This window comes from Centroberyx affinis, unplaced genomic scaffold, assembly GCF_046629955.1.
Source record: "Centroberyx affinis isolate AG114_WGS23_722 - 3 ecotype Tasmania unplaced genomic scaffold, CSIRO-AGI_Caff_v1 ptg001691l_1, whole genome shotgun sequence".
NCBI lineage: Eukaryota > Metazoa > Chordata > Actinopteri > Beryciformes > Berycidae > Centroberyx > Centroberyx affinis.
The window spans coordinates 447,013-518,077 of NW_027280109.1; the positions used below are offsets into that span (position 1 = coordinate 447,013).

At 41.6% G+C, this 71,065-nt stretch overlaps 5 protein-coding genes across 8 annotated transcripts; 2 read left to right on the forward strand and 3 right to left on the reverse strand.

The window, feature by feature from the left end:
- The first annotated feature begins 2,381 nt into the window (after positions 1–2,381).
- Positions 2,382–16,262, forward strand: LOC139651619 (hepatic leukemia factor-like). 3 transcript variants are annotated; one of them, XM_071528620.1, is made up of 6 exons: positions 2,382–2,675; positions 3,393–3,595; positions 3,653–3,791; positions 7,069–7,071; positions 10,710–10,927; positions 12,225–16,262. In XM_071528620.1, the coding sequence occupies exons 1-6, from the start codon at positions 2,561–2,563 to the stop codon at positions 12,438–12,440; spliced, it is 894 nt and encodes a 297-aa protein (XP_071384721.1). In that variant the 5' UTR covers positions 2,382–2,560; the 3' UTR covers positions 12,441–16,262. The 3 variants fall into 3 exon arrangements, with proteins under 3 accessions (XP_071384721.1, XP_071384719.1, XP_071384720.1); XM_071528618.1 differs by lacking the exon at positions 7,069–7,071 and having other exon boundaries at positions 3,393–3,791; XM_071528619.1 differs by lacking the exon at positions 7,069–7,071 and having other exon boundaries at positions 3,393–3,791; positions 10,713–10,927.
- Positions 16,263–16,575: 313 nt separating this feature from the next.
- On the reverse strand, positions 16,576–31,652 carry mmd (monocyte to macrophage differentiation-associated). 2 transcript variants are annotated; one of them, XM_071528604.1, is made up of 7 exons: positions 31,615–31,652; positions 21,856–21,937; positions 21,552–21,712; positions 21,225–21,299; positions 21,015–21,116; positions 19,822–19,891; positions 16,576–18,552 (listed from the first exon to the last, which is right to left on the reverse strand). In XM_071528604.1, the coding sequence occupies exons 1-7, from the start codon at positions 31,650–31,652 to the stop codon at positions 18,349–18,351; spliced, it is 732 nt and encodes a 243-aa protein (XP_071384705.1). In that variant the 3' UTR covers positions 16,576–18,348. The 2 variants fall into 2 exon arrangements, with proteins under 2 accessions (XP_071384705.1, XP_071384704.1); XM_071528603.1 differs by lacking the exon at positions 31,615–31,652 and adding an exon at positions 22,675–23,085.
- A 122-nt stretch (positions 31,653–31,774) lies between these two features.
- Positions 31,775–32,080, reverse strand: LOC139651605 (small integral membrane protein 36-like). The gene has a single exon (XM_071528593.1). It carries the CDS (start codon positions 32,078–32,080, stop codon positions 31,775–31,777), a length of 306 nt encoding a protein of 101 aa, XP_071384694.1.
- Positions 32,081–50,308: 18,228 nt separating this feature from the next.
- tmem100a (transmembrane protein 100a) lies at positions 50,309–53,645 on the reverse strand. The gene is made up of 2 exons (XM_071528632.1): positions 53,470–53,645; positions 50,309–51,961 (listed from the first exon to the last, which is right to left on the reverse strand). The coding sequence occupies exon 2, from the start codon at positions 51,855–51,857 to the stop codon at positions 51,438–51,440; it is 420 nt and encodes a 139-aa protein (XP_071384733.1). The 5' UTR covers positions 51,858–51,961; positions 53,470–53,645; the 3' UTR covers positions 50,309–51,437.
- Positions 53,646–57,068: 3,423 nt separating this feature from the next.
- On the forward strand, positions 57,069–63,754 carry pctp (phosphatidylcholine transfer protein). Its single transcript, XM_071528624.1, has 6 exons — positions 57,069–57,260; positions 58,613–58,730; positions 60,717–60,796; positions 61,106–61,277; positions 61,403–61,470; positions 62,659–63,754. Exons 1-6 carry the CDS (start codon positions 57,132–57,134, stop codon positions 62,731–62,733), a joined length of 642 nt encoding a protein of 213 aa, XP_071384725.1. The 5' UTR covers positions 57,069–57,131; the 3' UTR covers positions 62,734–63,754.
- Positions 63,755–71,065: the final 7,311 nt, after the last annotated feature.

The following is a 71,065-nucleotide window of genomic DNA, read 5'->3' on the forward strand; positions in this document are numbered from 1 at the left end:
TTCTGGGGATCTGCTGAGAGCCAATATACAACCTTGTTGGTCCCTGGATTAAAGGCTTATTAAGGGAGAGAATTTATTTGCATTTCCATTTCATCTTAAACCTCATCAAACCCCTCATTTGTGTTGCAATTGCAAACGCTCAAAAACTTGAGTATTCAGATGAATTAGCTCTCAGTTCAACTTCATGTCAGCCAAGTGTTTTTGCAAACAAAGCTGAGGTCATGAATGAGTTACAGCCTGAGCCAATAGGGCACCTATTCAAGGACCCAAAAGATTAGGGCGCCCACAAGGGGCCCATGAGGGATTCTCATTAAGATGCACAATTTAAAAGGCAAATTGTTGTGGGGATAAAAGGACATTTTGAGACAGCGCTGCTTTGAACTAAAGCTAATTTGGATGGGAAAAACAGCTTCATTTGATGACATTAAAAACAGGATCATCGGTTCTATGTGGTTTCTCACGTTCGCAAACATGAGGCCAGTTTCAAATAAATGGATTAGTCCTGGTCTAGACTTAATCCACGTCTGCACAAGCAACCCCTTTCATTACAGTTTTCTAATTAAATCTGTTTTTATCTTCAGCTTGTCACTCTTGTCATCTTTGTTTGAGAGGATTTTTATGGAAAAACCAGTGACACTAATGATAAAGACTAATGAATCGTAAAAAACAAACAAATGGGGAGAGCGTAGCAAGGCTTTTAAACTATGACTCAGCCACTATGAAGCTAGAACACATGAGTTTCCATGTGCCACAACCTGTACCGCTAGAGTTACAGTTTGACAACAGCCATTGGCTGAAAGTAGGTCAAGTTAAAATTCACGTCACCTCCACTACAGCACTCCACTGATTTTTTTCCTCATTGCATTTGCCTCTGATTCGCTATTTACTTCAGCAGCATTTGAGCCAGTGACTAAATTAAAAGGCAACAGAGATGTTAAAAAAAATCCCTCTGAGAAGTCTATTTTATCAAGATGTGCTAAAGTCATATAATGATATTCCAGGATAAGTGAAGTAGAAGAAGTGAAAGAAGTGAAAAGCACTCAATTTGAGTTAGGAGATCCCAGTGGCACTGGAGAGTAGAGTCTTCATTTATGAACACTTCTCACCCGAGAGGAGAAACCACATAAAACCAATTAAGGATCTAATCTGCATTGGCATAAGATGAAGCTGCTCCACTCACACAGAATTGGAGACTGATTGACTTTGACAGCAGATTTTGCATCCAAATGAGGTTTAGTTGACAGCAAACTTTGTCGGAAAAATGTACTCTTATCCCCAGAAAGTCATTCAGGTCAGATACTGTGAGAGTTTTAAAAACTGCAAACTGATTGATCACGGGACAAAAATACTTAACAGCCGGGTGTGTTTATATGTTTGTTTGTTTTTTCCACTCAAAGGATCATCCATATTATTTCCAGGTGATGTTCAGGTGGTTTTTGGCCTGAGAGTAGGAGAACCTGCTGCAACAAGAATGTATGGTGGTAGCCACACATTAGCCACTGCTAATGCTAAATGAATAAAAGTCATAGAGACAACTGAGAGTTTCAATCTTTTGACAAAATCACCATAAAAATACAGCCAAGCCATTTCACCAAGTGCACAGCATGCCCCTATGACTCCCATTCATTATGCCACTAAAAGTAGGTTACCAGTGGCCTAATTGGAGGGTCGGACATGTCGGCAAAACTCCACAGCTCACTCTTAATGAGCCTGTCCATCAGAGTTTTTACAAGTTGACATACTTGCCCAACATACCTTGAGGTGGTACAGGTACAAGAAAAATGACATGGGAGCAGCAGAAACACCAAGGGGATAATAGGCTACAACTGCAGTTTATGACAAGGGGCAGAAATGATTGATGTTTCTTGCAGCCTGTAGGTAAGCAAGCACAATCTGTCCAATCTGTAATTCTAGTATGAAATATCGCACAAACATCGGGCTATTTAGATTAATAGGACCTTCTATTCCTTCGCATGTAACAGCTTAACTGAGGTTATTCTCATATTCAGAGAGCAAAGTTTGGTGTCATTCAGTACCGTCTGAGATACATGTTTAGTGTTGCCTTGATATCACTTTATTGGGTCTCTCTTGCCCTAAATTCCCATATTTCCGACAGTCATTGAAGGCAGCACGTTCCAAGCAAGTCGCTCTCCCCAGTTCGCTCTGTGAATTCGGTTATTCCCACGTGTCCTGAACGCAGCATAAGAGGCGTACCCCCCCATCCCATCCCATCCCATCCCCGCCCTCTACTGCCTGCCCGCCCCTCGGTAGTTTGACGTCACGAGCGTCCGTCTCCGCACATGGAGAGTCTACAAGCTCCGCCAAAGCTCCCGTCCCGTCCCTCCGCCCTCCTCCTCCAGCTATTTGCCAGCAAGCCTCGACGACAGACAGCCGCACCGTCTGCTGCGCGGACACCCGTCTTCTCCCCTGCACCCGGAGTGGTTTATGCGAGGATTGTTGTGGGTGTTTTTTTTTTAAAACAGACTCGGTCGCAGTTTGTTTTTTGGGGGGGGATTTTAAGTCTTCGCGAGCTTTATTCTCCTATTGCCCGTCGAGACATATGGAGAAAATGGCCAGACCTCTGCCTTTAAACCCAACTTTCCTGCCGCCGACCCACGGTGTACTGAAATCCCTCCTGGAAAATCCGCTCAAGCTGCCTTTCCATCACGATGAAGGTAAACAAAACTTGAAGTGCATGCTGGAGTGACTTGGGTTTGCGACCCCGCTGCTTGTTGTTTCTTTTGCTGGTTGTTTTTCTGTAGACGTCCATGGCTTTGACAGATCGGTGTGAACGCAGTGAATGGCTTAAAACCCTCCAAGACACCTGCTAATATTCTTGGGAATGTGTTTAAAAAGAAACAATGTAACGATGTAATGTAATGTAACAATCAGGTGCAGCTGTTATAAATAAAACAGAATGCCGATTATTATTGTTTCGAGTGGCTGTTGTTTGACTGACAGGCGTTTAATTGACGTGAACTTCAGTAAACTTAAACTCGACTTGTGAGGATGAATATAATCTAAGCCTATTTGCATGAATTATTGTGACAGCTGCAGAATTTCTGTCACTTCTGCGTGCATTTTTTTTCCGCTCGGAGCTCGCCTTCGCTGCCTTCATCCTCTCGCTTTGAATGGGTTTTCCATGAGTCATTCCAGGAGTTGTCCCTAGAGGGCGCCTTCCCCAGGCAACACACCAGGGGAGGGCAGCTATTGTTGATGCTCACAGCAGCCCACCTACTTGTTTTGTGTTTGTGTTGTCTGCCATTCCACTCCGTTGCGCCTGAACATGACTGAAGTCCTAGTAATCATCCCTAAACATGAAAGCCCAGGCCTGTGTTGTGTTTTGTCTTCCGCTGCGAAACAATGATGTGATTGTGTGCAAACATTCGCAGGGTTCGGAAAAGACAAGGAGAAGGAGAAGAAGCTGGACGATGAGAGCAGCGCGGCCAGCCACCCCCAGTCGGCCTTCCTGGGGCCGACCCTGTGGGACAAGACGCTGCCGTACGACGGGGACAACTTCCAGCTGGAGTACATGGACCTGGAGGAGTTCCTGTCGGAGAACGGCATCCCCGCCAACACGGCCCAGAGCGACCAGGCCCCCCAGGCGGCGGCGGCGGCGGTGGCGGTGGCGCCCCAGCAGCAGCAGCAGCAGCAGCCGCCGCCCGCCCCCCTGCAGCCGGCCCCGGCGGCCCCCCCGACCCCCTCGGTGGTGGACCTCAGCAGTCGAGCCACCACCTCCGTTCACACAGGCATGGTGCCGCAGAACTGCCTCCAGAGCCCCAGCAGAGCAGGTACAAAACACATGCAGCGAGGCCTGATGTGCAGTTGTGCTCTGTCACTCAAACACACACACACACACACAGACACACACACACACACACACACACACACCGACACACACACAAGCACACGTGGATTCACATGCACATTCAGTCTCCTCTGCGTCTCTCTAATAAGAGGAGAAAGCACAAAACACTGTTGGGAGTTTTGTATGGGCGAGTCAAGGCTAAGCTGCTGTTTGCTCACCTGCACACATGACACACACACACACACACACACAGAGGTTATCACCCTCCACCAACAGGTTAATTGTCAACCCTGGGGGCCCTGAGATGCTGAGAGAGAGAGAGAGAGAACGGGTTGGTGCTGTTTGTGTGTCTCTCCCTTGTCTCTCTCCCCCAAGACGTCGTCTCTAAGCGCCGCTGTCCGACCCGAGCTCGACTATTTCTGAGCTGCTTCTCATTTCACTCCTGTCCCAGAAACCCCCGCTGCTCTGCTCAGCCGCTTCCTATTTAGAGCTTTTTGACCACAGGTTAGATACCCACCCGACATACTTTTTTACTCTGATTTAATTGTACTGGACTTTGGAGTCAAAGGCCACGGGCTCAAGTCCAAAGGATGCAGCACTGTCTCATTCATTAAGCTTTGATAGGCAACTCGCTGCATGTTTTCTCTGCTGTGAATTGTGTTCTTTTCGTTCAGTGGTGACAAAGGTGTGTTTGTGGGTTTTGTTGTTTTTCCTCGGTTTGCTTCGTTTCCTTTTTTAATTTCGAGGCATTCCTGCAAGGTTTGGTGCTCCCTGATTAAAGCCACTTGCATTAGTCAGAATGCGCTTCTCATGGGTGATTCACACAAATTCGGCGCTACATTTGGCTGAACATCAGCGTGCAGAGGGACAATATTTATCCTTTGCTCTGCATTCTGGGCTCTGTGAGCTAAATTTACTTGTTTATGTGAAATTTATCACTAAAGCTGTTCATTATCTGATGGATTTTAAGAATTTGTTTTGAGATAGGTCAAAAAACGAAATTACTTCAACACATTTTAAAAGTAGAAAAACAAAAGCTCAGGTTTTATTCCAAGTTTTTGATGTTTCCCAGATGGATACAATAAGATCTGAAGAGATAATGTTACCCAAAATATCTATTTTTTACACCAGAGCTTTAAATTCCAAGAAATGTTTTCATCACTGTGATATATTTTGATGTGAATTTTTTTAAAAAAAATAGGTATATATTAGAATGGTTTTACTGTAATTAAAAGCATATACAGACCCATACATTTCAGACAGAGCCTGACATATTTTAAGTCATGCATTATTGCACCAGAAATAGTTTTTGAAGAGCAGTTCAATTTGGTGATTAAATGGACATTTCTGAAAAGCTTATCACTGTAATGAGCGAGTGTTGAGTGGTCAAGTAGTATTTAGACTGCAGCATAAAGCTGTGTAACTGAGTCAGTTAAGCTGCTGCCAGACAGTATTTGGGTTTTCAAAACACCAGACACCAGAATGATTTTAATAATTTAAAGGGCCAACCTTCAGTACAGACATAAACAAAAGTAGCCTATATTTCCAATGGTCAAAACCAAACCATGTCACTGGTTGTTTTTCATTCTCAAATGCAGCAAAACAAACTCTCTTGAGTGACAATATGTGGCACATATACAGTTCTATGCTGTAAATGCTCTGTTTATGTAGGCTATGTCCTACTTGTAAACTGAAGAAAATAAGTCTTGATGAAAAGCCTCCATATTGTTTTACTGAAGAATCAAAGTAGGCTATACTTATAACTGACATAGCTCATAAACTCCCTGGCTTTAACAACTCCTTGCACATAGCATAACGGAGTGTGTATATGATAAACTGAATTAAAACACTACTGCATGTTAAGTCAAATCCGATTTGCAGAAGAAATCCAGTTACAAGAAAAACACATTCACAGAACATCCAGCAAACCCAATTACACAAAAACTCTTAAGTTCAACAAACATTCCAAACAACTGAACCACACAACTGTCAATCAGTAAAATGGAGACAGACCTTCTAGCAAATTGTTTATTTAGCCTACTGATGATTAACGACTTGACATTTCAGATCACAATGGTGATTGATCTCCATGTGCTCAACTTTTCAGAGAGTTGTACCTGAGTAACAGTGGATTGATTGACCATAGATTTGTCAACGTAATTGCATGAGTTGCCTCCAGTCTCGTTAGCCAGTTTTTGTGTGAAATCATCTATGACTTCACCCCAAAAAGAGCCGATACCATATGGTCAAGCCAATTTGACGTGCACAAACACGGGCAATCCGCTAATAACGGTTAATAATGCCACGATTATCTATGGCAAATGGAGGGCGTGTTGTCCGTAGATCTGCACAGCGGGTGTGCCATGGCCACACAAGACTCCTCGGTATGTTGTGTCTCCTAGTGTCAAGATTAGGAAGGAAGAAGCCCTGATGTGGTATTGTAAACATCATGCTGCTGCCAGTGAAAAAGATGGGTGAACTAATATGACCTGCAGTCGGTGGTCATCATAATGAAAACCACCAGTATAAACAAAAACACCAGGATAAACAAAAAATCAGAAAAGCATTAATGTATGCCTTTTCCTCTCAAAATCCCTCATCCTCACATAGCTTCCTCCAGTTTGATACTACTTACTGTGATGTAAACAACAAATTCACCTCATATAGATTTATACCAGCCTAAAAAAAAGAGGGGTCAGCTCTATTACTGCCAATAAAAAGGCGGGTAAACTGAGTTCCACTATGTCCCTGCTCGCCTCACATCTGCCCCGCTCCGTCCTGCAGTAAGTAACGCCCCCTCCTGAGACGAATCCAGAGGAGGTGCGTCTGTACGGAACGGACTATTCCAGCGTGCGATCTAGCGCACATGTACCCGTCTGTGTGTCGGTGTGTTTTTTGAGACCGCGCTCGCCTTCTGTTTGGTACAACAACACCGGGTCTCTTTGGTCTCTCTCTCTCTCTCTCTCTTTCTGTCTCCTTTTTCACATTTACCTCTCACGTGAAAGCGGCTGGGGTTTCCTGCAGCGTGCCGGGCCATGTGACGGACACATGCAGGCGCCGTGTGCAACGCTGCGCTGCAAACAGGAGCTTGTCACGGCATGAACCTCCCCTCCTCCTCCTCCCTACGTCCCTCCCTCCTCGCTCCCTCTCACTTTCGCTCGCCCTCCCTCTCCCTTTAACACTCTCCATTTCCTCTCTTCCTCTCCCTCCCTGTGCTCGAGTCTACACCGCCAGAGCCTGGATTTGGAGCCAAGGCACAGGCTGTACCCTGCAGAGATCACATGGCCCTCGATGTGCTCCTGTCACGTGCGCGCAATATTGTTCCAGCTAGACGAGTCTAGTCTAGTCAAACCAGCCCCTGTCAGCCACTCTGCCACCGCCACCACCCACAACTTCCACAAACCCCGTCCCATGCTCTGCTTGCAAGCAATACAGCAGGAGGCTGATAACACCGTTATCGCAACGGATAGCCGATCTGCACGCTGCTCAGTCAAAACGGCCCGTGGACGTTGGAGTTTGTTGAGGGTCTATCCCAACGCTGGTTCAATATATGGGACACAGTGTTCTGTTGTCAGGGGCCAAAGGGGAAGGCGAACGTAGGCGAGGTCAAAGGGCGTGTTGTGATGCATTCCAGTACGTTAGTCAAGGAAAGGCGGCTTAGCGAGAGACATAACTCAGGAAAGTTGAGGGCCACAAATGTGGGACATATTTAGATCTAGAATAGACACAATTTATTTGGTCAGGGCCCTTCCCTGACCAATAGGCAGTTACAGTTGTTTATCGTTCCTGAATGGATAGGCTGTCCTTTTTTATTGCCCCTATAGTTGTTTTAGCGTTATGTCGTACTCATAGATGTTTTTTTTCTGAATGAGCTTCACGGCCGGGCTCTTATGAACCGAGGAGCCTTCTCAAGCTCATCTCAAATGTGTTGTCATGTGTCCTGTGGGCAGGATCAGTATGTCCTGACTGACTGACTTCGTGAAATGAAGTCGTCTTGGCTTGAGTGCCATGGAAACTAAAAAGACCCTTATGGAAATCCTGCAGTGTGCAGCTGATAAATTAGGACATTATTAGGACAGGTTAGGGTCCTGTAGACATCCGTGTCAACTCAACCAGAGCTCGGCGGCTCAAACTTTTGATTTTGATCATTTTTTCTCCTGGTGGAAGATATACATAAATGATGAAGAAAGCCAAAATATTAAAGCTCACTGCTCATTATTTACTGAGTTTCCCCCAATTTTGTGGAGTGAAGGTCAAAACGATAATTTTCACCTGATTTGGAGCAAATTTAGGGGTCTAAAAGCGACACAGAGAAAGGTAGCAGCTCCACTATTTTTCTTTTACAGAGAGACTTGTAGCTAGACTACAAGATTCTGGCAGTTTCAGCACTTGATTTTGTGATGTGTGCCTATGGCAGTAGCTGAAAAATGAAAAAAAAAAAAAAACACCACAAGTGTTTTTTTTTTAAGAGTTTAAATGTTAATCACTCCAAATCTATCAAAGATACCTCAATATCCTTTTACTTCCTGGTTTAAAATAAAAATATCTTGGTGTCTATGCATTTGCAAGGACCTGGGTGTTTCTTCTCTGAGATAATGGCCTGTTTATTTCAGCCTGTGCACAGCCCAGACCCCTCCTCAGCTCTCTGTAGGTCGGGCCTGGCCTACCTTTCCTGGCCTGTTAAATTTGGATTTCCTGCTGGGGGGCTATTCTGCAAACACTGAACACACGTTTTAACAACCGCTTCCTCTCGCCTGGAATGCGTAGTAGAGAGGCTGAGGACATTACGGGTCAATGAACTCTCTCTGCTCACCACTTTTAGCGTGTGACCATTTGTAGACAGTGCAGCATGGCCCTGTATTTTTACTACAGTAATCAGGAGATCAAAGGTGATTAAGTCAAGCCAGCTATTTCCAGAGGGAGGGTTTGGGCCGCTCCGCTTGTTATGTGTACAGGTGATCCACGCTTGACCGATTGTCTAAGACAGCGTCTGATTTAGCTGCTTTAGTAAGTAGCTTGCTGTCTATGGCGGCGCTTAGACTCGGGTTATGAATGGTGGGTGGCTTAGGTCGGGCTATATGTGGCATAGCCTATGTATTACATCTTTTACAATGACAATCTGATAGATCCCCCTGGACATGGTGCAAGGCTTGAGGTGCTTAGATCCTGCATGAGCGTATGTTTCATCAAATGGTCAGACATTTTAGATGCCAGTGGCAATACAGTAAATGTATTTGAAGAATTCTTGCATGCAGGGATGATGGTCCTGCGTGCAGCATCATGACCCCCTGGTGAAGATGTACATCTGAAACATATTGCTGAGAAAATAAATGTTTTTGGCATGTTTTAGAGAAGGCATTCAGTGATAATTTGCACCTTTTTTTGGGTTTGCTTACCTTTTGAGAGCCTATCAAACAACCTGTGTGTCCAGCATTGGCAGAAACACACTCATGCTTAACTGAGAGGTCTGAAGAGCTGTGGCACTCGCTTGTGTTGAAGAAGCCCATCAGTTACTTTGGATGGGCTGGCGTCTCCTGATGCGAAGGCTGGCAGAAACTGAATAGGCCTGTCTGATTGTTTCTGATTTGTGGCAGAGCAGTCGCAGCTGAAGCTGGCAGCCCCTTCTCAAATCTCCACCAGAGCCAAAAGCAGAACGCTGTTTGACCGTACTCACTGTGACCGAAGGTCAGCGGCATTGACTGGCTGTCATGGCGAGCTTAGAGCACAAAAATGTGGGTCATGACGTAGGAGTTGCCAGCAGATCAGCAGCTTTTGAAAATGTCTGTTGAACTTTTGTGCTCTCAGTATTTGTAGTAGTAGTCCCAAATGTTGTATTGCTTGTCAGGTTTCTCAGGTCAGGTCTCGAGTGAGGAATGCAGGTGTTGCTTGCATCACAAACAAATTACTACTATGTAATGAATCACTGTATAATTACTCCATTTAAGCAAGCTAATGAACTCCCAGTGAAGGGCAAAAACTGAATCATCCTCCACTCTTGGCCTACACCATACACTTCAAATCAATTCAAGGAGCCTTGCAAAACAGCCAAATAGATAGCAGATCCACACTGAGGCCTGCTGCTGAGTAGATTGCCTTAAGTCAATTTAAAGACAAAATCTGGTTGTCTGAGATCAGCTGACGAGAGCAACTGATAACCACATAGTTTCAAGATAAGATGTTTTTTTTATTATTATTTCTCAGTGTGCTTTTTGCCTGTGTTTTGTTTTCAGTGTTTGTGTGATATCACCACCTGGTGGCTGGATCATGCAGCTACTTCTAATCTAGCCCAGCCAAGATGAATGCTGTTTGTGTTTCAGGAAAGGAGTCCCACATTTTATAGCTGTAATCAACAGTTAGGTTTATAATATATGGTGCATGCTAATGTTAAAGACAGATATTTATTCTCAGGGATCAGCTGCCAGACACACAAGCATGTAGGCTCAGAGGGAAGAAAGGCAGGCTCCTGTGTTTTAAAGCAGTCCGCTCCCCCTTAGCGGCCTCCTCCTCCTCCTCCTCCTCCTGCCATTACAAGAGGCTCTCTGCAGAGTTTACCACTGCTCTCCTTTATCCTCTGTCCACCATTAACAGAGAAAAGATTCGCTGATGAGGACTTGCTCATGACATTGCGTAACCAGTTACCTTAAACAGAATTGTCACCTTGAACTTTAATGGTGCCATTTCTGGCCATTTTTCTGTCATTATAGCTCAAATTAGAGGTGCGTTATTGCTGGGGTCCTGCTGACTTCTGCCTTCGCTGACTAATCAGGGGCTGCTCTCTCCCCAGTGTCTGCACTTTCTCCACCCACATGCAAGAAAATAGCCTAATTGGATGCCTGAATTCGGGTATTTGCTGTATGGCGGTTTATAATTATGGTATTTTGTTTTGTCCTCCCCTTTCCAGCAGCACTGCCCGCAGCTCGGGACACCCCAAGCCCCATCGACCCAGAGTCCATCCAGGTGTCCGTGGGCTACGAGCCCGACCCGGCGGACCTGGCTCTGTCCAGTGTGCCCGGCCAGGAAATGTTCGACCCCAGGAAACGCAAATTCTCAGCCGAGGAGCTGAAGCCACAGCCCATGATCAAAAAAGCACGCAAGGTCTTCATTCCCGAGGACCTCAAGGTACCCGGCTCCGTCTGTTGTTGTCGGTTCAACCGAGTTGGGATTGTTTGTTGACGACGCAAGATTAGATCTCTTGTTTTTGGTCCGAGACATTTGGGGCCCCTAGTTTTCCCATGTTATGTAAGCAGGTGGGGGGCTTTTATTCAGCCTAAAGAACAAAAGGCATCTTTAACCCAGTGTATAGGACGACCGCTGGCAGTAAGCCAAACACAGATACATGCTAGAATGTGGAGGCAGACTTGTAAACAATAAACAAAAGAGGAAAAAATAAAGTCTCTGAACATTAATTTACAATTGCTAACAGTTTGAAACAGAAGAGTATAGCTGTTAATCCCAAGTCAAGCCTGTAACTACTAACTAGCCTTAGACGGATATATTGGGCCAATATTGAAGTCCTTAATCTGAATTTTTTATTCAGTTTTTTTGCATTAGAATCCATCCAGGTCAAGGGCTTCCCATAGACAAGGTTTAAAGAAACATACAACATGAAATTTAAACAGACAAAAAAAGAGACCAAGCACAGATCAGTCACACTGAAAAAGCCAAAGAGTAAAAGTGGGTCATTAACTTATTTTTAAAAATAGCAGTGGGTTCTACTGACCTGTTGTTATTAACCTGGGTTTCGATGGACAGTTTTAGACGGTGTTTCAGAGGCTTTTTCACCCCACCAGGAATAAACCTCTGAGGGTGAAACACGGAGGACTTTAATTTTCTTTTGGAATTTTTGGGCCTGAGAAACCAGCAGATTCAATCCAATAATGCCAGTATGATCACTTTACACCGCTCTGGACTTATTCCTGGTGAAATTTGAAGAAGTGCAGCATGCGAGTGTTTGATACTGCAGCTGCTTTGCCAAAACCACTGTTGGTTTCTTCAGGTCCGTAGGTTCAGATGAATCACACAGCAACATTAGATGGCAAAGGAACCCGCACACTGGTTTCCTAACTCATTACACATATCTTTTATTTTTATTTGTATTGTATTGTGTATATTGTATTATTTTTCTTATTCTTATTAGATTTTATGTTGATACCTACACTAAGAGAAATTCCTTATACATTGTACTTGGTAGATAAAGTTATGAATTTTTGTTGTATGCCCCAACAAATCGGTGTGCAGGTTCCTCTGTCGTCTTAATGTTGTAAAATGTGACCGAGGCCACAGCAGAGAGAGTAGGCTTCCCGTGTGTGTGTGTGTGTGTGTGTGTGTGTGTATGTATTTTTTGGTGCTTTTGACCCAGGCGCTCTCCCTCCTCCTCACGCCTCACCCGTCCCAAACCCATCTGTCTTTGTTGCAGGACGACAAGTACTGGGCCCGGCGCAGAAAGAACAACGTGGCGGCCAAGCGGTCGCGGGACGCCCGGCGGCTGAAGGAGAACCAGATCGCCATCCGGGCCGGCTTCCTGGAGAAGGAGAACGCCGCGCTTCGCATGGAGGTAGCGGACTTGCGGAAGGAGCTGGGCCGCTGCAAGAACGTTGTGGCGAAATACGAGGCCCGGCACGGGCCGCTGTGAGCCCCTCGCCCACCTCCCCCCCCCCCGACAACCCCACCCACCCCCCCTCCGCACCCACCTTATTCTTATCCCCCTCTACCTGCCCTCCCACAAGTTTGAAGGACAATGTGTCTCTTTTGGTGGCACTGCTCCCCCCCACACCTCCCACCCCACCTTTCTTCCCCCTCCCCCCCCTCCCAAACACGATCCTGTATGATTCTGGTATTATAATTGTCATTTTGAATTTGAATTCTATCATAAGTTTCTATTTGTCTGTTCCTTCTCCTTTTTATTTCTGTACACATCATTCATATATATATATATATATATACAGTATATATAGATAGATATATATACACATACATACTTCCCACTGACTTACTATGAGTTATGAGCCAGCCTACCAGCCGAGTCCCCGCCCACTCCCCCCTCCTTCCACTGTTGGTTTTGAAAAACCACACCATGCTGTTTGTTGTTCACTTTTCATACCCATTTTATACACAAGATCAGGACTGAGAACTGTTGTACTTTGTTCCCCCGGTCCCCCCCCCCCCGTCCCCCGTCTACGTTCTAACCATGTGCTGTGTCCGAGAGTGATCCTGCTACCCAGAATCCTCCTGTGTTTTTAATGCCCTGTAAAAAGGTTAGTCCGTCTAATGATTCCCTGTCGTCCTGTGATTTGTCTTTCCTCGCCTCTTCTCTCAACAGAGGTATGCAGCGTCTTATTTTATTTTAATTTTTGGACAGTTTTGAAACTCGTGTGAAACTCTTTTTTTTTTGTCGATGGTTCATATTGTATTTTAGTTGTTGCGTGTCCATTTTCTTCCTTAACGCAGCGCTCTAACACTCGGTTCATCACTGCAAAGTCCTCCGGCTTTTTTTCCCCCCCGAGAGCCATCGTTGATATTTTGTTGTTCAGATAGCACTTACATCCCTTTTTTCCTCTGTGACTCTGTGGCGTAGCGGAAAACCAGCGTTCCTTCTTTCTTCATCAACCCGCCGACACTTGAGCAATAATTCTTGTCCAGAAATAAACCAACTTCTACTACCTAGGTGTTTCTCACCCTCCTCCGGTAGCTGTTGTGACTAGTCTACCCCCCCCCCCCCCTCCTTCAACCCATCTTAGCATCTTAGTTAACCTCAGTTAACTAAGATCCAAGCTTAGTTAACCTGTCTGCACTAATGCGTGTCTCACAATCTGATCCGGTGCAATGTTTCCACTTGTTCACTCAAAATTTCCACCCGCCTGATATTTATCTACCTTTTTATTTCTCAGATGGAAGATTGTTGTTGTTGTTGTTTTTTTTTTTAATATTCAATTGTTATGATTGTTGTTATTATTAATACTACTCTTGTTATCGGTTATCATTTATCATCCCCCTCCCTCCCTTGTTTATGTCGAGATTTCAGCATGATTTCTTTCACGGAACGCAAACATTAAGCTATTTGCAAATCATTTTTGCAAACTTGTTGATTATACTTCTTTTTTTTTGCTTCTTTTTTTTTTTCTTAGCATGATTAACATGAGTGTTTTATTTTAGAAATCAGTACAGATGTCTGTAGTCTCTCTTTGTAGCTATATGTTTGCCTTCTTTTCAGATGGCTGTATGAATGTAAAAGATGTTGAAGAAAAAAAAAAAAGTTGGATGGTGTTGTCCAATACTGTGGTTAACCCAATCAATTTGTTTACTACAGACCAAACGATTCAGAGCAGAGATGATATATTGGTTACAAGAGATATGTTTATATGAAACTATTCTATAAGTTGTTCTTTTTGTACAGTATTTTTCCTATACATTACTGACTATGTATTTTAAAGGCACAACAGATCCAGAATATTATTAAAGAATGCAAGTATATTACTCAAAGATAAATGCATATAGTGGTATTTTGATATTATATATTAGCTAGGATGTGGTAGTTTTACAGAGATTCATGGATATTCAGCAACACCCAAACCTCCTGGGCATTATTATTATTATTATTATTATTATTATCATGAATATTATTATTATTATGAAGACACTCCTGCTTATGTAGGTGCCACCTTTAGGCTCTCACGTTAATCGTAGTGCGTTTTAACTCGAGGCGACAGATACGATGACGTAAAAAAAAAAAATCAAAGTCCAGAAGAAGAGAGAGAGAATGTACAGAACGCTCCTTTTCAAACAGTCGACTCCAGAGACTCAGATCTGGCTAGAGATACACTTTTGTTCACAGCATCGCAGTTTAGTTTCCTCTTCACATGATCTGAACACGTTCGCTACATTCAGAGGAATCATACAGCAAGCTTTTATTCTAGTCTAGTGGGTTTTTTTAGTTTGTCGGACACACGTGGGTAATGCTTGTGAGTTGAGTCCGTGTCTCTTTGTTTGGTTGATTGATTGATTGATTGATTGATCGATGGGACGAAGTTACTATGAAGGAAGGGAAATTCTATAGCTGGTTACTACTGCTGCTCTGTGTGTGATTGGTTCCTTTCGGCCAATGCAGTTGTAGCGTGTCCCTGTACCTGAGTGATGCACACTGGGAAGCTGTTTTTTTTTTGTTTTTTTTTAAGGCTTACAGTGGAGTCTCCCTAAATGTGGTTGTTTTGTAGTGTAGTAGTGCTGCGAGCTTTTGCTGATCACAGTCTGGACCAGGGTGCGACCGATATTGGTTTTTGAAGGCCGATACTGATCGTTTTAGACTGAAGTCGCCGATGTTTTGTGCTGATGTTCGACATCTTTAAGTTTGACCATTTTCATGCCAAAAAAACGAAAGTATTGAGTGTTTTCCCCCCAGAATTGTATTCTTGTCAGGGTGGAAAAACCTCTGAAATGGCATTTAGACCATCATGGGAGACTAAAACTCTCCACTTCACCTGTTCAGTGATAGACGAAACTCTGGGATACATTGGGCCTTAAATGAAGAATTAATTTACAAAAAACATAATTGAACAATTAAGTGGGTAAAATGTAACAAAGGGAGGAAACTCCATCATATCGGCACATGACTGGCTGGTAGCCGATATTCAATAGAAGGCCAATATCAGCCCAATACATCGGCATATCGATATCTCGGTCTAACCCTAGTCCAGACTTGATTACACATTATCGATCCGATCCAAAGCTGTAATGCGATGTGAAGTGATTCTTTTCTAAACACAAATATAGTGTCAATGTTCTCGCTGCGAGGGCGGTTCCCTTCGATAGCTCCTGCATCGCTCGTCCTGAACCGGGTCCGCAGAGTAAAGACTGGAACGATGCTTTCCAACCACCAGTCTCCGGAGCATCCTCCTTTTTACGAAATCATAGGATAAAGCCAATATTAATCCATATATGTGTCCCAAAATTACCTCACTGTAGAAGTGATTTCACTACCTCACCCACAGATGGAAAAGAGTAAACCATAATTCTGAGTCTATTCCAGTGCCTTGAATACACTGACTGTTCCCCAGTCTCTCAGCAATGTAATGTCTCATCACAGCACCACTTGGATAGGTTCAGATCTGCACTGAAGGGCTTCTTAGTGCATCAAAAGATATATATATATATGACAACTCTATTTTCATTTCTTATTTTGGACATTGCAATGGACTTGTAACCATTGTATTCATGGCAACACCAACGGACTGTTTCAAGAGTGTACAAAAAATAAAACATAAAGGAGTATTCTGTCTTGTATGTGATGGAATGGATGCATAACATTTATTTGTGCTGTTCAGCCCTCGGCCTCTCCCCCCCCTCTCTCTGTAATTTGTAGTGTCTAATAAACTCTTTACCGATTCTTTTCTGCAGCGTCTCTTCTTATTTCTCTTTTGGAGGTCGGCTAGCCCCTCGTTCATTCAGAACGGAGATTGATGAGACCAGTGTTAACCTATTCTTACAATAAAGTCTCCATCAAATTTTTGTCAGAGCTTTAATATTTTCCTGTGTCCAATTTTATGATTGAACTCCTCAAAGTGCATGACAAGAGGAGGCTCTTGAAGGAAGGTTCTGCTCTCCATTGTGTCCATACAGGATATGAGTCTTTAAATGGGGGCTTGGTTTCCTATAGAGAACAATAGAGAACCAATACTGACAGAATTGAATAGGAAACCTCTAAGGGGGGTCATCGTAAATTATAACCATGAGGATATGTGCTGAAAGAAAGAAAGAAAGTAGATTTCGGGGCATTATCATTATTTTTTTATTATTGTCACATTAGAAAGGTAATATTCAGTGTGGCGGAGGAGCATTCATGAATATGCAGCACCGTTAACAGCCAATGGAATTAAAGAAGACGCAGTTTTTTGTTTTTTTTTCCCTGCAAAAGGCCAGGACAGTATGATCATCTAAAACAACAGAATATACAAACGTTACAAAACAAGAGTGGTTAAGGAATCAATGATACGTTTCAGAAGAGCCGCGGTTTAAAAAATATACATCATTCAGACATACGCAGCTCCGCACAGTGTTAGGGGAAAGCAACACACACACACACACACACACGAGAGATATGTTGTTTGTATTGGAAAACACAGAGCAAATCAACAAGCCCATCACCGTGAGATAGTATTAACTTGATTTGAGGTTTCTTAACCCATCTGATCCGTTTCCCAAGCAAGAATGTAGAGGAATATTGGTCATCCTAGTGGTGCAATTAAAACACTCAAAAGAATCAATGGAAATGTAATAATGAACTACAAAGGTCTTGTGCGCCCACACACACACACACACACACAAATTACTGCTCATTCTTCACATGAAAAAAAAAAAAGAAAATTATAGAAAAATATCAGGATTATTTCAACTGGAGATCACTGTGGTCTGCTTCCCGTTCACATACTGTACTTTTTCCCTGTTTTACTGCATGAACTGACTGTCAACCGTTTGCTTCCAATATCTGCAGCTCACATCACTTGGCTCAGTCAAGATAGCACAATATACCAAGGGCTATATTGATAAATCCAACTTCACCAGCCCCACCTACACATATGCTGAAATGCTCTGTAAATCACCTCCCCAGTTCAGCTTACACTAACTCACAAGTGGAGCGTGTTTATTTACAGAAACGTGAATAGCAATTGTTTGCGGTTCTTAGCCTACCAGCACCTCCGGCTGGATCTGGATACTGATCAAAAAAACACAAGAATACATTAAACAGAAACCGTGTGAATCTGGATCAGATGAGTACAAAGCGACATGACTTCATGGTGAAAATTAGGGATGCCGAGTTTGAGCTGGCCACTCAAAACAATCCAACCCTTTCAACTCACCAAAGTGCCAAACACAGTGCTTTGGAAGTTTTAACGAGCCGCCTAAGTCACATGAAAATCTTTTCTTCTCATCTCCTTCCACCCGACTTTCTGAACTTCCAAGAAAATGCACCAGCGGCACCACAGAGCAGTGGCTGACTTCAGAGGCTTCAAAACCAATAAAGAGCCTATTTAGCACTTCATCTGACATCCCTAGTGTTCAAATCACCGGCTAAAATGGTCGACAGAATCTCAAGGGGATGACACTCAAACTCATGACATGACCCCCAACTGTGGAATGTGACTCGCTTCAAGTGATACAAAAAGACTCTACTATCAAATACTTCACAAATATTCATGAACGTGCCGAGGGTAACAATAACTGTAAAATGGGAAGTCAAAATTCATAGTCAAGAGTATTTTTTTTTTGGTTCAGATTGAACAAAAGTTGTACAAAACAGCATCGCAAAAGTAGCTTTTGACTGAGGTTTTTGTACATCGTTACGGAGATACCGAAAAAAACCTGCTCTCCGCCGCGTTAGAAAACAGTAAACAATGCATGGTCATTTTCGTAAACTTTACGGCTGTCGCTGCAGCCTCGGTGGGCAGTTGAGGGAGTCTAGTGTGCGGGCGCCTCTGCTCAGAAGCGCAGGGGGAGGAAGGGGATGAGCACCAGGTCGGCCGGGCGACCGGCTTCCGGCCGCGCGGCGGTCAGGAGTCGAGCAGGGTGTCGGCGCTGGGGTTCTTGTAGAGGTATTTCCAGATGGCGTAGTAATGCACGGCTGCAGCCAGCGCCACAAACACGTGCCAGATGGCGTGGGCGAAGGGGATGACGCCGTCGGACTTGAAGAAGAACACGCCGAGGCAGTAGATGAGTCCTCCGCAGGCCAGCTCCTGAAGCCCCTCCGTGTTGCTCTGCAAAACACACAAAGTAGCGGAAAATAAACAAAACAATACTCAATATCATAGGATGTAAGGATGCACCGTTCGCTACAACCACAAGGGGGCAACAAAGGCCGCAAAACTGAGATTTAACATGTTGACACTGCCATAGCATGTTGCCAAGCAATATAATTAACTACACAACCTCAGAAGCACGATATTTACATTTCTTTTTAACACATTCAAAAAGGTGTAAATGTGTGAAGACAGGATCCATATGACACTACAAACAGCCAGAACCTAGGTAACACTTGAACTTCCTAATGAAGACATAAGTAGAAGCGCTGTTAGGAAACTCTAATGCAGGGACTCTCAAACGTTTTCAAGTCAAGGATGCCCAAAAAGGCCACAGACCCCTGTTTCATAAAGTATTTGTTGTTGATAATTTAGTTTTGAATTGCAGAACTGTCTACACTGTACATGGGGAAATAATAGTGCTGAGAGTGAAACCTATGATTACAATATGAATTCATATACATTCCCTAATTGGGATGATTTATAATGATTAAAATTATAGTGAAATTAATCTGTTCCTCATCTTGCTAGTGCATATATCTCACTATGACAGGAGCTGTTCAGCTGGTAGTATTCTTGCTGCACAAACAAACTTCATCAATTTCATAAAAAATAAAAAGGACATGTTTACAGAAAAAGCAAAGCGCCACATTGGGTTCGGACTCCGCAGTGTGGACAGGTTTGCGTGTGAAGCGTGTGAAGAACTGATCCAGTTCTTCACACGCTCCGTCCCCACTGCTTGTCCGCCTGCAACTGGTCTAAAATGTCACGATTGGATGTGTTGCTTTGTGGAAAAGTGTCTCCATTTCCTTTTCTAGTTCATTGGCTTTGTTTACATCTTGGTGCCAACATCTTGTGGTCAACTCTTTCGAAATGCAGCATTTGGAGGCTCGTCTTGCTGAGTGTTGGAGAATTTCTGCACCTTTGTGACCAATCATACAGTTTCTAAATCCTCATAGTTTTTGCAATTGCGATTTCTGGTTTGACTAGGTTACAGTTACCTCTTTAATGTTCATACAATCCCACTGGCATGGATTGTAAATAAACAAACACAATAAAGCCGCAGTGAGTACACACAAATTTGTATGCAGTGCCATATTCAACTGCGTTTCTATTTCGAGAAACTTTGTTGTTGGTATACTGCTGCCTTTAGGGTGGTTAAGCAAAACTGTAGATGAGACACAACATCTAAATAAAGTATACTGAATTTGAATGCAAATGTATTACCATCGATGTCACGACTGATGCTGGGAAGAAACCCATCGTCAAGTAGAAGGCCAGCTCAACAAGTTTATACCTGAAACAAACAAACCGAAAGCACATATTCACTTACAAGGTCCATGCAACTTGACATGGCAGAGTTATAATAGAGAATATCTTTTCAGGGAGGTGAAGGTTACAGAAAGCTTAAGAAAGTTTAAGATTTAAATTGAACTGAAGGCCAATTACAAAAAACAAAATAAATAAATAAAGCTGGCAAAACCAAACCATAGCTAATGAAATTGCTGAAAAAGAACATGAAATTAACCGTCATAGGCCAGGATGAAAAAATGCATACTGTATTACTAACCCTGTTCTGTAGTAATCTAAGAGTGGACATGCAACGCGAAGAAACCTGTCATTGCATGGTGAAAAATAAGAATAATAATAATTGTATTTAAGATGTTTTGATGCAGTTTAGGGCTGTAAATATAGATGCATTTTAAGACTTTTTCAGACTCTTAAAGGGACCGATACCCTGTCTTTCCTGTTTGATGAGAAAATGGTAACCAAAAGGGAGTGTTGTGGCAACCTCATAAAAACGGCACCGCTCGGGGCGAAAAAGGTGTGCATCTCAACATCTCAGTAATGGGCCATAATTATGACCACTGAACAATGAGATGAAGCAAGGACAAAACTTGCCAAACCTGCACTCAGCTTGCTGTGGTTGGGATGAGACATATGCAACAGATCTTTTATAGACCCAACAGAAGAGCCAACAACAGGCACAGGCAGAAGCAGGAGGAACAGAGTGATATTCTAAATCTAAAGCAACCTATTCAATTGATTTTCCAGCCTGCCCACTTCTGACAGTGACAGTAGCAGGGTTCTCCATGGGATTTTGTGGCCAAAAGGACACGTTGAGGCACAGGTGACGATATCAAATGATACTCCTGCTTAAGTGTCTGGTTGCCTGAGTGGAAAATTTACAGGGAGGTGCGGCAGACTGACAAGGCGGTGCACGGCTGCCGTTACGACAGTTTGGGGTAGTTATGGTCACAAAGTTAGTTTAAAACACTTCATTCACGACTGGAGCATGCTTCCCAGCCCTTAAATTTCCGATCACAGTTCAAGCGTGAATGTCTCAGCCTCTCTCTCACTCTCTTACACACGCACACCCCCAGAGCCACAAGCTAAATTTGACTGTCAAATCAACTTACTTTTCATGATAGTTGAAAACGTATATGGTCCCAGCAGTGGCCATCAGCCATACAAACCAGCGCATGTGTGCTGCTAGAGGGCCAAGTTCACGTAGATTCAACCTGATTAGAGATAAGAGAAAACAGCATATTCACTCACATTACGTCTCCATTTATGTGGCCACACACGCCCTTATGAGCACACCTGACCGCCCATTGTCTGTAACTTACCAAGGTGTGTAGGAGGCAGCTATGAAGAAATAGATGACCACTCTGTCACACATATGGAAACAATGCTCCATAGACCTGAAATTGACAGGCATAAAGTGAACAGGTTATATATTGTTCCACTTCTTACCATCTTGTTTCCACAGTGCCACTGACAAGCAAAGCAGCAACATTATCAGCATGAACCTCAAATCATTCTCTGGCAAACATCAGACTGGAGCAAAATGAAAATCACTATTCGTCGCACACAATCAGAGCCTGTGTGTTGTGTGTGTGTGTGTCAACGTTGTTTCTCCTCCACGCGGTTCATCGCATCACGCTTCTGCTCACCTCATGTGGCTCTTCTTCCAGGTGATGATATGAAACACAGTGGAGACCAGGAACAGGGCACACAGGCCCATGCCGTACACCCATGCCGTGATCCTCTCCCATCGGTCGTCTGACAGACGGTGCAGCAACGCCATGCCCACGAAGGCCGGCACAATGAGGAGCTGCACAGAGAACGACAGCACCGATACAAAGATCAACAGGGTGCAACTACACTAAAAGTTACTGTGACATTTTGTATTTTTTCAGATCAGAATGGGAGCAAATGAAGTTGAGCGTCTATGCAATACAGTTATAAGCCTCTAACCGCATGAGTGTAGCAGTTTGCAGCATGCTCATAGCTGGTGGGCTGATAGCGGCAGTTAGCAGAGGCCCGCCTGTTCATGAACCTGAAACACACAATAATACAAAAAAAACAACAATGGCAGACTGAATCAGCACTCTATAGCTTCTCTTTAACAGCAATTTCTGTCTGTAACAGCTCCTTATCAACAGTAAACTGATGTAAATGTTAATTTAAGGACAATATAGTGTTAACTCAGCCACAAAAACTGTAAGTATAATTCCTACTGTATATCCACTACATACTGTCACTACATTTGTGACTTTATTTGCTTTGATTTTAAACTGCAAATACACAGTTGGGAAGTTATGGCCAGTTATTTACAACACAGTGTAAATAGTGTATTCCAAGTTTACAAGTTTACAAGTTTATTTGTGCTGGATAACGATCAATACATTGACTTGTCATGAATGAAGTGGAGCTCTACACTATGGGAAATACAGTATACGTCCAATATTGACATTAAACTTTAACTTAGCTATTTCTGTGGCGAAGTTGACACCATAACATCCTGAAATAAACACAGCAACAATGTCCTACTGATAAGGAGAAGTTCCAGATAAAGACTTTTGTTAGCATCTCAGTCCATCTGAGCATTGCTTTGGGAGCGGATTTAAGTTTAACAGTAACAGCTAACATTGTAATGAGAGCACCACACTTGACTAGCTTACTGCAGCTCTGACAGTAACGTTAAAAGTGAATCTAAAGCAAAACAAAGCTAGTGATGTTAGCCTGATAGCCCAAAACATTATTTTGACAGCCACACTTTAAGATTTCACCCACCTCTGGAGGCTGTTCACTCTCTTCATTTCAGCAAAGAAAAGAAAAAAAACACAGCTAACGCTAACTAAGCAAAGAGCTACAACAAATTCCTCTTTAAAAAAAAAAAAAAGGCAAAAATAAAACAATAAACTGCCTGGCTAGCCAAAGGAAAAGGAAGGCCTAGTTCGCTAACGTTATGCTACTCATAAACCAAGCTAACTTTCACTCGTTGACGCTACATCAGCGACTAGCCGGCAATATTAACACTACTACTACAAAGGCACCATTTTAGTCTTTTTCTTAATACCATTATGTAACAAAATACCGACTAAGTTCCCCTGCTTTGGCTTGAAATATCCATTAGCGATAGCGGTAGCCGACCCACACCGAAGGAACCCCTGCAAGCAAGCAACCCCACTGATCAATGACTGGCTGCTCCCCACTGAGCTAACCTACTGAACAAAATATCATTTTTTCCCCCCTAACGTATGTAAAGATTTCAGTGACAGCGATTTGAACCAATCATCAGACGGAACGAGCAGCGCATCTCCCTATTGGACCAATCATAGATCAGGTGTTGTCTTCTAGAGAGCGTGGGTGGGGAGAGTGGGACGCTCTATATTTCTGTAATACTAGGCCTACTACTACTACTACTACTACTACCACTAATAATAATAATAATAATAATAATGTTATCAATATGATTTACAAATAAAGTACATTTTTTATAATTATTAATTGTTTTCAAGGGGCTTATCAAGTAAAGTAATCTACGTTTAAAATTTTGAGATTCAGAATATTTGTATTCATGAGTAAAAATGTCACCGTACAATAAGTTCATGCCAGTTCTTACTCCTTTTTTCATTATTTCTTTTTTGTCTTTTCTGTGTCCTCTCCTTGCATGAATGTAGCCTATAAAGTGAGTTATGTTGTTATGATGATATTCATTGACCCAGTATTTGGTTTTTAAATGTTTTATGAGTTTTCCATCCTTAAATTCAATGTTATACATTGCATTTTTCAAATAAGATCTGAAAGTAAAACTGTTAAAAAAAATCATTGCTTTGCTAAGGATGATTGGAAATAAGAAAAGTGATGTAATATTAAAACACGATGATGATGTTTTTATTGCAAACTCCTGACTGCTGCTTTTTTAATATTTTTTCTGTGACTTGTCTATTTTTTATTCCTATGTATTTTTAATCAGCGCAATGATATTTGATGGTTTTTGGCCGTTGTACTCACAATTCCTGTAATTTTGTGTACATTTTTATAGGCTATGCCCCTTACACACAAAGAAAATGCATACAAATTTGACACTTTAACATGGATGTAAGTTATTGCGCTTCTCAGATGGAAGATGCAGTACTGCCCACACTCATCTTGTCAGCACTCACAGTGTAATGTAACTAGCTGAATGAATTTGGTTCAAAATGAATGTGTTTCAAACTTTCATGCTTTGCAAATACTAACTCTTTGATGCATTTATCTGCAGACATAAAGATGCCAGCAGATCACCTCCTGTAGGCTTTACATTATATTACATGGACAGAGAGAGAACAGGATTCCTTCTGGTGACAGTCACATTCATCACATGAAATGGAGTTTTGACAAAAATGTAAAGTGTGACATGTCAGGAGACAAAGTGCCACAGTCAGACTCACAGGCTGTAACAGAGCCCATGTTGAACAGCACATACGGTATCTGATGAACCCGTATAACAGCCGAGTTACATAATAGCACTGCAACTTGATCAGTTAGCATTAGATAACACACAGTGTTTATGTAAGACCTTAACGCAATCCCCAGGCTTAATGAATTTCACACAATACGCAATGTTGCTGTAATTGTTGTTCTAGTTTATTCGTTGCCTGTTCAAATTAAAAGACACTGCAATCTGAATTATTACAATAAGAAAGCCTGAGCCATTTGACTGTCTTAACTCCTGTCAGGAATAGTGGAAAGCCTCCTAGTCTCATTTTTGTTTGATACATTTTTCTGTTTAATATTTCTCTGAGGAATGATTCCTTTTTTTTACCCTGTGAGAAAGTCTTTTATTTTCTCTCAGCACAGACAGATATTTACTCCTGTATCACTGCTAATGGTGGCATATAAGCTACCCGCAGCCTCTGTAACCCCATTTGGTTTTAAAAGGTCGCACAATTGAGGGATTACAAAAATAGGTCTAGAGTGTATTGTAAATGTATAAAGGGACTGTGTACTGCATTTAGCCTAGTAAGCCAGCATAGCATATCTGATCCGGACAGTCTATGTATGTGGCACAATTACCAGTAAGAGCAGAGAATGGGAGTGATTCAGAGGAAGAGAAAGAGGTCATTGTCCCCGAGCTGCGGCTGATGTCGGTGGGGTTTTTTTTTTTTAAAAGTGACATTAGCACAGACAACAGGAGAATGCTAGAGGCCATATGTCAGGGTGTAGCGTCTCCTTGTTTCTGGCTGCGGGCTGCGGTTTCCCCACGGTGCCACGCCAACACCTCTAATGCGACACAGACCCGAGACCTGCGGGTTGGCAGCGTCTCAGACTAAACACACAGCGGCTCAGGCTGGCTTCCTCTCGTGTGCGTAAACAAGGCGACGTCTGACTTGTAGCTGTCAGTTTGTACAGCGAGGGTCTGGCACCGTATCAAAGATGACCTCCTGAGTCACATCACACAGACGGCTGTACCAGTCGACTGCTGTGAATATCACCCAGCGTGTCTCTTCGTGTGATGACATCGTACTCAAGCCTTACAGCACTGCACTAGGCCAGTGGTTCACAAAGTGGGGTCCGGGGACCCCCAGGGGTCCGTGGCACTCTGCCAGGGGGTCCATGAAAAGAAGTGTACAGAAGAGGACATGTCTTCTGATATCAAGTCACAACTCCTGGAAAGATTGAGAGTGTCTAAATTTGCGGTTCAATTGGATGAGTCCAATTGCAATGCAGGCATGTGTTCAGTTTGTTAGGGTTAGGGTTAGGGTTAGGGTTAGGGTTGTTATGATTAGATTTTTATCAATCATTACGTATGAACTAAGAGTGAAACACTTTATCTTGATATGTATGTGTGTGTGTGTGTATGTTCTGAAATGCACTTCAAATTAGCACTTTTCTCTTGATTTCCCTTTGATATTTTGTTTATATAGCCCAAAATCACAAATCAGAATGTGGGGGTCCCCGGTATATTCTCTATCTTGTAAGGGGTCCTTGGCTGAAAAACAATTGAGAACCTCTGCACTAGGCAACTTCACATGATGGTGGCTCCAAATGGCAGCGAGAAGTACCTGTTTGAAAACTGTTTGAACTTTAATACCCAGAAATCCTGCAAGGTGACATCAGTAAACTGCACACGACACGCTCATCATGTCCACCAACTGATCTCTGATGCTTTGTACCACAGATACTAAAGAAACGAGACGTTAGTGAGTCCAGACCAGGAAACAGTTTGGATCTCGCACTTAAGTTTCAATTTGCCATTTAATTTGGCAAATCTATGGCGTCTCAATTAAAGGAGGATGGGACGCTCCTCTTTGTCTATGATTTGCAGTGACATCACTGTAGTTGACGCCGCCATTTTCGCTCCCAAAACAAATGTTGACAGTTAGTGAAAGGATGTGCCTTCCATCCCTATCTTATTAAATGAAACGTTCTTTACTTTCTGAGTATCAATTAAAATGCCAATGTCATATGTTATGCCATTGATTGTAATAATCATCTTGGCATGGAGGGGTTGAAGTTTCAGCGTTTGCCCACTGATTAAGAGAGACGTAAATGTAATATTATCTCACCTGCCCGGTAATCAGGGGTCAGAGGTCGGACAGGTCTTACAATCATGTTGTTTGACACGATCAGGCTCAGTGTCTCATCAGCGTCAGTCAGACTCTTACTGTAGGGTTTGCTGACCCAGTTCCAGTATCTTAAACCTTGCTTCACTCTCAGCTTGCTCAGTGCTCAGTCAAGAAATTACACAACCTGAAAAACAGCACAAGCCTGTTCTGTCTAATATGACAAATGATGTAAAGGCTTGTTAAAAAGATGACGGAAGCAAAGCTATTGCTGTCAGTATGACAACTCCCACTGGTCCTGTGGGACAGACATAGGTTAGGATAAGAGAGGCTTTATGTACACACGTGACACAGGGTTAAACAGCTCTGTAATTGGTTTACTTTTTCATGCTAGAATGCAGTGGCTCCTGGTGAAGCTCTGATAGGGAAGGCAAGGAAACCATTAAGGAGGAAATCGGAAATCTTGCTGACATCACATCGATTGGACGGCAAAGTGAAGAAAGTGAGACTGTGGCCTAATCCTGTCACACAGCATAAAATATCAGTCCTTTCAAAGTGATTGAAACTCTGAAAGTGCCACACAGAAATACACAGAAACACTGAAAACTGGTTTACAAGACAATGAAGAAAAAAAAAAAAACAATCAAGGCATGTATGCTGTACAATATGCACATTCAGGCTGATTTGTAAAGGACAAAACAACATTTCTACAAATATACTTGTGCCAATTAAATTTAGGTTAGATTAGATTTATATTCCATATGCCTGCACCGTACAAAAGTCCCAGCTTTGATACCTTAGTTTCCACTGAAATCCACAAACTAAACACTATGAATTACAATAGTTGAGAAGTTTTTGTTTCTCCAGCGTTTTGCCATACAAGGGTTAATGGGTCTTGTAGCTAACAAGCTGAACATAGCGTGTTCTTGTGCAAAGCACATTGGTGCTTTTGGCACAGGATTACAGAAACGGTGTGTGCATCGAGGCATGGCAGCCTTCCTCTGCTCAGTTTACACCCAGGTGTCACAGGAGTCCACTCGACCTTTTGGTCGCATTGTAGCAGCAACGTTCAGATCCAGGACTGCTGTTTCCTGTCTGTTTTGTTTGTACAGTAGAGTGTCTGTGTCTGTGGTTTGCACGCTGTAGCACGGCTCGGACAAAATTAGTTTTTGAAGGCAAATACTATTTTTTGGGTTGAAGCTGCCAATATTTAAATTTGACCATTTTCAAGCCATACAATTTTGGAAAATTGAGTATTGTGTTTCCCCCATAACTTTCTTCATGAGCCTCGAATTATAAGGTTCTATCTGACTTATTTGTCAAAATTGAGTTATACACATATTTATGATCTTTGAATGTTACTTTATGCTTGTGTGGTGTTGTTGTTGTTGTTGTTGTTTGGGGGTTAAATAGTTTTTCCAGCTGGGATGTCAAATGATTCCATTGAAACCCAGGATGATAATGATATTATTCATACTTATACTAATACTAATACCAATATCAGTACTAATAGTAATACAGTATGTTATATTATGTTCTAGCGGAAAATAAAGCGAATCCATACCATTTTGTTTTGAGTTATCCTGGTGTGATGACATGTTTGGGCTAGTAGCCAGATGGTTCCTTAACATTATTCATGGCTACATAAACAGATCACTGTCTTTGAAACCAAGTCATTCTTTAGTTTCCATCTTTCATTAAGATGAATATGGTACATTTTGTAAAGTACTCCACATATTGTTTTTGGCATAGTGCAAGCAGGGTAAAAAGTTAATGGGGATTTTGTTCCCTTCAAGTCTCGATACTTTGAAAATAGTGAACTATGTTGGTCACGCTACACCAAGATAACAAAATATATTTAAGAAATGTAAATGAGAAACCAATTAAGATCCATCTGAACGTAAGAGGCAGCAGTAAAGATTTCCCACAGCATCTTAAAGGAATGATGATCTGTATGTGAAGCAGATACATTAAATCCAATCAAAATTTAATCTGTAACAAATTTAGGAGGACTTTGCAACAAAGTCTGGCACTAATATAATTTTTTGATTAATTGTTATCGTGTATTGGGCATGTGAACCTTTTTAAATGGTTGAATAGAAATTTCTTTAATGACAGAATATAATTTCAAGCAAGAACAGTACTTGTACTTGTTTATATTACCATATTTTTGGCTGATCTTTGTAAACGTTTATTGAGAGTAATGTATTTGGCGGAATATTCTTTCACTCAATCTGTCTGTTTACATATCAATATTCTCAGTCTTGGGTGCAATGGAGTAAACAGTCACACTCTACATACATCCACAGCACAATGACCTATTTATAAATGCAGCCAGAGATCAGTCACTCATCAGATCCCTGTCAGATGAATGAGACCCATGTATGACACAGTTCTCAGTAGGATTGCATCAGGCTTAGACACCATTGAGGTATCCATCCAATTTCAGTGCCCAGAGCCACTGTATAAGATCTATTTCTGTGTTGGCAGCGCAGTGTTGGCAGCGCAAACTATAGGCCTTAATCACACTCTGTTGAATAATCAGGTATCAGGGTGGATCTGTTATCTGTTCACCACGCAAAGGACGGCAGAAGGAGGATTCAGTGTATAGCTTCTCCTTCTCCTTGTGTAATTGCTTTGATTAAATTGATTGGAGTTTCAGTCGCACAAACACTTCTCAGAGGCAGAAATAATGAGTTAAACCTCAGTGGGCGGAGCCAAAAAGCCAGTTAGCAAACTGGCAAACTTGAAAGGCAAAGAAGGAACTCTGGTCAAAGTATGAATAAAAATATAAACAGCAATGACTTTGTTTTCCATTCATTCATGACCATGGTATTAATGATGTTGGAAGGTCACCAGCTACCTAACTAGCTTACCTAGATAGCTACAGGGCCAGTATGGCTAGTTTGAATTTGGAAGGTCAGCTAGGTTAACAAGCTAACCTAGATAACTTAGTATGGCTTGATTTGTTTTCAGTTAGTAGGAAAAGCGCTAGGCTTCATAATATTAGCTTCCTCCTCTCTTACCCCTTTTTCACTGGACTTCAGTCTAGTGTTACATAGTCAGAAAAATAATAAATATTTGGCTCCACCCACTGAGGTTTAACTCAACCAACGAGATTATTTCTGCCTCTGCTTCCAGTCTGCTTTGATTCCAGTCCATTCCTCATTCTTTACTTTAACACAGAATACCTTTCAGTGGATGCTCCTGTCTGTTGAAACTGCTACTCTTTACAGATCATTGATTAAATCATTCTTGCACTTAGACTCTTCAAGTGTGTGCTTTTATTAAACTACAACACGTTGTTATGATAAATACTTTATTTATCCCCAACATGACTAACATGCTTGACTATTCTGACTAATCAGTTGCCACAAAAAACCAAAGATGATAAACACTGAAACACAGAGGCCAAATGTAATCTAAGACAAACAGTGACAGATGTAAGAATAGATTTCTCATTCAAATATTGAGCGTATTAAGAGAGTGATGGCTCGCGGCATGTTGTTGGTGCCATGTTCCTGCTGTATTATCTATGTCATGGAGAGTTTATTGCTGCAGTTTATTCCCTCAGTACGGCCAGGCAGAGCCCTGGGCAGGCTGTCAGCAGCCTGCAGGCAGGAAACAGACATGTGTACTGACAATAATGCAGCTCCAGGTGAACACTGCTCTGTTTACTATATAAACACAGCTATCGTGTGCTGATTATTGCCACGGATTACTGTACCATTCTTGTTCACACAGAACTTTGTTTACATATTTCTATACTTGATATACTGTATCTGCACTTGAGTGATACGAGTTATATGAGTGATAATGTAAACACCTTTGTGTACAAGCCCTTCTTGCCCATTCTGTACCTTGGTTATCTGTTCATCGTCCTTATCAAAAGGTGTTTATCATCTCAATAACAGATGAACAATAATTTCCTTTGTCTTTGATGTGTAACTTCCTTGTGGTCACTTTCATTTTTCCGACTAGATGAGTGTAACATTACCTAAAAATGGACACTGCTAAGAGGCAAGTCCAAGTCCAAGGGCCAGCTGCATAAACTTAGTTAAGAGTCTAAGCTTTAGACTGGTCTTAGATTCTCAGGTTAGACTAGTCTATTGCATAAATATTAAGCCTGATGTATTCTGAGGTAGGAAAGTTATCCACCCTCCCCTCTGGCTAAACTTGAGAACTTTGTTGCTATGGTAACGAGTCAGCCTCACTGTCAGAGGGGGAAGTTTAAATACTGTAGCTGTTTCATATAAGACAGCAAATGTTTTTTTGGAAAGAGCCTGAAGAAGAGAGAGAGTCTTTAGAGACAGAATCTTTGAAAATTAGAGATCTACAATCAAGAAGTAGCAGAGTGATTTCCTACAAACACCATCCTTATGCTTAAAGTCAGATTTAACTCTAAGACCGGGTATGCAACTGGCCCCAAGTCTAGATAGCATAGAAGTGATTGTACATCTACAGCGGTGCAGCAGCGAATCAATCAAAGGGTTAACACCGGATCTGATCAGCTGCCGTAAATACCCTTCCTGTTGTGTGGATGCAGTGATTAAAGACACGTCTCAAAATAAGAAACTAGGCCTCGCGGGTCGAGACCTTGAGCGGAGAGCGCACCTCGCCCCGGCCTGAACTGCATCTGTGGGCTGCTTTGAAAACCACAGCCACGCACAACACTCCCTCCGGTTATGTAATGGGTTACCGTCCCTCCAGACTCCAGTCAAATGTTGAGCGCTAATCCCTGAATGGAAACCAATCAACAGCAATGCACTGTTGATTCCAGTAGAGTCATTAATGTAGGTATCAACCAGAGGCAATGGATGCTCAGGCACTATTAGAAATGAAGAACAAGGTACAGCGGCCTCAAGGTGGAACTATATTTCTCTCAAATGCTCACCAACAATTTGCAATGCAAAAAGAGATAAAAAAGCCACAGGTATTAAGACACTAATGTGGTTTCTCTTTCTGTTTTCCTAACCCTAACCTTAATCCTCACCCCCTCTCTCTCTGTGTCTGCCAACACAACTCCAGGAGAGATGCCCCTTATTCCTTGTGCTTTATCAGTTGTGACACTTCTTCCTCGGAGCAGGCTGCAGGTTCTGGCCGTCCGTGAGATAAAGAGGGATTTTACGTGCATACACACAGCGCTTAAAGACGTCGACACATGCCACTCTCCCTTACCTACCGTTTAAGTCTGGTCTTGTGCAGGTCAATTCCTAGCATTGTCCCAGCCGGCAGCAGAGAGCGGGGGGAAAAAAACTTAAAAAGTGAACGTAAAAAGACATTTATGTACAAAAATAAGTCCAGTATGTACAAAGCTTAGTCCAAGGAGTCCTATAGTCGTCTCAGACCATAGTGCTCTTCTTCTCCCTGAAGTCTGAATGCGGCGGCTCGTGGTAGGTGGTGATCATGTTGGCCGTATCCCACCGTCCCACCGGGGCCGGAGAACTCTGCATGACAACCAGTCTGATGGGAGACTGATGGGTCGGCTGCGGGTCCGGGGCGTACTCCTTGGTGGGATCCTTGCCCCGGCAGTCGTACATAATACACGATATCAGGAAGACCAGGAGCAAGATGACGTAGCTGGCGATGAGGATGCAGAGGTTCAAAGTGACGGGGTCGATCTCCTGGTAGTTCTCCAGAAAGCCCATGGTGCCCGCTTCATGCTGCGAGGCCCGCAGGCCGCCGAGAACCAGGAGCCGGCACCGGAGAGAGAGAGAGAGAGAGGTGAAGCTAGGCGGCTGCTGCGGAGGGAGAAACACTCAACAAGCCGGTGACAGCAGGGCTTTCTCTCTATCCTCCTCAATCTCTCTCTCGCTCTCTCTCTCCCTCCCTTCCTCCCTCCCTCTCCCTCTGTCTCTCTCTCTCTCTCTCTCCCTCTCTCTCCCACCTCTTTCTCTCAGATAAGCATGGATACATGGCTTTGTGGTAAAAATACTTTAATCCGCACCACTCCTCCAACCTTGAATTTCTGCGATCAATGGCTCAGTTTAATAACTTAAGCCTCGGTTGTAACTGTGGTGGCAAAGGATTCTCATTGCTGTGAGCCCATATGGGTTCATCATGTGTTATATCATCACCCGAATCTGTTCAGTAATTTCTCTCAGTTGCGGATGTATAGAATAAGAGTGAAATCAGGGCGGGCTCATCCGGTCATTAGTGTAGAATATACTGATGTATTGAACGTTCAGTGCATGTATGTGTATGTGTGTGTGTGTGTGTGTGTGTGTGTGTACGCTTGTGTGAGCATGTGTGTGGTGTAATCTTAATCTTGATTGTGAGTGGGGATTGAGGGAGCAAGCCATCTGGCTAAATAGAGAACCGGAGAGGCCGACTAAAAAGCCACTCAGAAAATGTTAGCATGCAGACAGAGGATTTAACTACATAACACAGCAGCGCCACACAATCTTTTTTGATCTATTGGCTGATATGAACAATAAAATCCAAACAGATTATGGCTGCAGTTGTCTTTGGCCTCTTCATTGCTGCGGAGGGAGGTGTGTGTGTGTGTGTGTGTGTGTGTGTGTGTGTGTGTGACTCCTCTTTGTAGGCTACCAAGGCATCAGAGACGGGATTATGGCAGTCGACAGCAAACTCCTCGGGTTAATAATCTCTGCTGACACATGACAATACAGGCCATGTGCGCATGTCTATGTGTTATTACTATTGCACTTTTTTTTTCATCTTTGGTTTGATTTATAGCTATTAATTTCAGCAAATGTAAGTCATTCCTACCGGTTTTGCATTTAATTTGAGAGCCTTGTGAGTCTGACAGACAGCAGAGGGCAGCGATAAGCAGTGTAAGCAGGGAGAAGGGCATCATCCACAGAGCTGGAAGCTGAACTTTGACCCACACAAACACTTCACAGGAGAGGGAAATATGCACATGACATACAATAAAACAACACTATGAAGTTCAACTGAAAAAAAAAAAAAAAAAATGATAGTACAGAAAACAAGACAGACTGCGACCTGAAAAATACTGAAGACTGTACCACTGATAGATGAAGTGCTTCCTACGCTTGTCCTCACTTTTTCACTCTTTTACATTGTAAACGCCTTTCTGCTCTACTACCACTATCACTACCTTTTGCAACATCCAAATCCAGCTCTAAGCTGTTTGCACTCTTGGTACAGGAGTCATTTATGCCACTAAGGATGATAGCTTCTTTCAGTTATTTGTCTCTCACTCATGTCAAACACTTATCACCATGACAGTTAGCAACTCTACTGATCAAGTCAATTAAAAAAGTGCAAAACATAGTATTTCTTCCAGAGGAGGAGGAGTTTAAATGACTGCTCATGTAACGAGTGATGTAACGACTGATTATGTATATTTGTATCTAATTTTGTATGTATTTTTGTATGTATTGTGACATGTAACATTGCTGCTGACACTGCCATTTGGAAAAAGAGATCTCAATGAGACAACCTGGTAAAATAAAGGTTAAATAAATAAATAAATAAAGCCAATTCCTGTAGATTGCCACTGCAGGCCACAGTGCAGCACAAACAGGTCGGCACACTGAAATTTTTTTTTTTCCCAAAACAAAATACAACACAGTATTCATAACATAAAGAAAGATACCATGAAATCAGAAACTTTTTATCTGCTAATGTGCTCCAGCTCTCCTGCAGAACGAGCCAAACACAGAGCAAGCTGTAAATCATACTATGAAAAAAGGATGTTTCATGCTTCCTGGGTATGCAGCAGATGTACGCATAGCAGCCGCACAGCAACGTATTACCTCGCTCCCGCCCCTGATGTTCAGGCCTGAAATCCCTCTTTATGTTCAGGAAACTGAGGTCAGAGGTCACGGCTTAACCCCGATCCTGCCTGACCTCCACTGGGCCGCGTTGGCCTCGGGGTGAGAAGTGACAGTGTGTTTGTCAAGCCAACGAACGGAGACCGGTGCCCCCACTGACCAATCGTATGTCACTGAAAAATGATGGTCTCCGTGTGCGTCACGTCTCCTGGTCCCACTCCAACAGTCAGCATCTGGAAAAGTCAAGGAGCACTAACCCGTGCCGGAGTCAGGGAGGACCTCGGCCATGATTGTATCAACATGTCTTTCCGTTTTCATTCAGAATATTTTCATAATACGTGTCACAGTTTGCTCGAAATGAATCCCCGCTTTTCTGGTGACAGACGGCATATTGGAAAAGGTGCCATAATGCGTGGATGTGGATTCATTGTCAGTTTCAGCATCATTTTTCAGACAATTTCTATACCTTCACATCAAAAATTAAGAGTTCTAAAAACAGTAACATGCGTCAGGTCAGAGGAAACACCCTGTTTAGTATGGATGTGGATTAATTGTCAGTTTCAGGATACTGTTGCCACAATGATTTAAATCAAAGATATACAAATTGCTGCATTTATCATCAAAGATTAAGAGCTCCAAAAGCAGTAGTACACTTCAGGTCAATGGATGTGGATTAATTGGCAGTTTCAGCATCAGTCGGATTAATTTTGCTGCAATTTTCGTAACTTCACATCAAAGATTAAGAGCTCAAAAAACAGCTCCAAAACGTAACATGCTTCAGGTCAGAGGACAAGCCCTGTTTTCTATGGATGTGGAGTAATTGTCAGTTTCAGGATACTTTTACTACAATTTTTATATCTTCACACCATAGCTTAAGAGCTCCAAAAACAGTAATATGCTTCAAGTCAGAGGAAAGGCCATGTTTACTAAGGATGTGGATTAATTGTCAGTTTCAGGAGATTTTTTGCTACAATTTTTATATCTTCACATCACAGATTGAGAGCTCCAAAAACAGTATAGCACACTTCAGGTCAAAGGAAAAGCCCTGTTTCTGCCCTGGGGATGTTTGTGTTGTCGTGGTCTTGGGGAATGATTAGTGAAGAGGATGTAATAGGTTTGTCTGAGTGTGTGTGTGTGTGTGTGTGTGTGTACCAGGCCTCTTGGGTGGAGTTTCTCCTGCTCGTATCTCAGAGATCGATCTTTCCCAGCGCCAGACGCTGGTGCCAGGGAGTCCGGCTGCCTCCATGGGACCTGGAGACAGACAGCGGGGAAAGATGGTAGACCGGAGGGAGAGGATGTGTTGACAAATCCTGCAGGGGGGTGAGGGGTTTTTGGGGGGGTGGGAGGGGCGGGGCTTCAGCTCGTTGGGACTGGAGTCTGTGTCAGGGAGTTCGGGAGTTTGTCTCTGCTTTTTTATTCCTCCTCTGCCTCTCGCAGGTTGTTTGTTCATTCTCACAGCGTGGCACTGAATCCCCGTGGCGACCCTCCCCTTCATCACACACATCCTGACCTCCTCCTCTCTGCACATGAACCATCACCACCCGAAAAACAAATGAGGAACAAGACACACACCACGTTCCCTCTCCTTTGACCTTTTCATATTAACTTTAAAAGCTAAGCACACAGGAAAAACTCCTCCAGCACATCGGCCCTCTGACTTTTGACCGTTTGTTATTAAAGGCTTATAGCTTTACCCTCAGTCTGGATGACAACGGATCAATTATAAATCTGGAATAGATACCATCAAATATTACTTTTGTGAGAGAAATGTATGACAGAAACAGTAACAGTGTCGAGGAAGGGTTGATCCCCATTTCATTCTGTATCCATGATTTAATTTGGAAAGTAGTGTTCATTTTGATATCTGCAGATCACTCCAACATCTCATAAGGTTGACCTACTTGATCACTGAGTTACTTTAAGGAAACATTGTTACATATGATCTTTCCCGTGCAATGCAAAAATAGTGAGAGGACAGAGTTCAATATGTGTGGAAGAGGATTAGGGCCACATGTGAAAAAATTATTTGACTTCTGAGTTTAAAGACAGAATTCTGAGGAAAAAAGTCAGAATTCTGAATTCTGACTTTATTCTCAGAATTCTGACTTTGTGGCCCTAATGCTCTTCCGTAAATATGTGACATTGTAGGTTTACGTGTTTTTACAGTCTATGTTGAGTGTAAAAATTGGATTCTGAAATTATTTGATCTGTGATAAAGAAAATGAAAATATCCATCCAACAGCAGACAAAACCAATAGGTGGATTGAAGGCTTTTTTCTAATGTTAACTATAATCATGGATATATTTGAGTATCTAATATTACAGTTTGCTAACTTTTCCCCCACATGCTTAGTCAAGTTTGATGCAATTTACCATTGTCCAGTTTTTAATGCAACACTTATATGGAGAGCCACAAAATTTGCACTCTGTAATGGATGTGAATTTAAATGTAGTGAAGTAAAATACTTTAGTCAAAACGTAAGTAAGAAAACGTAAAAATACTAAAAATACTCAAAAAAGTACAATTACTCAATTACAGTAAGAAGAGTAAATGGAATTTGTCCGATCCACTCTTGTCTAATCACAGACAGCGATGAAGGCCGGAGTGCTGAAAACATTTTGCCCTCTCTTAGATTAAATACAGCTTGAACAGGTCCTGGCTGTCGAGTGCGACCCCATTCTTTTTAAACGGGAACAGACCCAGTCTCCTTTGCTCAGTGTGACCGGGCCTGGGGTGGCAAAGGGCACCCAGAGGCACCCAGAGGCACCCAGAGGCACCGAGGCCGGCGGGGGGGGTCATGAGCATGACCCCCGACCTCCTTTGTGTCTTCAGGCCGTCTGAGTTACTCCAGAGATGTTCCATGAGGTAAGCAAGGAGGCAGCGTTATGCAACCAGCAGACAGCTGAGGGCCGCTGCTGTTCAGCTGCACTGCCAACCAGGGCCAGGCCTGGAAAAAACTCAGAGCTGCAGCCAGGTGGACTGGAGTGAAGATCGAGTTCAGTATACAAACTGACAGGCATGTGACATTTTTTCACAATAAATCAAAAGAAAAACAAAGTTGAAAGCTTCCAGTCCCCCCGTCTCAGTTGTTATTCTAGCATGTCAAAACACCAGGGTTTGACCGATACTGATACTGATATTTTTGGACTGAAACTGCCCAGTAGCTGATATTTTGTGCCAATATTCAATATCTTAAAATTTGACCATTTTCATGCCAAAAAAATCAAAATTAGAAGTATTCAGTGTTTCCCCCAGAATTGTATATTTGTCGGGTGGAAAAGCCTCTGAATCAGCATTTAGACCATCGTGGGACACTAAAACTCTCCATTCAAACCAATAATACAATAATAACGACATAAGATTTGATTTATTTGTTCCAGTTAACCACACAAACACTTGTATTTCTGCTTTTACAGTTTTGTTTTGTTTTCAAATTTAAACTTAGTGTTCAGGTAGCTTAGAACTTTAAGATCAAATCTCAAATCAAAATATTTGAGAAACATGACCGTGAATTAGGACAAACATTTAAATGTGACAATGTGATATATGATATGATTACACTGCATTATTTGCAAATAAAAGTCAAATGTTCTTTGCTTTTTATTCTGTTTGTATGAAATACTATGACAACTGCTACTACTATTTCTACTAGCCTAATACTATTACTACTACTACTACTACTACTACCACTACTACTACTACTACTACTACTAATGATAATAGTAATAATAATAATAATAATAATGATAATAAATGCACCCTGTATCCTAGATGTATCCTAGACGTTCCTTGATTTTGATGAATTGGTACCATGTTCTCAGTCTAAAATCACCTGCATGGATGTCAAGGGTGGAAGTAACTAATTACATTTACTCACGTTGCTGTGGTTTCGGTTTTTAAAGTCTGTAAATTTACTTTTACTCAAGTAAGTTTTTACTGAAGTATTGTATTTAGCTACATCTTAAATCACATCCATTACAGAGGACATGAACGGTCAGTCAGCAAAGAAGAGAATCTGGCTTTACTTTGTGCACTTTATTTTGTCATTTCAAATTTTTACAATTAAAAAAAATCAAGTCTTCTCTCCTTTTAGAATTGCATGGAAAAGATCACATCTAAAATGTTCTCTTTTCTAAAATCTTTTACTATGAGTTCATTTTAAATGAGCTATACTTTTTACTTTTACTTATGTATATTTTTACACCAGTACTTTTACTTCTACTTAAGTAAAATATCAGCAAAGTGACAGCACTTCTACTTGAGCAGGACATTCTTGCACTCTTTCCCCCCCTGATGGATGTGGAGCAGTGGGATTTCTGTCCTCGCTCTACAGGTTACATATGGGGGTTACAGCCTGTCCTAGTGGTCTTGCTCTGTCTAATCAGGTCACTGTTAGCCTGCATGGATCTTGGCATGGATCCTGAACATTACTCACACGTCACTTTAACTTTCCTTCTCTGTCCGAGGCCCCATGAGGCTGACAGAGCCGCACTCAATCAGCAGACCGATCACTTCCATGAAGAAGAAGAAGAAGCGGGGCTGGAGGCGGGTGGGGCCGCGCCTCTCGGACAGCAGCGGGTGACGGACGGGCCGAGGACCTCGCAGATCTGATAAAGGCCCAAAGAGAGCCCTTTCCTTCCTGAGCGCTGGACTGTTTGTGTTAGGCCGTTCTCCGTCTCTTCTTCTGGGTGTGGGAACCTGCTCCTCCCAAAGCTCATGGTTTCCTCTAGTCAAGGACCCACAACCAGCCTGCATGTCATCTGGCCTACATTTAATAGGAAAAAAACAGCGTGTAGACCAGGGGAGAGGCTTTTAATGCTATGAAAAACCTGCTGATGTGAAACCTGTGATAGGTAATGTGCTGGTGTGTGGGAGAGAACACAGAATGACAGCGAACGGCAAAATCGTCAGAGTGAATTTAACTCTGAGAGTGTAAAAATCAACATTATGCCAGTGTATGTATCAGTCCACACCCATCAGAGATCATTTAACACTTTGGATAGTTTTAAACAGCTGATCCAGAGCCACATTACCTCTATTAGTGGACAAAAAACTCTCCAGTCAACGCTTGTCGATAACAAAATGGAATTATGCAGTGACCAAAAAAATTTAAACAAATCAAAACTATCGTATATTTTAGATTCCTTAAAGTAGCCGCCCTTTGTCTTGATGGAAAGGCAAAGGCATTGGAAAGAAATTCATACATACCGGTAGGCATCAACTTCACCATTTATATTTGTCTAAGAAACACATTTCAAGCATTTAAGCATAAACCTTTAGATCAAAATGGCTTAGACATTCTTAGACATTAACCTTTTAATTAATGTACCAGTTTAGATGAATCTACAGTTTGCACTGGTTCTCAGTGCAAGTTCTTTTTTCTGGGAACACTTAGAACAATATATTCTACAGACTGATGGCATAGCTGCTGCTGGGTCCATAATCTATAGGTTTGTTTTCTTTGAGCTGTTGAATTTGTCTTAAATCACACTCGCAATTAAAAACTCTCTTTGTGTTGCAGCCCAAATTTACACACAGGCTTCTAGTTTGAAGTCAGTGGGGAGCTGTGCGGCCGATCCCTCTCCATTGTGTTGCGTACGTCATCAGAAGTGCTTGTGCGCTCTTCCCTAGGCAGCAGAAGAAGAAGAATGTACACGGCTGATAAAAAGCAACACTCAACAGCATCCCAGGATCAGTTGAAAAGGCCTCCCCCCCCCCCCCCGCTGCGGCCCACAGTGACCCTGTTTACACTCGCTCAGGAGGGTGAAACAGAGAGGGGGCAGCTGGCATCCCGCTGCTCTCAGCCGGGACTCTTTCCCTTGTTTTGGCCACTAGGACCCAATGTGGAGACCTGCTGCTTTATGGGGCCATAGCTCCAACATGTAGAGCTTACCTGACAAAGCAGAACGAAATGGTGTTTTTCACATCGGCTGTGTTCACACTGAAGCTGAACGTGTCCCAAATCTGACTTTTTTGTCCCTCACATGTGACACAGATCTTGTTTTTCCAAATCCAATCAGGACATGTGCTACAAAATCAGATCCCAGAGGCATGAGGCCTACATGTGACTTGCATTTAAACACTCAAATCACAATTTGTCAGTGTCGCCATGAGAATAAATAAATCTTATGTCATTCACTTGAGACAAATGTCAAAATATCGGTGCCCTCTGCAGCTTGGCTGAGTCAGTGTTATGGAGGACAATGAGACACAACAATGGAAAGAAAGCCAAATAGATGACTTGACCGGTATTTGGGTCAGTTCAGTTGAAACTTGAAGGCACATAATGCAACGGAAATGTGTTGGAGACAAAAATGGATGTGACGTCTTTTGTTATTGTTTCTCATATGTGTGTATTTTCTACAGTTCATATTGGTATCAGACATGGTTTACATCCTAGAATAGTCATCCAAACAAAATGGATATAAGCGGCATTTTTCTTCCCACACGTTTCAGTTGTTCATTATTCCCTTTTAGGCGTTAAGTGGAAAGTTTTGGTAAAAAAGAGTAAAGACATATCGTGTTACCAATCCAGGACCTACAGCTTGCGTGTGTCACTGTGGAACAATGGGACTGAGATCGAGGTTTATGAGGTTCAGGCAGGAAAATTCAACTCCACAAAGTAGCTCAGCTGTTCAGATGAAAGGAAACCAAGTGCTGTGAAGAAGCTACTTCCCATGACATCACTGTGTTTGTTATATGACCTCTGCAGCTGTGTCAGACACACCTTCTCGTTTCCTCCCTGAGCATTTCAAATTATTTAGTTTAATTTACAGGGGGGGGGGCTGCTCATGCTTGCCAGGACCATCCTAGGAACAAAAACTAGAAAACCTCTCCTTTGTATCGCTGCAATGGGAATGAACCGATCTACAGTTGTGGCTCTCAAATTTAGAAGTTTTCATTAGTGGTTTGTACAATGTCATCCATGCTTTTATCTCTCTAGACTACTGCAACTCTCTGTGTCTCGCTCATCTCCAACTTGTACAAAATACAGCAGTTTTGTTCTTGCTGGAATAAAAAGACAAGATCACATCATCCTGATTTTTGTGTATTTACATTAGTGATCTCTTTGTTTCAGAAGTGATTTTAAGATTGTACTGATCATATTTAAGTCACGGATGTCTCACAGACCACAGAATGAAAAGTCGTGTAGGCATAGGGGGTCATTCCTCTGCTGGATTGCGGTAAATCATAGGTAGAGGCTTGTTAATATTTCTAATATGCTATTTTCTTTCTTTCTTTCTTTCTTTCTTTCTTTCTTTCTTTATGTCATTTTACTAGACAAATGATGTACTTTTTGTGTTTTATGTGAAGCACATTGAATTTGCCTTGTGAATGACATGTGCTATATATATAAAGTTTGCCTTGCCTTGCCTTTTAACCCCATATGAACTGGACTGCAGCCTGACATCCTCGGGTGGACTTCCTATTGGCTGTTCCACAGTCTAGATTAAAAAGAAGAGGTTCCTATTGGCCGTTCCGCAGTCTAGATTAAAAACAAGAGGTTGCTATTGGCCGTTCCACAGTCTAGATTAAAAACAAGAGGTTCCTATTGGCCGTTCCACAGTCTAGATTAAAAACAAAAGGTGATTGGTTGCTGCTAAAACTGTAGCAGTTTTTAATCACTTCTTAAAACTCCCTTTTATAGACTTGCTTTTATGTAATGACCTTTTATTATTGTTTTTGAACTTTTAAATTTTAATCCTTTGTAAAGCACTTTGTGACTGTGTTCTGCATGAATAAAGATTATTATATATTATCATAAGGATTAAAATCTAACACCGGTTGTTCGGCTAAAATGGGACACACTAATGGAGTCGGTGTCCTGTTTTGTTTTTTTTGTTTTTTTTCTGGGGCTTGAAACTACTCATTTCCAACTGCTCTCTGTCTGCTCTGCACCATGTGTTACAGACGACAAACTTTTCAGTTGCTTAATGTGCTCTCGTCAGACAATTATGCAATGAGCGAGAGAGAGGGATTTTAAACGGTAAAGCAGCAACAAATCTTTGATTAACAAACATTCCTGCAACGCTGTTTCCCAACTCCACCAAGTGGGCATTGCAGATTAGGAACAGCTTTCCTGAGTTTGCATCTGTAATCACTGAGCAGATACGGAGCTTTCTGTCAGACAGTACTAACCAAAAACAGCAGTCGTGGGGCGTCCCAGTGGATCAACAGGCTAACGCTAACACCCTGTATTCACAAAGCCATGGGGTTGAAGCTCAGCTGATGTGTCTCTCTCTCTCTCTCTCTCTCTCTCTCTCTCTCTCTCTCTCTCTCTCTCTCTCTCCCTTCTATCCTATCACTCTCTTCTGCAGTGGGAGGACACTCGTACAAGATGAACAAGAGGCTGACACATTGGCCATGCATGCGGTTTTTCCCGGGTTTTGCAATGCATGTGCGTCATAAAGAGACGATACAAACCACAGTCCGGGGGAAAGTCAAACAAACAGCTCAAGTTCAAATTCAAATCAGATACAAACGAATGCAGTCGGTGGGGATTTTTTTTTCCTTTTTCAGCCGTATGGAATCAATCAGTCTCCATGTGTGACGGAGTTGACGATGCAGCGATAATGGGATGTTACTTTGTGGTCTTCTTTTGTTTTGTCATCTGTCTCTGTGTTGCGTTCAAGGAACCTTTTTTTCCTCTCTCTCCTGCTGTTGATTACAGCTTAAAAAAACCTTTTAAGCAGACATCAGCAGTGATGTGGGAAATAAAAAGGTCGGTTAAACTATGATCTCTGGTCAGTGATCACCATTAGGGAAACGGCCACTAGTATAAACAAAAATCAATTATATCTTCATGTGTAAATTCATGTTTTTTCCTTACATGACCCTATCTTAAAATAACTTATGATACCAAGATGTGTACCACAAATTTAGGTGGTAAAGATTTATATCTGCCTTAAAAAAGTGAGACAGAAAGTGAAAAGGTGGATAAAGTGAGTTTAGGTGGGTTTGCCCTCCACTACATCCCTGCTCTTCATGAGGAAAGAGTAACAAAGGGCAATTTGTGATGCTATTACACTCCTGGGTTTAATTAGGAAGTGACAGGTCAGTGCAGAGAAAGATAGGAAGGGGACTAGTGGCAACACAGGGCAAAAGAAAATAAAAGCAATTAGGCTGAAGCAATTCATTAGAAAATGATTGTGCTAACTCAGCAGTTGGCCATTCTTGAGCATGCACTTTATTTTAAGTTACGTCTCAACATTTCTGCTAATCAAGCATTTGATCAAACCTGGTGGAAATTTAAAGTAATAATCCATGACATTTTCAAGACAATAGTGATTCCATTATTCAAACTGCATCAGCAGAAAATCCTAGTAAAAAAGACGTCACAGTACTGGACACATTATTTTATTTATTACCGGTTATAGATCACTTACCCATCATTGCACTCTGTATGCTAAAGTAAACTGGCCGTCCTTGACTGCCCATAGACTTCTTCATTGACCTTCATTTATAAAGCAATCATTGGTCAGCTCCCTTTTTACCTCTGTTCATACTTCACTATCACATCAAACCCATCTTACAGTTTACGATCACGATTTATATGCCTCAGTACTGGAATGGACTTCAAAAAACTCTGAAACTACAGGCTTTCATTACCATATCTGATTTTAAAGCTCAAATTACGGACATTTTAAAGAATGAGATGGGAGAATGTCAGTGCTTCACTGTATAATGTGGTGTTATACTTATATTCATTAACTTGACCTTCTCTCCCCAGCACCCCCCCGGAAAGCCTCACCTTCCCTCCTATTTCTTACTCTACCTTTTTTACCCTACCCTCCAATCCCCCCCCCCCCAATCCCATTCAATCTTGTCCGCTCCAGCTCAAATTTATCCCCTTGCGCCACTTTGCCTTTTATGTTCTGGTCTGTGTTTGTGTCTTGTATGATTGTTGGTTTTTTTTTTAAATGCTGCCATTTTGGGCAGGTCTTGCTCGAAAAAGAGATCATTGATCTCAAGTGACTACCTGGTAAAATAAAGGTTAAATAAATAAATAACACTGTTTGACAAGTGATCACTGGGAAGTGCAGTGCAGAAATACCATGAAAGTTGTCATTTTGCATCATTTTGTATGCCATAAATCAGCATCTCCACCATTTTGTGTGTAGTCCAAAATCCCTATGGAAAATACGCGTGGGCTTTTAAAAAAAAAAAAGCCAAAGACAAGGGTTGTGTTGAACGGATACACACTACGTTTTTTGTTCCAAGTGTTAACATACATCCACTAGCATCAACATTGTGAATTTGATCTTTTAGCTACTTATAATATTCAATTTTGCTAATGAAACACTAATCATGAGGGGAAGCGGACAATAGCTTTTGACTTCCTTCTGCCTCGTCCTGTCTGTTATAAATTCTAATTAAAAAGATTTTCATAGCGCTGCATTGAATAACTATTAAAGTTGTTTTTGTTCATATATAGTTACAGTTGCCTTGTTTTCGTTGTTGTTAGTTGTTAGTTCAATTCCAACTGTATTGAACGGGAACTGTGTTCCCGTTGGTGCTAGCTAGAGGCTAACGGCTGTTGTCGCCCCCTTTCCCAAACGATTAGCATTTGCCTGCAACAATGGATATAAAAAGCAATTGAAGGACAAAAATTCACAAAGGTGATGTTAGCTGATATATTTTATGTAATGGAACAAAAAGTAGTGAGTAAACCTCTTTATTTTTGGCATTTCTTGCAAATCACATTATATTTTCAATAGGGACCTTTGACTACACACCAAATGGCACCAAAAGTCCGAACTTCACAGCCTTAAAAATTACCTCAGACTTTGCCTCTCTATGACTGCTTAGCACCAAAGATGTCGGCAAAACATCAACAAAAAAGCAAGAGAAGAGTGTTTTTGTAACCTTGTGTGTGAGTGAGCGGTGCGGTCCTGTTGGTTGGAGTGGGATTTTCTGACCTACGACTGGGCTGAACTGGTCAGGAAGAGCTTTCTCTCCATTGTGTGTGGGAATGAGGGCAGAGGCAGACGGAGCAGGCAGCACCTTTGGGACCGCTGGCAGCGGCACTTCAGAGTGACACCTCTCCCCTCTCTCTCCTCTCTCTCCTCTCTCCTCTCCAAGAACCACTGGCAGCACATGAAAGAGTGACAGCAAGAGCATTTTGTCCAGAGTTACCAAGTTACTGATAAATTTATTTATTTTGGCGACATCTTTGGTGCTAAGCGCTCATTGCTGTGGTGTTTTTGCACTGCGGTGTTTTTTTTTTATATACTAATATATTTTCATGCATTCATTTCTATGTGCTGAAGGCTTTTTGTCCTGTGGAATAATTAATATTTGCAGCTTTTAGGCTCCCTCCCTCCACTGGAAAATAAAATAAAAAATCATCTTTTAATGTAACAGTTCACCATTCTGTGCATCCACACCCTTAAGTGTTTCACTCATACTAAACCTACACATGGCCAGCTGTAATACCTGTCACTGCACATGCGCCAAATTCCCATCCAAATAATATGCATTAGCCAAAATCAAATAAGACTACTTCAGTTGAGTTTAGGCAAATAAAACAACTTTGGTTAAGATTAGGGGAAAACAAGAAAAACTTTCACTGAATATTAAAACTTTATTCACCTCACCTATTCAACTTTTTACATGATTCAGGACTTGAGGGTTGCCATGGTGACAGGCAAGTGCATCCATCCATCCACCACCACAACCTCCATGTCTCTACTTTCCTCCACTCTGTTTCCATGTCAACATACTGCCTGTTTCACTTGATTTGTACTATATCCTACAGACTAATGCTAACCTAGAAGAAGATGTAAAAACCCTTGTGATTGGATTATTATCTCCAAATTCTCCATATCACACGACATATTATTGCATATCCAAACAATTATATGTCCGGATTCTGGAGCTATTTTCCCAGCGCACTATGACAGAGAAATGTCACTACAAATTGCAGGTTTTAAAGTCCAGTAACCAGGAGAATGATCACCTCCCCTCACCTGTCGAACGATTAGACAGCGAGGCAAAGCCGACCTCTACTTCATGTCAACAAACCAATCGGAGGCCGTGCCCCGCTGCCCCGTCTCTTCTCAGAGCCAATTATTGTATCAGATTACAGGACTTAGCTGCTCACCCACCCAGTCAACCCAATCAAGCTTTAGGATGCGGCTCCTCATTGAGCCAGTAGATCAGTCAGGGCAACATCAGCCTGTCATTGAGCACAGCCAGTGAAGGGAAACGGACGCTTGTCAACCAGACGGCTCGATTCAGGACCAGACAGCCAATGGGATTATTGCTGCATGGCCCAGCAGTTTCACATGACCAAGGTTGGCCACTGTCAGACCAGACCTCTGTGTGCAACACATCAAACACCAGCCAGCCAGCTGCTCAAATGATGGCTGTAACTGAGATGTGAGGTCAACAAATCAGAAATTAATGAAATGAGTGAGTCTTACCCACCAATCAGCATTTCTGTCTTTTGAAATAGAGGCAACAATTCTTGGTCTGACAGACAAAAAATACTTTATTAAATCAAAACTTTAGAATGTAGAATTAGATATTGATATCTGATAAATATATTATGGTTATTACAAGCTGCCATTTGCAGTCATCATCAGATAATCAAGACTTTTAACAGAACAATCATTACGTTTTACAATTAAAAGGTTAAACTAAGATTTTAGATCATTTTTTGTTTACTTTCAGTGTAAAACTGTAAAATTCTAGCAGTTGCCAAACTTATACTGGTAAATTTAAGTGAATGTACTTTTATTACTCTTTGAAAACTAACATTACTTTAGGTGTCATCATAAATCATAAATCTTTTATCTCACATTTATCTCAGCCTTTTGAAAAGCGTTTTTTCTCTGCTAAATTTCTACTGCTGTCTTGCACATTTCATATTTTGAAACCAAACAAGGTGCTTCACAGAATTGGTTCTCATTATCATTCATGATTTATTCAGTTCATGTAATGGGAACCAAACACTGCAGGCCTCCATGGACTGTTGGAGGACAGAGAAAGCTTTTCTTATCATGACGAGGGCTTTGTTTCTCTTGGATGGCACGGTTCCCACTGTTTTCTAAGTAAGTAAGTTAAGCGCCTTTTGAGACCCGATAAGTAAAAGCTAAACATGGCAGACCTTTAGACTCAAGGCTTGCAAGCAAATAAGTCTCTATAAATAATGAACCTACTGTCTGGAATTCTTGTGAAAAGATCCCTAGAGGTAAAAAAAGGAGAGAAAAAAAGGAAAAAAAAGGGGAAAAAAAGGAAAAAGTCTTCCTGATGATAGTGAGATTTGTTTTGTCCAGTAGTGGAAGAAGTATTCAGATCTTTGACTGCTAAAAGTAGCAATACCACAGTGTAAAAATACTTTGTTACAAGTAAAAGTCCTGCATTCAAAATCTTACTTAAGTCAATGTACAAAAGTATTAGCATCAAAATATACTTGAAGTAGCAAAAATAAAAGTAGTAAATTATGCAGAATGGCCCATTTCAGAATCATATATATCCTGTTATTGGACTATAATTATTGATGCATTAATGTGTTCATCACTTTAATGTTGCAGCTGGTAAAGGTGGAGCTAATTTGAATTACTTTATATACTGCTGGGTAGCTTAACCTATAAAAAATATATCATAATTTATTAGTTGATATATAATTTGTATTAATAATCTAAATCTGCAAAGTAACTAGTAACTAAAGCTGTCAAATAAATGTAGTGGAGTAAAAAGTACAATATGTCCCTCTGAAATGTAGTGGAGTAGAAGTATAAAGTAGCTTGAAATGGAAATACTCAAGTAAAATACAAGTACCTCTAAATTGTACTTTAAGTACTTGAGTAAATGCACTTAGTTACATTCCACCACTGGTTTTGTCCACACTGAAAATGTGTTTTGCTCATGTGAGGCAGGGTCACAGCTTGGCTTGGGCCCATGTCCATGTGTCAGGTGGGGTGCAACAGGCCGGCACTCCAAGGGGAATCGGACAAACACACACTCCAGGTCTGAAACCAACCAGAACACTGGAGGAACTTCACTGTCCCCTCATACTCTCTATCTCTGATTGATGTAACACAACAGTGATTCATGAAGGCTTTTCCATTGTCTGTTCTAAACACTCAGTGTCTGGTAGCTCTTTCCAAGGAAAAATCCTCTGTCGCATAGAAAGAAAGTGATGCGTTTTACATTTCCGGTTTGTTTGGAATAACTAGAAGAAGAAGAACTGGGTAGTTAGCATGAGCAGCGATAGCCACCATGGCTGAACAGACAAAGAACAGAGCTGTAGCCGCCTACAGAAACTCAAACTGCATCAACAGAAAATCCAAGGAAAAAGACGTCACAGTACTGGACACACTGTTTGACTGACAGGTGATCTGTGGGAAGTGCAGAGCAATCAACGAGAAAACATGAACCTTGTGAATTACCACTTTAACTGAAGCAAACTGAAACTTTTCATATGATATCAATGGTACGGTATCAGTGCAATCTCCTAGATGAAAACAATTGTCCATCTCTCCTGAGACACTTGAGTTTAGTTTTGATCTGTCAGCTGAACCTCTCCTTGGTGTTTTTTTACTCTCAAAATACAGTGCATGAACTCGGTTTCTGCCTGTTCCTGGAACAGATCTCACATCTCCACAGTATTTGTTCCCTCTCTAGTTACAGCGCGTACCAGAATGATGCTAAAAGTCGGGTGACCTGCAACGGGTCAAATAAAACATGTTTCTGAAAACATTTGGCTTCTCCATGTTCCAGGTCGATCCAGATAATGGCTGCGCGTCACTTGCAATAGAAGCAGCTCACCGGATACCTGTCAGGCCGGGTCTGCTTCAAGCTGTTCACGCTTCATCTGCACAGCTTTCCACTGTTTGATTAGATTTAACTGACTTGACTAGGATCCCTGTAACGCTGAGCTCATTACTTTTAATTGTGCTTTTCCTATCTTGGCTTTGAACAATGTGCGATCACTCGAGGTGAAGGCTGGAATTCAACTTGAATTTAATCAGCGTTTGGCTTTTGCTTTATTGATAAGCGAAACCAGCAGCACGGCATTGCACGGAATGACAACCATGTGCGTCAAGGCTTCACAAAAAAGTGACGCACACGCCGCCTGCATGAGGTGCCAGGCGTTTGTAAAGAGCACCTGTCAAATCTCATATCAGGTCACTCCTTTTTTCCCCAGCTTCTTTTCCCTTTTCACCCCGGCGTCTGGTCACCTGACAGGCAGGGAGCCGACACCTGAATGTTTCAAAGTCTTACTGATTACTCTCTGACCACAGGACAGGACCGTATAGCTGGCAGCGTGCGGCACGGTGCGCTCCCAAAAGTGACAAAGTGTGTTGTAGGTGCTCCTCTGACGCAAGCAAACCATTTAGTTGTAGTGTCTGGTGTCACGGGGACGCATAGCAACGCAAATGCTGCCTATAAATATACTTCCACGTCCATGCTATTTTAAACCGAGTCAAACAGGAGAGTTCAACTTCCTTTTACCATTGGGAATTTATGGACTGAAATGTTGCGTTATCTGTAGATTCCAATGGCACTCTGGGTCGATGATTATTTAGACTACATATAAACCGGGGAAATAAGTTGTGCCAGGAGTCTGGGTAATCCAAACAGACAATTTAACCATGAGGTGCTCAAATAACATCAAAATCTGCTTGTGACTCAGTAAGTGGTAAGAGGGAGTCGTCTTTTAGGGATGGGATAGTCCCTAACTGATGATATTTTGTGAAAACCTTTTCGTTTTAGCTGCATTAGAAGCAGAAATTTACACTTAAAAACTGCATTTTCACCGCCTGCTGACATCAGAATTCACAGCATGGATCCTTAGAAAGACTTGTCCCCAATTCTTGTTTGAACAATCAACAAAAGGCATGGTAAGGATGTTCGTCTGCATACACAATAGGAGAAGCAAAGCAGAGACTCGGGCCCACCGGTGTGCGTCATGACAGAAAGAAACATTTCCTTCTATTCAGCAGTGAAAGTAAAGCACTGAATGTTAATGTAACACCTCGGCATGCTTCTCAGCAAGAGTCCAAGTCTTTAACAAGTCTTTATCTTTAACAAATACAGACAACTGAGTCCAGTCATCAAGAGTGTGATTGGAGTCGGGTTTTCATCAACATTCACAGTCCCTCTTCCCAACGGCGACGAAACCGACACTAATTACACGTTTAAATATTAATGAGTTTATTAAACCTCATGACGTCCTATTAACAAATTAATGTACTGTTATCAGAGGAGACATACATGCAAATGATTATGTTTAAACAAAATAAAATCCTCTACGCTTCAAAAATCTTTTACAATATGGAAATACACTGCGGACAATGACAAGTGATAAATGCCATGATACATGAGCAACATTTTGACTCAATGGGAACTGATGAGAAATATTAATTTGGATTTGTCTGACATAACTATTAGCAAAATGACTCATTGCCTCAAAATGTTGCCTGTATCATTGCCTTAAATTGCTATAAGACACCAAATAGCTTTGTGCTAGCACTGTATATAATGATATATGGAGGTGTGGATCAAAGTGCTTAAAGTAAGAATACATATTCAAGGCTAAATTTGACTGATACACTTCATATTCCCTCTCTATGTATAACATCGTAGCATTTGTGTAAGTATTATGTGCCAGCTAATTGGACTTTGCTGCGTTGAATACATTGGTAGACTTCAAACAAAAACAAAACGTCTTTGTGTCGGTGATACTTCACGCGTCAGCTACAAATCAACATACTGTAAGTACCATACTTCCATGACAGGCAATTCAAAGATCATTCCCTGTGAGATGAACAAGTACAATGAGACTTCATAACAGATATGTGCGAGATGAAACATGGTAAATGAGGCATGATTCATTGTCCTGGATTTTCCGATTTCCCTCTCCTTTCCTGGGCTTTCAAACCACAATCCCTCCCATTACAATCAGAGCCACCAGATGCAACAGCGGATTAATGGGAGACTTCCTTTCCATTGCTTTGCACAGTGGTAATTCATCTTAATTGTGATACATTCCTTTTGGCTGTGCTCCCAGCTCGCCAGATGCACTGCGTCTGTTTGACAAATAAATCCCTTACAGCGTCTTCAAAGCTTTAAGTTCTGGCACACTGAGCCTTGAGAGTCTGCGGTCGAGGCTTTGCAGGTCAGCAGAACATCTGCCTACAGCTGTGTCTCCATCTCCAAACCGCCTCAAAAAGTCTGGCCTTTTTTTTCGGACTCCAAAAATCTGGAGTGTGTCGTTCAAACCGGGGCGGTTCAGGTAAAGATACTCCTCTGGTTTGCGACCAAGGCGGTCTGGCTCTCCCTCCGCCTCTCCTTCTTCCTCTCCAGTCTCACCTTCCAGCAAACCACGCTGGCCGCCAGCAGCACCAGTCCGGCCGACAGGAGCACCAGGCCAAAATAGGAGATGGTGGATCCGTGCGAGTTGAAGCTGTAGGCCACGGCGGTGACCACGATGCCCGCGATGAGGACCACCACGCCGAACGGCACCGTGCAGCGGTAGCAGGAGAGCTCCGCCCCGCCGGTGGCCGCGGTGAGCTGGACCTCGTTCACCAGGGGGATGCTGACCACCGTCGCCACGGCAGCGGACGGGTCGCCGTTGCTGGCCTTCTCCGATAAAACTCTCTCCGGGGTTGCTGGCACTCTCATGGCGTCCTTGTTAAGTTCTTCTGGCATTGCAAGACCCAGCAGCAAATGCCTTCTCTTAACCAACCACAGATGAGTGGGTGTTGGGTGTTGCCTTTTTACCTTGTTTTCCCCCTCTCTCAGGGTCTCCCAATCTATGTGGAGAGAGAAGCCATTCGTTAGGTAATACTCAAAGGAAAAGGCACAGACTCGAACTTGTTGCTCAACACTGGAACACGGCTTCGAAGAACCACAGAGGTCCGCGGACGCTGTGAGACTTCAGATGCTCCCTGTAAGGATTAAACACTGTATTTCACAATTCACCCCCAGTTTTCAACCACCGCACAGTCCTTCAAAACCATGTAACCCCCTTTGCACAATTCAAGCCTCCTGACCCAGTCAGAAAGTTGGCTGGATGACGCAGGAGCAGTCAGCCCAGCACGAGCTGAGACATTCCCTGGAGAGCGCGGGATATGACATTACAAACTGCTCCGTGAAATGCGAGGAGCCTCGAAATCACCAGCATTTTCACAAGCACTCATTCTTCCCCTTAAGGCTGCTAAGTGGAAAGCAGTGATTCAGACGCCCTGCCAAAGTGACAATAAATGGACAGAGCAACATCAATTATACTTTCCATCATTGTCAATTGTTTTAAAATGGCGCTAGATTTCTTTTTACAAGGGTTCTTATTAGTAGCCTATAGTAGCAGTTCTTTCAGCAGAACTGTTAGTGCGAGTTCATATTGAGATCTACTGTATCTCACCACAGGGGTTCACAAACTTTTTCATGTCAAGAAACCCCCAGACTGACTGACACGCTTCAGACTCCAGACTCCTACAAAAAAAAGTTTTATCCCAGTGTCTCCCATCTGTCTCTACTTTAAGAGGGGAAATTGAAACCAAACAGTGAGGAGAGTGAAGCCTCTAATCAGAATAGTCATTCTTAAACATTCTCTGCTTGTGCTAACTTTTCAGTCAAATTGAACTAAACATTATTTTGGACCAGTTTTGGAAACCTTAATAACCAACAATTACTTAAAAACAACTTCCCTTACATCAGTAACGTATTTCTTTTCTAAGTCTACATGTCCCTTACGGTTTGTCATGTGTACCGATTCAGTGTTTTATTACATGATTTAGAGTAAAAGCATCTCAACAGACTGAAGAAATAAAGTATATAGTAATAATATAAAGTAAAATTAAGTATATGCCTGGGCACCTTTGAAGAAATTGTAGCATCCTGAGAAATAACTCTAAGGTATCTGGCCAAAGCATTTAGATATAACAAGAAAATCAGAAACAGAAAATGGTTGCATTGTATTAACTTGTTCTTTTTGCTATAAAAGTCTCCAATACCATGAATATTAGGCTTTTAACTAGTTTTGACAGATGTGTTGTGGGCAAGTTAAAGGTTTATTTACTATATTAATACCAACTAGGCTACTATTCATCTTATAATTTGAGGTGTGTTCAGATTTGTCAAGCTAATTAATTTGCAACAATGCCATATAAACTAAGAATAACCTATTTTATAAGCTGACTGGCTTCAACTGGTATTAGCTGAACAGTTAATAAAGTCAACCTAAAGTTTTGCTTATCTGTGGCCAGATGAATATACTTGCCATGCTCGACAATAGTCTGAAGAAAGAAGAAAGGTTAGTTACCTCGCAGGCGTTTTCCATGCCGCACTGTTTTCAAAGTGCTCCTCAACTTTCTCTCATCCGAAGTGAACGGGTTTCTCGTCCTTCTGGGGATAAAGTGTGAAGTCAAACCGGTCTGGTGTGAAGTGAATGTCGCTTTCCTCTCGGCTGAGCCCGACTGCAGCTTCTCTCCGTGCTGGAATTTGACTCCCATTCATCGGATATGTATGTCCCCCCGTAGGTCCTCAGATCGGGGCTGTTGGACTGCCATGCCCATTGAGAACAAGCATGTTGAGGTATCGATGACTGGAGAGCAGTGTGAAGTTCGCCACTATAAGAGACATACCACTTCCTGTCACCGGTTTCAAAATAAAACCCATATTGACTAACAAGCATCGCAAAGGGTTCTTTTTTAGTTAAAGCGGTGCCTTTTATTTTGAAATCAAATCTGCGTATTTCCGTTGATGTGGTTATCTGTGGCGAACTTGACGCAGCTCCTGATGTCCAACCTTTTATTGTCCATGTTAATGCTAAAGGGGAGTGGGAGTTTGTTTAACCCCTTGTTGCCTTAGACAGAACATTGGTCCTGATTGCTCCCCTGCTGTGATTTATCTTTTTATTTTTTGTTTTTTGATATGGCTTCCAAATCAATTTCTGATTTTTTTGTGCTTGATCTTCACACTCCATTAGGCTATAATGCTAAAAATTACAGGATCAAATTTGGTCTTTCTTAGGATACATTACAGTATGGAAAGTGCCAAACACACTCTTAACACACTCTCTCCAGGCAAAAAAACAAACAAACAAAAAAAAAACAGTCCCAAGCTTTTTCACTGGGGGCTGCACGGTGGCCCAGCGGTCACTTTAGCTGGAAGATCACAGGTTCGATTCCCACAAACCCCAGTATCAGCCAACACTGCCCTGCCCATGTTTCCCTGAACCCCTACCTGTTCACTCGTTGTAAGTTGGTCTGGATAAAAGCATTACTGTAACTTAGAAATTTAAATGTTAAATTACAAGTATCCTCAGGTACATATGCATTAGACCACAGATGCTCCCCCTCCCCATTTGATAAAGGCTTGTCTGTCTGATATGAATTATAAGGTTCTCTCTGACTTTTTTTTTTTTAATCAAAACTGAGTTATCCACATATTCATGATCTTTGAATTTTACTTTATACTTGTATGATGTTATTCTTTTTTTTTTTTCAAAGAACCTTTTGGGATATATATTTAAAATGATAGAAACAGATTTTGTCAAATCTATGATGCTTAGTATCTGAGAACTGCTCTCCACCCAGACAGAGCTGTATCACTCCAGGCTCACTCTGTACTGTAAGTAGGGAGCAACAGCAGAGAGAGAACTCAGATCAAAACTTGGACTAACTTCTCTTGGATGAAATAAGAGTGAAACTAATCCTCATTTTAGGGAGGGAACCATAACCCAAGGAAACTCTAATAACACTGATAACATGAATGTTGATGTTTGACTAACTAAAAGTGACTTTTCTATCCAGGTGTAATATTATGATGTTCACCATGATTTATTATGTTCATTATGAAACTAAACAGTACAGAATTCCGTAATGACAATTCAAATATGGAATTTGAAAAAAAAAATCCCAAAACCTAACTTGTGTTAGATAGTCCTTTTGGAGCCTTGAAGTGGATGGAGACAAAATATATTTATGAAACTGCAGATTTCAGGTGTCAACTTTGACCATTTTGGCTGTGCGTGTGTATTCAGAAATTCCAGAAATGGAGAGAAATTCAAATCCTGACTTCATTCTATCAGTTTAAAAATGACCAAAACGTGGATGGATGAAGCTTGCACAGTGATGTATGCTCTCCCATTCTCAGTATCTAAATGAACAGAGTGAGGCTCGGCCCTGACACAGTCACAACGCTGAAATAAATCAAGTAGATATAATTTAATCAAGTGAGCTGGTGTCATGGTATGAGACATTGTCAACTGGGGAGAATTTTTGAAGGATTTTTTTTCATATGAAAATTGAAAGACTGTTGCTCTGGGATCCGTGCAGGATTATTAAAAAATCACTGGCCAAAACATCTGCTTGTGTGTGCATGTTCATTAAAATCCACTTTTCTCTCTCTCTCTCTCTCTCTCTCTCTCTCTCACTCTCTCACACACACACACGCACACACACACACACACACACACACACACACTCACCCACAAAAGTGCACAGTAATGCTTGGTCATGTATGGTTATTTTTAACCAGAACAAGGGACCAGAAGATGAATGCCATACTTGCTGTCAAGCTCTGCCCATGATTCATATCGGCTTGTGTCTGAATATATATGCTGAGCTAGCGCCGGCAAAATTCACAGTATGTGAGGCTCGCAGACCCCCGGCTCTCCCCAGGATCCCTGTTGTTGACATGAGTCCTTAAGGTCCCACAACAGCCACCAATGTGCCTCAGTGAAATACTGAATATCTGACGCAAAGAAAAATGTGGCCTGTCGGTTTGTCATCTCCTTTCTGCAGCACTCTCTACCAAAATGACACGTTTCAATTCAAACTCCAGCTGTCGGATTGGAGAATTAAACAAAATGCGGTGATGTATCTGAACGACTCTTATGACAAGCACACCATCAGCTTGTGGTGGTGTGAATTATGGTAATCCTGAAATAATAAAAAAAAAAAAAAAACTGCACCTGTGTTTGGACCTTTGGGGCTGTTGCATTAATGTTCAAGGGATTTAACTCAGCTGACCCCAGATGTTACTGTAATGACTGATGGATGGGAGTGTAACAGTGTTGTGTGTGTGTGTGTGTGTGTGTGTGTGTGTGTGTGTGTTTCTGCACTGGTACAATGCAAACAGGACTGCACGGCTGCACTATGGTTCCTCTAAGCAAAGATTTTGCTGCTAAGTATATCACAGGAATGCCTCCTGCAGTGTATGTGACTCAAAGGTCACATGGCCCTCAGTCTGTGCATTGGAAACGCTGTCAACGTTTTGTGATTCAGTTTTTGTTTGTGTGCTTTTGTCACACACAGGAGATTTTGGTGGCAGTGAGTTCAAATCTTAGCTATATGTAATATACATGAAATTAATTTTCAGAGAAAAAAGCCATCATACAAAATGTTTTTAAATGTGGACTTGTAGCTACAGCACAACCTTAAACAATATCATTTGTATGAACAAGAAAGTCTTTAAGAGAATGATGTTTTTTATGTTTTCCAGATTCTTATGAGCCAGTGGAGCAGAGATGATTTGTGTGCCTTTGTCTTTTGTTTTTCTTTTTTCTTTTAGAGCCAATTTTTTATTTGATTTGATTTAATTTAATCATTTGTATTTCTCATCCCTACTGACCATCATTTGATTGTACTTTTGATTCCAGCTCTTGTATGACGCTATGAGACTCAACATAACAACAACAACAACAACAACAACAACAACAACAATAATAATAATAGCAACAACAACAACAAAATATAACAAAACAACAACAATAATAATCATCATCATCATAATAATAATCATAACCATGATAGCAACAGCAAAAACAACAAAAACAAAAACAAAAACAACAACAACAACATCAATACGGGTTTTATTTTGAAAGGGCTGACCGGAAGACTTCTCTGTAGCTCTCACTGGTTGTGACAGTGGTATAGCACAGTGGTATGACACTGGTGTGACACTGGTGTTAGTGGAAACATGTCGCTGCAGTTCACAGACGAGGACTTCCAGGATGCGTGGAGGGAGCTGGACGAGCCCCGGCTGGAGGGCGGATGGGAGCTCTTCACTGAGACTATGGGAGTTAAAATCTACCGCCTCTACGACAAGGTACATGGAAGGAGCTCGACTGCTAACGTTTGAATGAATGAATGAGTTTTGATCGGTGTGGGTTTTCCCTGCAGAGGCAGTAGCATCCGTATTAGAGCGACGTCCACCCTCCCTTTCCTCAATCGTTGTGACAGTGCTATTTCAGTACAATTCATTGATTTGCTGCATTCATGTGTAAACATTATGACGGCCTAGTGGTCAATATTGGAATATGCGGAAGCTTAGAGTATGACTGGGAAGTGCGGGGGCTTCCGCTTTATGCCTCAGAATTGGCTATAGCCTATCTGGACAGAACGCCAAACTCCATTTAGAAATGTATTAGGTAATGTTGCCTCGCTTTTCGGCAGGGGTAAACTCCTTGCAGAACATAATTTAAGATCTTTTTTTGAATCCATAGTGTCCGCTCTTCAATTCGGCATACATTCAATACAACAAACAGTCCTAGTTTTAATACATTCTCAACTTTTATAATTGGTTCGCATGTTATTCCCTTAACCTTCTTCCAGCAAAATACACCGCGGAGTGCGGCAGCGAGCAACGCGAACAAATTAAAAAACCTGAGATTTTATTGAAATCAAGCGCTGCTGGGTGAATCACTTATATGCCGAAATTTCCGGTGGCTCCGGTTGATTGGTGGAACGTCTCAACTGATGTTCAATCAGGTATGAGTGTTTACAGATGAACGAAGATACATCAAACTGCAATATTTCTGAATAGAGTTCGGCGTAAATTTCTCATGTCACAGACCAACCCAACCCAACCCATGTTACACACACCCACGCGCCATAATGGGAAGATTGTTGTTCTGTACACTGTATTACAGGGAGGTAATGAACCTGGTGAGAGTGAAGCCTGTGATTAGAATAGTCATTCATACATTCTCCATTTGGGATGATTTCTAATGAAATAAATGATAGTGAAAATAAACTATTCCTAATTTTGCTGGGGACCCCCTGGAACCACTTCGAGGACCCTTGGGGGTCCGTTGACCCCACTTTGATGAAGACTTGGGCTATACAATTGTCCTAGATTATACATTATACAGTGTAAAGTGTAATGCATTTTAACTGATAGATTTCTGCCTGATCTGCCTGTTTTTCACAGATTAAGTGAATAGGAACTTTATAGTATAGGCCTGTTTTTAAGCCTATTGCATGACATTTGATTTCACAAAAGAGGGTGAGAAGCATCCTCAGTTTTGAATCAGATCCAACACACTTCCTAGCACTGAGTGAAAAAGGGTGGAGCGCACACTGGCTATAATCTGAGTTGTGTGGTTTGGGATTAGTTACATACTGTGGGTGTGGCATAGCCTGCATTTGGAAGAGAGAACTTTCATCTGCTGTTTTCAGGAAACTGGACTTTATGAGTACAAAGTCATTGGTGTGCTCACCACCTGCACTCCAGAGCTGTGTGCAGATGTCTACATGGACTTGGCCTATCGGAAACAATGGGATGGATATGTCAAAGGTAAAAAAAAAACAATAAAGCAAGGATCACACTTTCATTGGTCTTGCCAACCAGATCAACTTTCCCTCATTCCCTCTTCCTCAGAATTACCCTTCATATTCACATCCGTGTCAATAGTACTACTTACATGTAGTGAGTTGCTGACCTGTACCATTGATTATTAGTATACTTATTTGTAGCTAATCAGATGTTGCCAATCAGTTTGCCATAGTAGCAGCTTCTTCATATGGCCTCTTAAGCCTGCGTGTCTTGAACTAATGCACTTCAAAGAGAAATGCACCCATTCTGTGTCATAGTTTGGAATAACCTTTTTAATTTTTGTTTTATCCTTGTCTTCATGCACCTCTACAGTAACCAACAGGTAACGTGTTTGACTAGTTAGGCGTAGTCTGTAGTCACATAAATGTCTAAAAATATAGAATCCACATGTGTTATAGTTCAGATCACAGGAGTAACGTGTTTTTTTTAAAGTAGAGTTTTCTTGTGACAGAGTGGTAGTCTGGTTGTCTGTGGAGTCCCTCAGGGAGTATGTAGAGAACAATGGCGTAGGTTTCATTTCAACTTTGGGACACACACACACACACACAGTGGATCAAACTCGGAGCAGCAAACCACACTGACATACTACAGGCGTAGCAGCAGCCTAAATGCAACTGTGTTTTACATGAGAAAAGTCTGCAGGGATGATTGGGAGAGTGAGGGGAATTATTGTTCAGTGTGAAATACAGGAAGACATTAGACAAGTGAACCTCTGATCTGAAGGGAAAATGATCAGAATATGAAACATGGCAGTCTAATTTGCTGTCAAACTGCCTTTAAAGTAATTAAAAGGAGCTTTAAAGAAAGAGGAAGGCTTCATTTTTTTAAAGATAAGGAAGGTTTGTTTGCCCTTGCGACCGAAGCCAACCACAAAATGTGCTTTGGTAAAACGCAGAGTGAATAACAATACAGTTATATGCATTTGAAACAAGAAATAATTGACGGGGACAATTCATCCTAATCCTAATATTGAGGTGGAGATGTTCTCCCCCCTGTCTCCCCTCAAATCTCTGCCTAAAGTAGACAATAATACATTTGATTGAGGCTCTCTAATCTGAGCAGCATGGAGATGAGTGACTCAAAAAGAAACTCAACCCCACACATCTGAATCTCTTTGACTTGTGTGTGTGTGTGTGTGAGAGAGAGAAAGAGAGAGGGGAGGATTCTGTTTTATTAGAAGCACATCCTTGGCTCCAGCTCGTGACGACTGAGATCATTTGAAGGCCCCCACACGGCTTCTCCCTCCACTTGTGTACAGTCCATCAGAAACATTTGACAGAGATCATCTGAAACTTGTTAAAGTGTTGCACAGGGGCGTCCTAGGAGCCCACAGTTGTTTTCCAGACGTGTTTTTTATCGCACAGAGGACCACCGGGACTGAGGAGTCAACCTCACTTTCCTCTCCTCAGAGGGCCTTTATTTATTGTGACGTCAAAGCCTGTCTTGGATTCTCTTTATTTTTGCCTGGTCCAGACTCTGCATGTGATATTTTTATTTCTAATTGTATTATTCTTGCTTAAATCAATTAGTTATGGGCAGTACATCCAGATTGTGTCAATGCCTAGGTCTTTTTTATTAGAAAAATATGGATTCTCAGTGTTTGCTCAGTGTTTTAGCATCTCCCATCAAAAAAAAAAAAAAGTGACAACAGCATTTTACATACTTTATACCAGTGGTTCTCCACTTTGTGCCATCAAGGCCCAAGACTGTGCTTTAATTCCAGCCAAACACTACAGCACCTAACATATTTTCAGAAGAGGAGAGAGGAGGAAATAATCAGTGAAATGAGCTGCTATGTTTGGTTGGAATGAAAACCTGCAGACTCGGGCCTCGATGGCACTTGGATGAGAACTATTTTATAGTGTATAATATAAAGTATCCATAGCACTACATAGTTAATGTTTAGCTGTTTTTTTATTCAACTTTGTCCATTTTTTTTTTGTACAGAACTGTATGAGAAGGACTTCGACGGAAATACAGCAATCTACTGGGAAGTGAAATACCCGTTTCCTCTGTCGAACAGAGATGTATCCTTCTGGTCCATATATCCACTACCTATACCAGACGATAAACTAAATGTATTCTCATTAGGCACATAGAAGATTATTCTGGAGATACAAATGTGGACACAAACCCATTATTTTACACATTTTTCCCTTTTTAACAACAGCAAACACTGGTCTGTAAAGTGAGACCGACCATGGTTTATAGAGTTGAAAGGAGGCGAGAATTGCTCTTGAGGGCGAAACAATATTGGAGCGCATATTTTCCCCAAGAGGTAACTGATCCTTTTCACAGAGGGTGGGACCTATCTTCCCTAACAGCCCAAACCTCAGTATGTGTACCTGAGGGAGCGGAGGGACCTCAGTGTGGAGGACAGGAAGATCTGGGTGGTCCTGGCCAAAAGCTCCCCGAAGACCCCGTGTGCAGAGAAGAGCGGCGTGCTGAGGGTGAAGGACTACAAGCAGAGCATCGCCATGGAGAGCGACGGCGCCGGCGGCACTAAAAGTGACGTGTTTATGCTCATTCAGATCAGAAACAACACGATGGGATCAGGAGGGTACATTAAATGGTTCCTGTGCCACTTCTTATGAATTAAATATAATAAACATGTGCTTTGTTTCATATTTCAGTTTTCATGAATTACTTCGACAACCCCGGTGGCATGATTCCTAACTGGCTGGTGAACTGGGCAGCTAAGGTGTGTGCGCCTACGTTACTCTGTAGAATGTCATATAGTCATATCTGTTACTGCGACTTGAAGTACAATTTCCATTTTACTCCATTCTCCATTTTACTTCCATTTTACAATATACACAAACACTGCAAACAATATAATATACAGCTTGAAAAATAATTTAAAGGTGCTACATGTGGCATTTTAAACATCACTGTCAAATTAATTGTGATACCTTAATTACAATCAACTAATGAGACTATGGTGGAGACGATTGGTTTGAAGTGATTTTTCTATCGGCATTTCACTCCTTCCAGCATCTTCCGTTGCTAGACACTCTGGAAACTTAAACTCCATTTGTTCTGATAGAACAGCGCCCTCTTACCGCTTAGTGATGTAAAGCAATCTCTGTGCCGTAAAGCATATTTTGAGAAAAATACGACCTGGTGGCACATAATGTAAAATACCAGTGTTGAAGCTGCCTTCTCGGCAATAGTCTAATTTGTTTAAATCAATTATACTAATGTCTCAAAATTAATCTGGTAATGATTGACTGATGTAATAATGTTGCACATAGCGTCTTTGTAAGGTTCATGTTTAGCTGCCACATACTGTTAGTCCTTGTATTGTCATGGTTCTGTAGTTCAATGGGTAGAGCATGGCACTAACTATAGGTTCAATTCCCACTGTATATTCCAATTACAGGATGGGCCTTCAAATGGAATCTGTACATTCGACCAAGCTCTTAAACAAAGGCTTACCGTGACATCTAAACATGCGTTTTTAATATTTCACAAAGCTGTAAATGATTGATGATGATAGGTTTGCATTCAGTGTAAACACTGGAGCAAAACAGATATTTTCAGTCACAGTGGCATGTGGAAGTTGTGAAGAAACTATTCCCCGCCAGCAGGTCATAATCTTCAAAAATGCGCACATGTTCATAGTTGACCTTCTCAAAGAGATCCTTGATGAGGGCTTTAAAAGAGGGTGTTAAATGGGTTCACTCACAGGCCTAAGAGTGCTATATCCACTGCCTTTTTTTTTTTTTTTTACGGCTTTCCACAGTTATTGCTAGCAGATGTGTTGCAGGGTGATGTCAACAGTTCCTCTCTTTGTCGTTGTTGTAGTTGTTGCCCCTCCTGGGTGTGTCTTCTCTGCATATCTGTCCGTGACGCTCACTGATAAAGACGTTTCTCATGTTCTCAACAGAGCGGGGTTCCAGGTTTCTTAACAGACATGCAGAAGGCCTGCAGCAATTACAAAACCTTCTGCCAGAAGAAATGAATGTGACTGATGGGACATCGCCTCATATGCACAAGGGCTACTATTGACCCTTCCTTCAATAAGTTCTAGTTTTTTATTTTTTGGGAGGCATTGGGATGTTGATATGATGATTATGATGCTAGTAGATGAAGTGGCATGGTGTGGCCTGCTACTTGTTGCTGTAGCATGCTGTTGACTGGGGCATGTGCATGACAGGCTGCTCTCATTAACAGGCTGGTATGAAACCAATATTGTTGCATTGTGCTGTATGAACAAATACTGTGTTGTCTTTTGTTTTGGGGAGATAATTTGGCGTAAATGTGTTTTTTTTTTTCGTTTGCACTGACTCCTGACAAATTGCGAGGCAGTTTGTCACTGTTTTATTATTTTAAAGAAGAAATGGGCTTTATGTGGTTAATAAAGAACAGAGATAAGTCAGAATTGCAGCTTCGTGCAATAACCTGCTAGGTTTGTTTGGCTGGAACACCCTGCAAATTCCTGGAATGACTAAAGATTCAATTATAGATTTTTTCCCCCTTAATTATGTTTTAAATATGTAATGGATTAAATATAATTTGATGTATGGTTGTACACTGAAATCTCTCCATTGTCCACTGCAGTTCACTGGAATTCATACTTTATTTGTTATAATCAAGTGCTTTCAAGGGGATCCTTGACCGTACAATCTGCTGGATGGCTGTAACTATGATGTAACTATGATTCCTTTCGAAAGGGTCAATTACTTATGCAAGGTTCATGTTATGATACAATATCCTGTTTCATTATGGACACTCCATTATGCATTTATGATCAAATTTTGAGATAGAAATTTGTAGGATTTCGGCTGTATTTTCTGACAACCAATTTCAGTACATCTGTGCTCCTGCCGTTTCAGGTGAATATGGATTTACTCTGGTCATGAAAAGTCTTTATTACTGTGTAATAGAGTTGAATAAATTTTAATTTGAGAATCAGCTCTGTAATTCACATGTATTTTCTATAAGAAAATGGTTGTATTTTGCATTTTTTCCATCACACAATAAAGGATCTCATTTTGCATTTACTAATGTACGATTCAACCTGGTCAGTTAAGCAATAATACACTATTACACTACTATTACACACATCCTGGCATTTGTGAATGTCAGTGTATCCCAGGGTCAAAGTGTTTATAAGCCCTCAGAGTTGTCTTCTTGCTAACTCCTCCCCCAAATCATTAGAAAGAAAGATGAGCACACCCAAACATGTTCCCAGCTAACACTTGGCTGCTGTGCATTCAGGTACACCTTGTCTGAAAGACAGACATACTGTATGTTGTGGGATATGTTAATTGGTTTTACTTGGCTGCTAGCTGTAGATTTGACTGACAGGAGTTTTTACTGTGAAGTAATCACAGTAAAAAAAACAAAAAACGAATCATGTTACCATTTCATGTCACAAACTATAAAACACACCCCTTGTATCATCTAGAGGAAATCAGGTGTGAAGACTAACATGACATGTGGTATATTGTTGCTCGGCTGATAGTTATAGAGTTGGAGTATTTCCTATTGTATTAGGTTGGATTTTGATTAATCTGTCTATGAAACAGACATAGGCTATCATGATATATATTTATTTATTTATATATTTATTTAATAGGCTGCAGCATTAGCAACCTGTCCGGAAGACAAGGATAAAGTTAGAGGATATTTGCTTGTGGTAGGCTGCTACCCAGAGTTTTTTGGCAGGAACTTGACTAACTCATCCGGAAGATATAAAAACAGATTAGGAAACAGCTAGACAAACTTGTTCTGTAACACTGTTAGGAAATAGCCAACTACATTTTTGCAAGCAGTGAGTATGCAACTAGTTGTGGAGCTGTCTGGCACAGGTTTTAAGTAGCTCATCTGAAAGACAAAAGGATGTTGGTTACGAGTTAGCATGAGTTAGCTTGATTAAGCAACCTGTACGACAATGCTAATGTTAGACACAAAAAAATAGGCTGCTAGCTTTGTCAATCAGGAGGTTTCCTTAGTAACTTGTCTGGGATGCAAACAAGTTTAATTGGTTACAGCTTGATTCACTTTTTGGAAGACAGATAGGTTAGCAGATATGAATTTTGTTTTTGTTGGGCTGCTGCCTTTATCTGGGGATGAGCTAGTTTTATAGTGAGTGTTAGCCTAGCTAAGGACACATCTGGGGGGAGGAGACAAGTTAGCACGTCGCCATGGCGCCAGTCAAGCGCCCTCTGGTGGTAATTGACGTGAAACCTAACTGCTGTAGGAATCGCCTCTCATGCGCACACGTGTTTTCTTTAAAGTCAGCAGATAACAGCTTAGCTAAAGTACGGAGATTTACTTGGAGAATTTCAATAGCAGAACAATGAACACAATAGTTCGTGCAAGGCCCGGGGAAATGACTGAGGTGAGTAAAGAGCTCTTGCAGTTGAAACACAGAACATGAGCTACATAAGCTAGCAACGTCCCTGCGTCTAGCTAGCTACTATCATTTGCCACCAAAACTTTCAAAGCTGCCACTAAGTTTCTAGGGAAAGGTGGAGCAATGATAATAATGGTCAATAATTCATCAAACCATCAGCTTAGACTGCTCTGTATTGTAATCATAAAAACTAGCCTAAGATGAAGTTTGGACTCACTTAGGCTAAGGTATGCCATACTAAAATGACGCCCATCATGAGTTCATCACTTTAGAAAGAGTTATGTCTTCTTTTCTATGGCATCCAGATAGAGAAATTAATTACATCTACTACAGTTAGCAGAGAGCTGAGCTGCTGAGGTCTCTCTCTGAGCAGGTGAACCTTAGTGATGCCAATACTGATATCGATATCCAGTATTTTGTGCCAATATTCGATGTCTTAAAATAAGCCCTATTCTCACTGCCTCGGAGGAGCTCTCAGTGGAAACAATGAATTGGAGGGTCATTTCCTTTGCTGCCCCCATACTCCTTTCTATTGCCACTCTACCACATAGTTCAGAGTGAGATCAGACCGGGGACCATTGTCCCCCACCCAGCCTGGCTGTGACTTCACCCCCGCCCCATCTCTGCTGACAAGTTGTGAAACTGGAGCGTGGGCCCAGATGTTTCCTGAGGGAAGAAGATGGTGGTGGCTTCCTCTGAGGTCACTTCAGTGGTGGTATAGTGATAATTTGGTGGGCTGTTTTCTATCTCAGCCCCCCCACCACCACCATCTATTCACAGTCAACCCTGAACTCTAAGGGACATGACTGGATCTTTGCACTGACTCCATTCCTTTATCAGCGAGGCATCATCTATCTGTCCATCCATCTGTCTTTTTGCCCTTTACATTTAAAAGTATTTGGGGTAGTCCACCTGTAATCATCTTTATCATGTCACCTCTCTAAAAAAGAACTATAACTAGTGTTTTATTTTGTCATTCAACCTTTATTTAACCAGGTGAGTCCTATTGAGATCAAAAATCTGTTTTTCAAGGGAGACCTGGCCAAGAAAGCAGTATCAAAACAAATGTCAAAGTGGCAAACAACATAAAACACTGTACAAAAGCAAAAATACAAGAAGAGAGAAAATACAGAAGAGAGAGCAAAGTAAAATTATCTGTTCAACCACTCAAATAGGCATCCGTCCAGTATCAAAACAGCAAGCAGTTCATGGGCCAAACCTATTAAATTGTTGACTAAAAGCAATGACAGTCACAAGATCATTCATTAACAGTTTAAACTCAGCAAGAGGGAACAGCTTGTCCAGCTTTAAATCATTTAGCAGTGCATTCCATGAAGAAGAAGTAGACTACATGAGGACACTTCCGCCTCATTCAGGTTTGACCTTAGAGACGCACAACAAAAACAAATCCTGTGACCATAAACAGCACTCTCCACTTCCTTTTTAAGAGCACAAATAATGGGGATGCAATCAAAAAGAAACCAGTTAGAGTCAAAGTCTAGAGTTTTTCCAGGCTGCATCATGCTCATGGATAACTCCCCTGTGTTTTTTTTTAAATATCCTTTTTCTCAAGGGAAGGCTTTCCCCTGATCTTTCTGTGCATCAAGGCCTTGAATTTTTAACTGCTGTATTACTCTACAAGTATGCATTTTCACCAAACCATCACTCTCTAAGGCGGATCCTTTACTTGATCCTTTTCCCCCCTCTGGTGGTCTAGGTTGTACATTGACTGTCTAGCTTATTGACTAGTAAGTGCAGTATATCTATTTTGGAATACACCAAACTCAAACTGTACAAAGTTTGGGAATTGCACAGAAAGTATGGAAAAATATAGAAAGACATAGCTGTGTAGTTCCGATACACAGACGACTAGGCCTACATACTATATGTAATTGCAGACCTATTGTTATTTCATATATTGTGATATTTGTTGTTGTGAAGAATAATGTTCAGCTATAGAGCGAAATGGCTTGGTGGTAATTATACTGCCCAGCCACTTCTGTCATATTGAACTAACAAAACTTTTATATCCAACCATGAAATTTAAATCTGGAAAAAATATTACATTTTGAAATGGGAGATATTCAGGAACCCTATGACCCCGTATCTGCTCACTCAATTCATGCGGCGTCCAGTAATTCACTTTGTAAGTTTGTTCGAAATCAAAACTTTGTTTGGATAACATCATGGTCCAAAGGCTTGATCTAGGTTAGTATGCAAAAAACACAATTAAGTTATTAATGAAACAGCATAAAAAGTCAAACTCTCACTCAAATAACGATATCACAACATCATTTCACAACTTCATCAAACCATTAACTAACTAAATTAATCAGAAATGGTGAAATCCTGTCTCACAAAAGGCCTCATCCATTTTGTTTGGGAATAGCAGTGGTAGTAATGACAAAAGTCAGACGCTTAGATCCTATTTTAATGCAACATTTTATCCCCTGGAATGTCTTGGGTGAATAATATTCGGTCCTGGAGTCTTTCCACTGCCAGTCTTTCACAAATGGAAGACAAATATATTTCTTGGCTGGCCATTGTATTTTAGAGTGGGGTTCTTTTGATTGGTAATATACAGGGCTAATTAGCTTAAGAAAGTGATATAGTTTTTCTGCTGGACTCCTGCTCCCCCTAAACGTCAGCTCAGATTTCCCAGGTGCCTTGCTGTCTGCCAGAGGTAACAAAATAATGGCTCTGCTTGGAAGCCTATTTTTCAACGTCGTTTTTTTAGTGATTTTTAATAGATTACAATTATAGATATCGGTGCACTCAGGGGAATCCTTGATCCTGAATAGGCTTTTTATGTGTTTCTTTTTCATTTATTTTTTTACACTCTGCTGTGCAAATCATCTGTGTGTTGGTGGAAGGCCTTCTAGCCTATTATGCATGCAGACTCACATGAAGGCTCACCCTGAGCCCAGATACCTGATTGATATGTTCAATCAGATCAATATATTGAGAACAAAATTACAGATTACTGATTTACATGCCAGACCTTTTTTTTGTCACAGCATGAATAAAAGCCCTCGCCGTTTACTCTTGTATTTCTGAACCACAAGCTTTATGGTGTCTACATCTTAAAATCTCAAGTAATAGGCTACTTTTTGTAATGGATTTATCATATTCTATAAGTATATAGTATGATATCTATTGATGACAAACAGTAATTTAGGCTGATGGAAAAGTTTAGACCAATAGCCTGTCGGTTGATAATGTTGTGCTGATATCTGTCTAGCTACATCTCCACCTACAAGGGCTCTTAAAGTTATATAATATCAAACAAGGTGCGGTTTTCACTGCAGTCAACTAACGTTGTACTGGTTCTTGTCAACATCAGCAGTATTAGTGCAGCTGGATTTCTCTTGCCAGTGTTCAGTTTAGTCTAGTAAATCTACCAAATCCTAAGCATTTCGAGGCAATCGAATCTTAATGAATGATAATTCCTCAAAACAACTGCACTGTGCTTCAGGAGTTACTCAAATTGTCAGTTTCCTATGTAAGAGCAAGTTGTCTTAAGGCGGTAGGCTATAACTTAAAGATGATCTATGAGTCAATTTATGAAAATACAACAGGGTCGTTTTGTGGTTTTTATAGTGATTTTTTTTAAAAAAACGTTTGGCATTTAAACGCAGTTATGGATTTCCACTTATGGGCTTCTTGCTGTGTGCACTCAGTTTGTACCTTTGAGAAATATTGAACGCAGTAGTATATCACCACAGGAATCCAACTGTGCTTTACAATTCTTTTGTGATGGCCATCCTAATCCTCTAACGCCTCAAAGGATATTTTAGCTGAGTGGGGAGAGCTTAACCTCCAAACATTTGATATTTGCCTCTTTCTTTTTTAAAAGTGTGCTCGTCGAGAATAGCAAATAACTTTGTGTATTCCTGGTGATCGCAGTCTCTTTCACAGTGCCAGTATTTTGTTCCTGGTAATGAATGGCCTCCTTACAAACACAGGGAGACAGAATATTGTCTCAGCTGCTCTCCTCTCTCCCGCCACGGAGCTCGGAAATCACCGGGATGGCAGGCTGGGGCTATTTCTGCATTTTGGATCGGGGGAAGCCGTTTAAGATAATGTTTGATTTTCATCCATCAATCTTTCTGCAAGCAGTTCCTCGTTCAACAAGCACAGCGGGGGAAAATATATGTGTGAATCAGTGGCTCTTTTTCACAGAGTAAAACAAAAAAGAAGTGTTTGTGTTACTTGAGCATATATTTGCAGGCTTGGCAAATATAACAGTAGAATGTTAAAAATAAAAATGGTATTTTGTGAAAGGTATTTTTAAGAACTGGGTCAGGCGTGAAGGTCAGTGCAGATGCCAGAAGACATGATCTTTATTTTGACTTTATGAACTACCTACTAGTCTGAACCCTCTGAAGCTTTGGCCTTCATATAGCTGCCTATATAAGGCTCTTGAACTTTATGTTATCTTGAGAGGAAAGGGGGAGAGCAGTGCAAAAACCGCTGTGGGACTGCTAGTTGCTGCCAAAAAAAGAGAGAGAAATACACTGCAATTAAGACCTCCACTTTTTCAGCTTACAGTGAATGCACTTCTAAATTTAAAAGGCTAAGCTCTGCTGCTTGTCTGTGCTAGTATGGATTTGATTGCATAAGAGTAGTTCTCGTAGGCTGTATTACACAGACTGTAAGGCTTTGGCGCTAGCTTAATGCCAGGTATTTGTTTTCCTTGGTGTTTCTTTGCATTCATTAAAAATAATTGTGTTTTCTGCTGCGCGGCCCACAGACTGGCACCTCCTCTGGATCCCAGCTCCTCTACGGGCCAACATAAGCCCCTGCATACCAAGGAGGGACTACTTGTGTTTACCTCTCCCTACCGGCGCAGACCGACGGCAGACTCAGGGTCCTCTCCTTTCCTTCTGTGGTTTCTGGCAGCCAGCGCCAGATTCCTCCATGTCTATCACTGTAATCAGCAGGCCAGACCTGCAGTCAGCCAAGCAACTTGAAACAAAGCAGCATGAACGGCTGAACATAAAGTAGGTGAAGCATTTCGTTTTGGATACCGAGAAGCAGAATCTGTATTTTCTCTCTCGGCTTTTGTCAGATTGGCGCTCTCTGTCACAGGGGGACGGCTCTTCTTTTTCCAGCGAGCCAAAAGGGGGCATGCACGCTCTCCTGCTCAGGATGGGAACTGAGCAGCAGAACGAGTGCCGCACTGTGCTTCCACTATCCTGGAAATGTCAATTCATTTTCTCCATGATCTTCTCTAAATATTTACCTGTTGCTAAATGTCTGATTGCAAGCATTTAGTGTGATTACTGATTGGGTGCTGTGCTGATTTATCACTCTGGCTCTTTCTATAAATTCCATTAAATGAAACTCCTCTGGGATCCCATACCTCATATTATGTCATTACCCCTCCAGCAGAGAGAAGAGATGATTTTCTTTCTTTTTATTTTTTCGCTCAACCACAGCTGCAGAGCACGTAAAGCAGGAGCGCGCCGATACACTAAGTGCATGAATAAGTGGCAGAGGGTGTAAAGCTTGCAGAAAATAAGGGTGTCTGTTAAAAATGCATGTAATGCAAAGACGTGTTTACCTAGGAATGATAAATAGCACGATTTGCACCGGCACCATTCAAGTGCTTTTGTTGGAGCACAGTTTTACTGTCAGTGATTGTTTGGATTAAGCTAAATGATAGTAAAACCATACTAGACCTGTACTAAAACAATGCAAGATTTACCATTTTTACTTCTTGTGAACCTGGCGTGACTTTACTAAATACAGGATAATCTTATTTTCCTGTAGCCACAAGGAGGGTTTAGGAAATTCTTATTTATTCCTCTGTCTTTAATCTCTGAATTACCTTGATGTAATTGGCCCATTGATGCCGACATGTCAAAGCAGGTAGATGAATGATGTTTAGCCGGGTGACAAACGCATTGAGTTTTCTTAGGCTGGTATT

Excerpts from the sequence above, each read along its gene's own strand:
- pctp (XM_071528624.1), top strand. The coding sequence starts at position 57,132 with ATGTCGCTGCAGTTCACAGACGAGGACTTCCAGGATGCGTGGAGGGAG. Across the intron at positions 57,261-58,612 it reads TCTACCGCCTCTACGACAAG|GAAACTGGACTTTATGAGTA; the intron begins GTACATGGAAGG and ends TGCTGTTTTCAG. Across the intron at positions 60,797-61,105 it reads TTCCTCTGTCGAACAGAGAT|TATGTGTACCTGAGGGAGCG; the intron begins GTATCCTTCTGG and ends CCCAAACCTCAG.
- mmd (XM_071528604.1), bottom strand. The coding sequence starts at position 31,652 with ATGCTAGGAATTGACCTGCACAAGACCAGACTTAAACG. Across the intron at positions 21,938-31,614 it reads CACAAGACCAGACTTAAACG|GTTCATGAACAGGCGGGCCT; the intron begins GTAGGTAAGGGA and ends TGTGTGTTTCAG. Across the intron at positions 19,892-21,014 it reads GTTTTCAACTATCATGAAAA|GTATAAACTTGTTGAGCTGG; the intron begins GTAAGTTGATTT and ends TGTTTGTTTCAG.
- LOC139651619 (XM_071528618.1), top strand. The coding sequence starts at position 2,561 with ATGGAGAAAATGGCCAGACCTCTGCCTTTAAACCCAACTTTCCTGCCG. Across the intron at positions 3,792-10,709 it reads CCAGAGCCCCAGCAGAGCAG|CAGCACTGCCCGCAGCTCGG; the intron begins GTACAAAACACA and ends TCCCCTTTCCAG. Across the intron at positions 10,928-12,224 it reads TCATTCCCGAGGACCTCAAG|GACGACAAGTACTGGGCCCG; the intron begins GTACCCGGCTCC and ends TCTTTGTTGCAG.
- LOC139651605 (XM_071528593.1), bottom strand. The coding sequence starts at position 32,080 with ATGGGCTTTCTGGAGAACTACCAGGAGATCGACCCCGTCACTTTGAAC.
- tmem100a (XM_071528632.1), bottom strand. The coding sequence starts at position 51,857 with ATGCCAGAAGAACTTAACAAGGACGCCATGAGAGTGCCAGCAACCCCG.